At 46.3% G+C, this 63,624-nt stretch overlaps 1 long non-coding RNA gene across 1 annotated transcript; it reads right to left on the bottom strand.

Annotated features, from left to right (window-relative positions):
- Positions 1–24,876: 24,876 nt before the first annotated feature.
- LOC142826907 (uncharacterized) lies at positions 24,877–29,294 on the bottom strand. The gene is made up of 4 exons (XR_012901166.1): positions 28,995–29,294; positions 28,671–28,757; positions 26,314–26,343; positions 24,877–24,980 (listed from the first exon to the last, which is right to left on the bottom strand). It is a non-coding gene; the product is annotated as an uncharacterized LOC142826907 (long non-coding RNA).
- Between the last annotated feature and the right edge of the window lie 34,330 nt (positions 29,295–63,624).

Genomic DNA, 63,624 nt, shown 5'->3' with positions numbered 1-63,624 from the left:
AAAGGCAAATGTAGTGCCCATCTTCAAAAAAGGGAAGAAGGACGATCCAGGGAACTATAGGCCGGTCAGTCTTACCTCGGTTCCTGGAAAAATCATGGAAGGGATCCTAAAGGAATCCATTTTGAGACACTTGAATGAGAGGAAAGTGATCAGGAATAGTCAGCATGGATTCACAAAGGGCAAGTCGTGCTTGACCAATCTGATTAGCTTCTATGATGAGGTAACTGGCTCAGTAGACATGGGAAAGTCAGTGGATGTTATATACCTTGACTTTAGCAAGGCTTTTGATACGGTCTCCCACAATATTCTTGCCAGCAAGTTAAGGGAATGCGGATTGGATAAATGGATGGTAAGATGGATAGAAAGATGGCTAGAAGGCCGGGCCCAGCGGGTAGTGATCAACGGTTCGATGTCAGGATGGCGGTCGGTTTCTAGTGGAGTGCCCCAAGGTTCGGTTCTAGGACCGGTTTTGTTCAATATCTTTATTAATGACCTGGATGAGGGGATAGATTGCACCCTCAGCAAGTTTGCAGATGACACTAAGCTAGGGGGAGAGGTAGATACGCTTAAGGGCAGAGATAGGGTCCAGAGTGACTTAGACAAATTGGAGGATTGGGCCACTAGAAATCTCATGAGATTCAACAAAGACAAGTGTAGAGTCCTGCACTTGGGACGGAAGAATCCCAAGCATAGTTACAGGCTGGGGACCAACCAGTTAAGTAGTAGTTCTGCAGAAAAGGACCTGGGGGTTACAGTGGATGAGAAGCTAGATATGAGTCAACAGTGTGCCCTTGTAGCCAAGAAGGCTAATGGCATATTAGGATGCATTAAGAGGAGCATTGCCAGCAGATCCAGAGATGTCATTATTCCCCTTTATTCAGCTTTGGTGAGGCCACATCTGGAGTACTGTGTCCAGTTCTGGGCCCCCCACTACAAAAAGGATGCGGACGCATTGGAGAGGGTCCAGCGGAGGGCAACCAAAATGATTAGGGGTCTGGAGCATATGACCTACGAGGAGAGGCTGAGGGACTTGGGTCTGTTTAGTCTGCAGAAGCGAAGAGTGAGGGGGGACTTGATAGCAGCCTTCAACTTCCTGAAGGGAGGTTCCAAAGAGGATGGAGAGAGGCTGTTCTCAGTAGGGACAGATGGCAGAACAAGGAGCAATGGTCTCAAGTTGTGGTGGGAGAGGTCCAGATTGGATATTAGGAAAAACTATTTTACTAGGAGGGTAGTGAAGCATTGGAATGGGTTACCTAGGGAAGTAGTGGAGTCTCCATCGCTAGAGGTGTTTAAGTCTCGGCTTGACAAAGCCCTGGCCAGGTTGATTTAGATGGGATTGGTCCTGCCTAGAGCGGAGGGCTGGACTTGACGACCTTCTGAGGTCTCTTCCAGTTCTATGATTCTATGATAAGGGGATGGTTGGATGAAATAACATGATCTTGGTAACTAATTGACCATTCATTACCAGTTGGAAATAGGTCAATGGAGGGATGATAGGAGTTGCTATAGAGAACTTTCTGGGTGTCTGGCTGGTGAGTCTTGACCACATGCTCAGGGTTTAGCTGATCGCCATATTTGGGGTCGGGAAGGAATTTTCCTCCAGGGTAGATTGGCAGAGGCCCTGGAGGGTTTTTCGCCTTCCTCTGTAGCATTGGGCACAGATCACAGCTGAAGGACTCTCTGCATGTTGGGGCCTTCAAAGTATTTGAAGGCTTCAATATCTGAGACATAGGTGAGAGGATTATTCTAAGAGGGGTGGGCGAGATTCTGTGGCCTGCACTGTGCAGGGGGTCAGACTAGATGATCATAATGGTCCCTTCTGACCTTAAAGTCTATGAGTCTATGAGTCAATAAGCAATCAGAATGACTGTTGCATGGTCTGCCCATATCTTGTGAATCACCCTGGGGACCAGGGGAATCTGTGGGAATGCATATAGGAGTGGAGCTGTCCATGGTATGGTAAAGGCATCTCTTGCAGAATGCTTGCTCTGACTGGCTCTGGAACAGAAGCGGTGGCATTTGCGGTTGGTTGGTGTTGCAAAGACATCCATCACCGGGAGTCCCCACTTTTGGGATAGGCATCAGGTGATCCTGGGGCTGAGCTCCCACTCATATTGTTCAGGGAAATGTCTGCTCAGAGTGTCTGCCATGATGTTCTGTGGACCTAGTATGTACATTGCTGTTGGCGTGATGTCATTTTTCATGAATAAATTTCAAAACTTAATCACCTCAGCACTTAGTGAGTGTGATCGGGCACCCCCTTGATGGTTGATGTAAAACACACATGGCGTGTTGTCCATGAGGACCCGTTTGGTCTGACCTCGGATGAGCAGAAGGAAGTGCAGGCAGGCATTGTGAAATGCTCTGAGCTCCAGTATATTCATATGTAACCTTGTTTTTTGATGAGACCATCTGCCCTGATGACTGCAAAGGGCTCCCCATTCCATGAGGGATGCATCTGTAGTTATTACATGGGAGGGATCTGGATGGTGAAAGGACACTCCCTCGAGGAGGTTGTGTAGACCGGTCCACCATCACAGTGAGATCAGCACTAGTGGTGGAAGTGCCACTTGTTTGGTGAGGCTTGGTCATTTGGAGGTGTAAACTGATGCCAACCATGCTTTCAGATAACACATGTGGAGCTTCGCAAGGCATACCATGAAAGTGGGAGCTGCCATGTTGAACTAAAATTTGAAGTCATGTATGAATAGTTATAAAGGGATCATGTAGCATAGTGTCTATGATATCGCGTACAGTGTGAAACCGATGTAGAGGAAGAGGGGCCCTGGCTATTACTTCATCTAGTGATGCTCCAACAAATTCTATTTTCTGGGTAGGTTCCAGGGTGGATTTTTGAATGTTTATGAGCAGGCCCAATCAGGGGAAAACATCCCAGGTAGTATCCATCATGATTAGAGTTTGTTGTGAAGTACCTTTGATTAAATAATCATCTAGGCAGGGGAATATGATTACCCCCTGCTGTCTGAGTAATGCAAGACTCGGCCAGAATCTTGGAAAACACATATGGTGCTGTGGACAGTCCAAAGGGCAGGACTCAGTACTGATAGTGGTTGCTGCCTATGATAAATCTGAAAACCTCCTGAGAGAAGGGTGAATGGTTATATGGAAGTATGTGTCTTGAAGGTTGAGGGCTGAGAACCAGTCTCCCTCATCCAGTGTAGGTATAATGGTTCCTATCGAAAGGACTGTCTTTTGTCCACAAATCACGTGGGACACTGAATGTTTGTAATCATGAAGTGCGATGCATAACAATAGCCATTGCTATCACCCTGGCTGCCATTTCCGCTACGTCCATTGACACTGGTAGTGCCATCTGGGGGATGGATTGGCCTTGCGGACTCTTTTGTTCAGGATCATCGTTTAAGAGTTCCTGCAGCATGGTGTAGTTTGCATCGTTGAAATTTGCAAGGAGGGCAGTATAATTGGAAATGCAAAATTGCAGAGTGTCAGAGAAATATACTTTCCTCCTGAAAATGTCCAATTGTTTATGTTCCTTGTCTTGAAGTATCTTGAGGTATGGATTTGAATTGTGGTTGTCTAGAATGGTGGTGGACAGCATCGACAACCAGTGAATTCAGCTGGGGGTGGGAGAAAAGAAAAACCATCCCCTTGGCCAGGACAAAATACTTACTATCCAGTGCCACCCCTCCCCCCGCATTCCAACCCACTCTTAATTTTTTAACAGGTATTGTATTGCAACCCCTCACAGCCTCTGCCCCCCAGGGGAGTGAGTTCTGATAGGACAGTACCTGTAAGAAACGTAAGTTACTTTCACTCCTGGAGTCATACCTTGCTAGTTCTCCAGTGACAACAAAGGAGATGATCCACACCCTGGTCATTAATAACCATTAATTAACAGGAGAGTTGTAGACCCATAGACTTAAAGATCAGAAGGGACCATTATGATCATCTAGTCTGACCCCCTGCACAATGCAGGCCACAGAATCTCACCCACCCCTCCCAGAATAATCCTCTCACCTATATCTCAGATACTGAAGTCCTCAAGTGGTTTAAGGACCCCAAGATGCAGAGGTTTCTCCAGCAAGTGATGGACAATGGATTTACAATTCTGTGTCATCTTTATATTCTAACCAGCTATGTAAGAGCTCACAATTTTCTTCAGAATTCTTTTTTTGTTCACAAAATTCTTTACTTTAATTTGCATCACTACTTATTTTTTGTAACTTTTTTGCTAAAATGGCCACTTTTCCTAAGTGAGAACTTTCAATTTTATCATTTATTGTAAGATAAACTTGATTTTATTCCTTATCCCATTCATTCATTTAACTTAATATACCTCTGACTCCTTGTAATCTTTGTTCATTTCCTCACAATACTTTCTCCATGTCTCTATTTTGGACTTTGATAATTTTTTGTTCCACTGCTTTACATCTTTTTAGTTCATTAAGTCCTTGCTTTTCATTTGCTTTTTGTTTGTTTGTATGCCTTATTTGCTTCTTTATTTGCTGTTTTGGAAGCTTCATTCCACCTGGGAACTGGATGTCTGGATGTCTTATACATCAATTTGCTTACGAGGGCTTACTGCTTCTACAACTCCTTTATTATATTATCATGAAATTCTTCTAGGTTATCACTTACACAATTGATACTTAGCTACTCATCACACTTACTCTTTAAGAGTCCCCAGTTTGCTTTTCTAAGGTTCCAGGTAGGAATTCCTTCAGCATTTTCAACATTACTTTGGTCTTGATATGTAATTAGCATAGGGAAGTGAGCACTTCCCATTCCATCTTCTTTATAGATTTCCCAGTTGCAATTACTTGTTATATTGCTTGTTGCAATTCCCAGACCTAAACATGAAATGGCTTCTTCCACCAAATTAACTAGGTGCTTCAGTATTATACAACCTGGTAGCGCTCGAGTCAATGAACAGCTCCAGGCACTTGCCATTACAATCAGTTTTCCTGCTTGCTATAATTCATTATGGCTATTAAAGTCTTCACAAATAATGTATGAGTCTTTGATACCCTTACCTAACTAACAATTCTAGATTGTCTCATTTTTTACATGGGTGATAAGCATTATAGATTTGTATAAAGGTACTATTATTTTGCAGAGTTGTACTTAAAATTTAGGTTTGGTATATCTATTTCAGTGTAGCTAAGGCCTTCCTTTATAAATATGCAGGCCATTCTTCTTGTTACTTCTGTCACATCTGATTCTATCATATCCTGAAAACGTGTGTTCTCACTAACCATATTCATTGTATATATCACAGATTTATTTTCCATTTCAAAAAGTTTTATTTCATTCTTGACCAGGTGTCACTAAACCATGTGCATTCCAGCAAAAAACGTAGAACTTTGTTGTTTAAACAACATTGCCACCTTCATTTAAAGTTGCATGAATGCAGTCTATTGAGAAATTGCTTATATACAAATTCATTTCTGTGGCTTTTATGTTTATTCTTCCCGTTTTCTACCTTGTCTGTAAAGTGCAATTAATTATTTCTATAATAAATGTTATTCATTTCTCTCTGCCTACATGCAGTATATCTTTATCTCTTCCCGTATATAATCTGTCGTTCCTTGAATTGCATGTTGTTGTACCAGTTGCTCTTTTCCCTCACTGGTATTCTCCTTCACCACATTCCACCGTGAACATCATTTAATAACTTCTGCATAGGATATTTTATTAATAGTTCTAATTTTCTGTCTCTCTCTAGCTCATTCCACTGCCACACACCATTTGTGTGCTGCATTATGCTTATCTCCACAACTGCTGCATTACAGTGCTGTTCCTCATAGGAGAGTTCCCATTCACATTTTGCTATACCTTGTCTTTCCCTTACAGACAGCCACTACACACCCAACACTTTGACATTTATAGGATGGCAAAGGGGCCAAAATACACTATATAAGCTCTTCTCAGTTATACCATATTAATCCTATCAGGTAGCATTGCACCTTTAAAGGTTACTCAGATGGCTGTGGATAGTTTGTTTTCTCCCTCTCATGCTATTCAGTCTCTAACAAATAGCACTAACAATTCCCCTTTTTAATTTCATGCTCAGTCATGCCTAGTGGAACCCCATACATTACCCAGCTTGCTTCTGTCAGAAGTTTGGTAGTTGGCAAATTACCTTTATTTTCCCTAAAATTGTTGTTTAAGAAGATTTTTGACCTGTTCCTCATGTACATTTTATAAAAGCCTACACCCTGAATTCTTGTATCACTCAATACATCTGATACTTCACCTAATCTATTCTGCCATTTTCAAAGGATTAACATCTTCTGCTTGTTCTTTGATAAGAATAATAAATTAATTATTTTCCTTACTCTCTTTTCCATCCCTCTTCTTCAGAGACATTTGTATTTCCTTTTTTTCCCCTCTTATCCTTTGCTTTTATCCTTATTTTTCCAGCATAACTTCTAGCCTTTCCCTCTCAGCCTGTTTTTTTCAGCTCTGCTCAGCCACCAGCTCAACCCACTCAAATTCCCAGGACCAATTCTTGGGCAGCTGGAGCCAAAGCCGGCCCTAGGCCAGGCACCTTCCTTCTGTTTTCAGCTTCATCCCTTTGTACAGGCCCAACCTGCTGCTTCCATGATGAACTTCATCTTCCATTAGACTTTCCTGATCCCTGGCTCCACTCCAGGTATAGCATTTAAGGTTATTTGACCCCATAACCTGTTATATGGGGTTACTTTAGTTAAAATCATTGGGCCAAATTCATACAAATAGGTTTAAGTCCTCTGAAATCAATGGTTTTGCGTTTGCTGACGCTGCTGGTGGATTTGGACTGCTGCAGCCTAGCAATACTGCCTGGCAGAACTAATCCCAGCAAACCAGCTGTTTCAAGCATTGAAGCCAAAAGGAAACCACAAGAACTTGCCTAAAATCATCTTTGCTGTTAGAGTTTTAACCTCAAGGTTGATGTGGCCTAGTACTGTTGCAGGCCTAGATATGCCCCTCATCTGAATATGCCCTCTCAGGCATCGGGCTTCATTCTTCACTTTCTCCTGGGGTTGAATTCCACACTTCTTCCACTCTTAGGCCTTGCTTACACTCAATAGTTAGGGCCAGATAGCTAGATTGGTCAGGGATGTGAAAAACCCTCATGCCTGAACTCTGCCAACCTAACCCCCACAGTAGATGTCAATAGAAGAGTGCTTCTCTTGATGTAGCTACTGTTGTTTGGGAGGTGGTGTTCCTGCACTGGCAGAAAAACCTCTTCACTTGATTTAGACTGTGTCTACACTATGGGGTTGTGCTGAGATAACTACGGAGACATACCTACACTGGCATGGTCTCCTTAGTGCTGCCCTCAGCTGTGGTGCCCTGGGTATCAACTGAGCTTGATCAGTACCTCTGAGTTTCCATACTTGCAGTTCGTGTCTTTGGTTGCCCATGACAGATAATATCCAGAGATCTGACAGAATTTTTAAAAGCATTGTAATGTTTATTGTAACAATAGGAACACATCATTAAAGGAGAGGATTTTAAAAGCAGTCTGCATGCATGCCTCTCTCATGCCTTTTGTCTCTTCTCCAAAACAACGCCCACCATCTCCTGAGAGAAACCCTTTGTGAACTGTGAGAGCCCCTTTGTTTTGTGTTTCAGCACTTCTGGACAAAATTATTCTTGTTGGGTGGCTGGGGTGGAGAAAGTCTTAAAAGCCACTAGTCCTGGCACTATTCCTTACACCCCTCTAGCATTTGCTATGAGGCAGAGTATCTTAAGCCATTGTTTCACATCCTTATTGTTTTTCCTTATTACCTCTTATTGCACTAACCAAACATATTTATGCAGTAAGCATCCCAATAACCAGATCAACATGCAGCATTCATAAATATTACAGAGCAGCTCCAAATCCATCACAGGACCCATTCACAATAAAGAAGTATGGATTTATTTCCATGTTGGAGCCCAAGAATAGCTTCCTGTTCCACAGTACAGAAGTGCTAGCATCACACTAATGAAAAGAAGGGGTACAAGGAGGTGAGAAGCTAATACAGAGAGGTAGCATTCCCGGAAAGGGAATGTATTCTTGTGCGTACAGAGCAAGATTAGAAGCTGAAAAGTGGAAAGCTCCCCTTTTAAAAACTGTTCTGTGAAGCGCATACATTACTTTCCATTGAAAGTCCTGCCCTACTGTCCCAATTCTCATTGAATTCAGAATGCAAGCCTCAGGCTCAGTTGCTATCACCAGGTGGAAAATCCTTATGGAGTCATTAGTGCTAGAAGCAGCTTCCCTGGCCCTCACCCCACAAATGCCACTCCAGAAAAGGACCTTTTGCAGGCTAAGATTTTCCTGGGCTTTTAGGCATATTTCAGGGAAATCATAATGGTTACATTCCATGTGAGGGCCTAATTCTGCCCTCAGTCACATACATGGAAATCCAGATTGATGCTATAGATATCAGTGGTCCTATTTCTGATTCTCACCAGTTCAATGGAGAGCATAATTTGGCCATGAGGTCAAGTTGCACAATTTCAGTCCCCCCTGTTCTTTCCCACCTCCATTTATAGTTTGATCCTTCTTCAGCGGACTTTTCACAGTGCCACACAGGAAGAAAAGCAAAAGCATCTGTCTTCACATTAACCCAAAGGAAAACATGAGACAAAATTTTCCACTTCAGCCAAGGCATCTCTTTAATGCTATTCAAGCTGGGAGCATCTTCAGGGCTCTGTTGTCTTAATCAGAAAGGAAAGCTCCAAAGGTTCAATTTTAATGTTAGAAAAAATTTCTTTGAACTCTTAAGATTTCTTGGTACGTGTGTGTGGCTCCTGATAGAGACACTCATTGAAGAAGAAGAAGAAGAAAAAAAACCCTCATTCCCTTTTGGTTTGTGTCACCGCTTGATTCCGCTGCGCTGCAGTTTTACCAGGGAAATTATTGGGGGGGAAAGGAGTTAGACAGCACTTCCCTGACAGCGGCTTGTCAGCCCTGTTCTTTTAGTGTCAGGGAAAGAGCTGCATTTCATGTCATCAAAGCGCCATTCTGACACCCCAGAGAGAAAATACACACACACGCCCTACTTCCTCAGCACAGATACAGCTATATACCCACACAGCCTACTTCTCAACAAAAAATATTGTCACATGCTCACACCCTTGCTCACACATATTACTGTGTGTAATATGTGTTTCTCACAAACACATATTACACACAGTTGTGCACTTACAGAGCTGGATTAATCTTTAAGCCAATGTCCTTATTGGAAGCTCACCAGTGGCATCTCCTAGAGCTGTTATGCCTGCAGTAGACAATGTGCCTTACTAAGCATTGAGAAAGTATACACAGAGGCTACGTCTACACTGGCCACAATTTCCGGAAAAGCCATGCAAATCAGGTAAGTCAGGATAGGGAAATCCGCGGGGGATATTTAAATCCCCCGCGGATTTCCCTATCCTGACTTACCTGATTTGCATGGCTTTTCCGGAAATTGTGGCCAGTGTAGACATAGCCAGAAAGTATGTAGTAGCAACAATTGTTAGAGGATGCAACATATCTCTCAACCTGCACAATCATTCAGCATCATTGGCTGGTGCTGAGGGGGGAAATTAGGCCTGGTTTATCCCTAACAGAATATGTAGGCTCACAATCCATATTAAATAGTAAACTTTTAAATAACTACCAACACAAAAAAGCTTATGCAAAGTTTGAGTTCCAGCTTTGTCTCTTTTGTTTACCTTGAATGCTGCAAAATACTGAGGTTATGTCTAGACTACGGAGTTTTTCCAGGATACCGCCGCATCCAGGGAATGTGTCTGCTCTTCTTGACATTTTATGCGGAAGAGCACACGTGCTTTTTTGGAAGCCCTGTAATCTTCATTTTATGAGGAATAAGGGCTTTTCTGAAAGAGAAGGTTTTTCTGAAATTTGTCCCTATGTAGACTGGCCACATTTCAGAGAAGTCTCTTCCAAAATAAATAAATATATAAATAAATAAAATTGGAAAAAGATATGCAAATTGCAGAGTGCAATTTGTGTATCTTTAAAAAAAAAAAAAAAAAAAAAAGGCGGCAGTCTAGATGTAGCCTGAGAGGCATTTAGTGGCTCAGTAACACATTGCAAGTGAATAACATAATGCATTGCAAGTTCAGGACCCTTATGATCCAATTATTAATTTTATATTTCTTTGTCCCTGTGAAGACCCATTGGGGGTGATTCCTGGAGTGATGACAAAGAGACTGACACCCGCCTCTTTGCTCTCTATGGCTTCTTACCATCCTATCCTGCTGGGCCAATTGACCTGCTCTTCAGACAAGGCACAGAGCTGAGCTCACCCCACCCAACACTCCCGAGGAGCAATATAGACACCAAAACTCTTCAGGTCTGAGAAAAATGCAGTTTGGGGCCCAGTGTCCAGGAAAAACATTCCCCAAATGGGATCAGAACCTGAAATAAATTAGTTAGGTAACCCCCTTTAACAATGAAAGGAGGATGTATACATTGATTGCACCCTCAGGTAACAATATTTACACTGGGCTTGATAGTAAATAAAAGTGATTTTATTAAGTACAAGCAGTAGGATTTAAGTGCTTGCAAGTGAAAACAGGCAGAGCAAAGTGAATTACAAATTTAAAATAACAAAAACCACATAGCTAGTTCTAACACTAAAACCCCAGTACAAACTCACCCTAAACTGTTCTGACTTCAGCTACCCCTCCAAGACAGGGAAGATCTCTGGGGTCTCTGGTACATTTTCTTGGGAGTACCATGCCAGTTAAAGACTAAGGACTGAAAAGCTTTGCCCCTTAAATAGCCTCCCTTTCAGGCAGAAATTCTGTTTTACATTCTCCCCTTCTATGGAAAATTACTTGGTGAACCCTTACCCGTTGGGGGGAGGTCACATGACTTCCTAAGACCAACCACTGCTAAGACTTAAAGGCCAAAAGGAGCTGTTTACTGGTGATCACCAGACATTGTGGCTATATCTATCCTGCTGTGTTTTGTGCAAGAAATATGCAAATGAGGCAAAGTGCGGAATATCGCGGTGCTTCATTTGCATAATGAGCAGCCACTTTTTACACAAGAGATTTTTGCACAAGAGCTGTTCTGCATTTTTTTCATGAAGAAATGCTCTTGCGCAAGAGGGGGGGTTTGCGCAAAAAGGAGCCGCTAATTAATTATGCAAATGAGGCACAGATAGTCTACGCTTCACCTCATTTGCATATTTCTTGTGCAAAACAGCGCGCTATAGACATAGCCTGAGAGAAACACCCTTGATGGCTTTCATTTGCACATTTAAAACCATAAACCATTCTGTACTCCATATCTCTAACTTTACATACAAGAATGATACACACACCAAAATAAGATATACAGAGCCAGCAGACTGAGACATTAAAATGGATAGGTTACACGAGGTATTTTATCTAAAGCATCTTAGAGTTGTGTATATTTGTGTTCATAAATCAATTTCATACAAAATGAGGGGAGGGGGAGAACCATCAGTCCCAATCTACTTCCCCTCTCCACTGCATTTTAATCAGACAGCTTTTTCCTTCACATTGCCTGGGCCCAGCATGTAGGGTACTGAAAGCCCAGGAGAGAAAGGGTGGCTGCTCTCAGTTCTGGTGCTTGACCTTGGCATGGCCCACAGCAGCCCAGAGCTCCTATTGCAGGTACAATACTGCTCAGCCCCCGGTTGGGCCATGCCCCATGGATACAGAACCTTTGGGGAATATAGCTGCACAGTAGCAAGTCTGTAATCATGTGCTACTCCTAGGGGAATTCTGCACAAATGTGCGTGATAGGCATGGGAAGTCCGGGTGCAGAGGGTGCTGCAGCACTCCCAATTTATGTGCTTAGCATCTTCATCACCAGCCTGTGTCTAGGCTCCTGGCCACTGGCCCCAGCGGCTCCCAGCTGCTGTCCCTATGGGCTTGCTGCTGGCCACCAGCCCTAGGGGCTCAGCTTCTAGGCTGCCTCTGGGGGCTCTGTTGCTGCCCAGGGTGCTGGCTGCTGGCTTCAGGTCTCTGCTCCTGACCCTGGCCCAGGGCTCCATAATGGCCCCCATTGTGGCCCCAGCCTGGGACAGTGAAAGCCATGGACAACAGCAACGGAGGGACATAGTTCAGCATCCCCACCATAAAAATTGTTCCTAAAAAAAATGGGTAGAAAGTAGAGGTGTGTGAAACTTCCTGCTGCTAGAAAAGTTTCAGGATAGAGGGGGTAGGGATCTGATCCATCCAGGGCTGGATTAAGGGGCGGGGGCGGGGGGGGTTAGCCAGGCAGCTGCCCAGGGCACCAACCTATGGGGGGGTACCTGATTACAGCTGTAAGGGGTGCCACGTGCTTGGGGGCTGTGCGTGTGCTGTGCACTCGGGGGGCAGGGGCCACGCATGCGCCGCTTGTCCGAGGCGGAGCCACGCATGCGCCGTGCGCCCACTGCCCAGGGCACAAGAATGGCTCAAGCCAGCACTGGATCCATCCCCAGCCCAGTTGCTCCTTGCAGGGGAAGAGGAAGTCCTGTCTTGGTGTGTGCACGCAGAATTAATTTTCCCCACAGATTTCTTTGCTTTCTTCAGAAAATGATGGGGAAGGGAAGTGTCAAGAGCAGTTGTCTGCCTCTCCCCAGTAAATTGGGTGAGTTGTTTCAGGTGCCTGCAGCAGCTAGTAGAGAGGTAAATCACTATGAGGATGGGTGGAGAAGCCCTGACCAGTGGCTCTTGTAACAGACCACCCCGCATGCTTTATGAAATGCATATTTGTATCCACAAGACAATAACTGGAAGACGCGTTGGACAAAATACCTTATGTAACCTATTAATTGTAATGTCACAATCTGATGATCTGTATATCTTATTTTGGTGTATGGATCACTCTGGAATGTAAAGTTAGAGATAGTTGGTAGGGTATGCTTTATGATTTTAAATGTGCCAATGAAAGCCATCAAGGGTGTTTCCCTCAATGTCTTGGTGACCACCTGTGAACAGCCTCCTTTGTCCTTTAAGTCTAAGCAATGGTTGGTCTTCGGAAGACACGTGACCGCCACAACTAGTAGAGTCTGACCAGGTAATTTCCATTGAAGGGGGGAATGTAGAAACAGAATTGCTGCCCAAAAGGAAGGATATTTTACATGCAAAGTTTTCAGGCTCTTTGTCTTTGACTGGTAGAACATACCCAAGAAGATAACTGGAGACCACGGGGAAAAAGATCTTCCCTGGCTTGGAGGGTTAGCTGAAATAAGGGTAGTTTGCCAGAAGTTTTGGGGTGTTAGAATTAGTTATGCATTTTCTGTTAATTTAAATCTGTAATTTTCTTTGCTCTGCCTGTTTTCACTTGCAACCACTTAAATCCTACTGCTTGTACTTAATGAAATTACTTTTATTTACTATCGAGCCCAGTGTAAATAATTGTTACCTGGGGGAGCAATCAGTGTGTACATCCTCCTCTCGTTGTGAAAGGGGGCTTACTTGAATGATTTATTTGGGGTTCTGATCTCTCTTGGGGGACTGGGTTCCTCGCAGCTGTGCCCCAAACTACATTCTCCTCAGACCTGAGGAATTTCAGTGTATTGCTCTTTGGGTGGGGTGGTCTCAGCTTTGTGCTGTAGCTGGAAGACATCAGAAGATCTGGCCCAGCATGACAGGGGGTGAGAAGCCCAAGAAGGCAAGTGTCAGTGGCTTTATCAGCACAGCAGGAAGCACCACCAAGGGGGTCTTCTGTGACCACATTTCATCACAGCTCCTACCCTTCATCAGACTCAGCTGCTAGTACCAGCCGGGGGGGGGGGGGGGGCGGGGGGGACAGAGGAAGGACAGGAATGCCTCTTCCACTGCAAGGAGCAGCTGGGCTGGGAATGGGTCATATCTCCCCTCTCCCTCTCAAACTTTTTCAGCTGCTGGAAGTTCCACACACCCCTACTTCCTACCCATATTGCTCCTCCACTGCAGAGGGAGGAGTCACTGCACAGAGACCTACTCTACCATCTGCCCAATCCTCGTGCATTCAGGCACCCCACCCACCGAACAGCTACCCTCCAAGCCTCACCTCTGAATCCAGAGTCTCCTCACATCCAGATCCTTGCCAAGTTTCACCCTCTCTCACCCGGACCCCTCCCACTGAGCTTCCCAGACCCTCACCCTCATGCCAGCAAGCCTCATCCCCTGCATCTGGAATCCCCCAGCACTCAGACCCTCCCCTGTGAAGCCTCTCCCCCAACCTGGACACTCCTACATCTAAAGCCCAACCTTCCACCCCAAGAAGCCCCAATCCCCCCCACACCTGGAGTATCCTGAGAAAACCCCTGCATCTGGTCCCCTCACGCCAACCCTAATCAGCTTCATTCAGATCTCCATGCCACCAAGCCCCAGCACGGAGGCAGCAGCACGGGGGGGACTGGAGGAGATGGGGGGGAAAGGAGGGTACACCCAGATTATCCCACAGAGAACTTTCACTCCACACACAAATCATTTCACTCGCCCATGGCACACAATGATTGCTAGAGTGGAAGCCAGCAAAGCCAGCATATTGCACAATGGGGTTGGGGGAGGGATTAGTTCTGCTGAGAACCCCAGGACAGTCTCTTTTTCTTGAGAGAAGGGCCATGTTTGTTGGTTTCTCTGACAGCCACTGACTGTGTTAAAGCACAGCATTTTCCTGCTCTTCTGCCCTGCTTCTCAAGTGCTGCCTCTCTCTTACCACTCTACCCTTGAGGCTTGGGAGATAACCTTCAGAACTGCTTCCTTCTCAAGGGAAATACCTGCTGTGTTTTAAATACCTTGAGTTTTAAGCTCACCCATTTCTCTCTCCCTCTAATACGTAGAACCAGGGAGAGAACGATGGTGAGCTGATTTCTTTTATTGACCCAACTTCTGTTAGTGAGAGAGCCAAGCTTTTGAGCTTACACAGACCTGAAGAAAAGTCCTGTGTAAGCTTCAAAGCTTGTCTCCCTGTAGTAACAGATGTTACCTCACCCACATTGTATCTCCAGTATCTTGGGACCAAGACAGCTGCAACAACACAGCATCCATAGAATCAAGGAGTCAGCATTGGTGCAAAACCCTTTGGCTGCGTCAAGACTGGCAAGTTTTTCTGCAAAAGCACTTGCTTTTGTGGAAAAACTTGCCAGCTATCTACACTGGCCGCTTGAATTTGCGCAAGAACACTGACGATCTAATGTAAGATTGTCAGTGTTCTTGCGCAAATACTATGCTGCTCCCGTTCGGGCAAAAGCCCTTTTCCAGAAATGCTAGTGTGGACAGCTGAAAACTGTTTTGCGCAAAAAAGCCCCAATGGTGAAAATGGCAATCAGGGCTTTCTTGCACAAAACCGCGTCTAGATTGGCACGGACGTTTTTCCGCAAAAAAAAAAAAAAGTGCTTTTGCGGAAAAGCGTCCGCGCCAATCTAGATGCTCTTTTCCGCAAATGCTTTTAACGGAAAAACTTTTCCGTCAAAAGCATTTGCGGAAAATCATGCCAGTCTAGACGTAGCCTTTAAGGCTGGCGGAGACAGGGGCCCAGTTTGCAAATGGATTCAGGTTGTCAGCCACTGGGTTACCAAGGCAACCAAGATATTTAAGGTCTGGGTGGCAGTTACAAGGATTAACAGCTTTTGAAATAAAAAATATGTATTTTTGTCATTTAGCGTTGGGACTTCTCTTGAGACAGGAGGATGGATCAAAAGGAAACTCTGTGGAGGGCTGACTAGTCTGCATGTAAATAGGGCAGGCCAGTGACTACAATCAATATACCTTGGGACTTGGGGACTTGTACTGTTTTTCTAAGCTCTTACAGTAATTTTTTCTAGAACTACCTTTCATCCACTACCTTAAAGTGGTGTGCAAAGATGTAATTAAGACCCACAATACCCCAGGAGATGATCAGATACCTTGGCAATGAATACAGACTAAACACCTGGAAAGGAAAGCAAATGATGTAAATGGTAGGGGGAGGGGAGACAGAACTTCCTCTTCCCTCGCAAAGAGCAACTGGACTGAGGATGGATCAGATCTCTCCTGCCCCCCAAACTTTTTACTCTTGTGACTCCTAAGTTGCAGGGGAAGGAGTCATTGCACAGGGAGCTGCTCCTCTATCTACCCACTCCCATGCATTCATACATCCCCCGTGCCAAACCGCCCCCCCAACCTCTAGCCCCATAATTCAGAGGGAAACTGGAGGCAGAGGGATGCAATTTCCCTCAGGCTGTGCTGTGAGCAAGTGACAGATCCAGGATTAGAATTCTAGACTTCTGAGATGCAGGATGTCACTTGGGGCCCTAACAAATTCACTGTCAATTTTGGTCAATTTCATGGTCATAGGATTTTTAAAATAATGCATTTTAGTTTCAGCTACTGCTATCTAAAATTCTACCGTGTTGTGTCTGTGTGGGTCCAAGGCAAATTAGTGTTATGGAGGGAGGGTTGCAAAGCTATTGGAGGAGGGTTGTGGTATCACCCCACCCCTTACTTCTGTACTTTTGCTAGTGGCCAGTCTGTCTTCAGTGTCGGGTGCCCAGACAGCAGTTGTTGCTCTCTGGCTGCCCAGCTCTGAAGGAAGCACTGCCAGCATCAGAGCAGAAATGAGAGTGGCATACTATGGGAGGGGTCTCAGTTTTGGAGGGGGCAAGCCCAGGCTTGTAGATGGGTGATATAGGTGACTTCCCAGAGTGCTATGTTTGAGGTGGGTGGTGTGAGGTTCCATGGCCATCCTCCCCCTCCACAGCCAGCCCAAACCCCCCCCCCCCTTTAATCACTGAGTGCTGGGGCACTGGGCTGGACCCAGGGAAAAGCAGAAGAGGGGGATCCCTTGCTGAAGCTTCCTAGTGTATGAGGGACTCTAGCTGCTGGTCTGGCCATGCTGGTGAGGGACGGGACTTCCTCTTTCCTTGTAAGAACTGCTCCTGGAGCTGGGCTAGACTTACCCCCAGGAACATTCTCAAGCTGCAGGAACCTGGGAGCCCAGCTCTGAAGGTAGCTCCACTGCTAGCACCAGTGCAGAAGGGTGGCATAGTGTGGTATTGTCATCTTTACGTCCACACTGCTACTGGTGGGGTGCTGCCTTCAGAGATGAGTGCCCAGCAACATCTGCCACTCTCCATCTGCCCAGCTCTGAAGGCAGCACAGAAGTAAGTGTGGCAATACTGCAACCCCCCCCCCCCCCCCACAATAGCCTTGTGCCCCCCCCACCCTCTTTTGGATCAGGACCCCCAGTTTGAGAAACACTGGCCTCCCCCAGTGAAATCTGTGTAGGATAAATAGCACAAAAGACCAGATTCATAGAGGAGACCAGATTTCACAATCTGTGACATGTTTTTCATGTCTGTGAATTTGGTAAGCCCTACCAATAGATCATACTGATTCCCTGGCTGTTTTGTTAATCTTAGGGCCAAATTCATCCCTGTCCCAGAGACAAGCTCAGAACAGGGACAGAAGTGTATGTGAGGACAGAGGGTTTACATCAGCACTGTGCCACAAATTATTATTAATAAATACAAATAATAATAATAATAAAAATAAAAGAAAGTGAAAATTAGAACACAAATGTTTCACCTATTGATGAAATCGAAACCTTTCAATTCACATTAAAACAAGATTTTTGGAATTTCATTGTTTAGGAAAATGTAGATGTTTGGTATGATCCAGAACAAAGACAATCTTCAAACCATTTTCAATCAGTGATAGTTACAATGCCTGGGATGTCAGAAAGCTGGCTGCACTGAGCGTGTGAAGCTGTGGCTCTATTAGAAGTCCTCAGTCTCTGCATGAAAGATTAACAGGTTCAGCACTATATTTGCTTTGCCAATCAGCAGGAGCTGAAAGTAGGGATGGGGAAAGCAGTTTGGAAGATGGTAAGAACCTCCTTTAGCCTATTAAATGCTTAGCTCTTGCCAGTGGTACTACACAGTAGTGCCTGCAACTTCTCCTTGAAAATAGCTGGGATAATTTTAACAGTTTTCATCAGAGAGGCTGTTCTCATGATCTTTCAAGATGGTCATGAAATGCCAGAATTCTCACCAAAGAGCTTGTTTCCAGAGAGTTCCAGCCCATTTTAGAGACTCCATCCAAGAGAGTGATAACACCCTGAGCACTCCTGGCTCTGGGACTGAAGAGGCTTGCACAGTTTGGTGGCACATTCCAATAATTCTGAGTAAACTCTGATATTATTGAGGTTCACCCATCACTAGTTGGAAGTGCTATGGGACTAGGCAAGAGGTAGATGGGGGAGGAGGAAGAGCTCCACATCTCTCCATACTGTCCTCACCTTTCTGGATGCTTAAGGAGAAGCATTAGTAGATACTAAAGGGAACAGGACTCATTTAGGTCTCCTCAGTAAGATCGAAGTTTAATCCAGTGTGAGGTCAGTGGATGAAGCAAACTGAGGAACCCTGCAAGAAGCAGATGGCACCTTACCCCCAAGTGCTGGCAGCAATCCAGGAAAGTACAGCAAGGGCTTTTAAAGTGAGACAAGGTGACCAGGCACCTTAGTACCAAGGACTGGAGATATTTTTGTTAAGGACACACTCTCTATTCCCACTAGAGAAATGGTGTGGGATGGAAATGGATCAGGTGCTCAGATCCCATATCCTGACAGTGGCTGCACAGATGACAACAGAGCCAGCCAACAACCTAAGGAGTGCAGTCTCCTTAGAGCAAGGCTCCCTCGCTCCTGCTTAGAAACACAGGCCTTAAAAAGAGTCCTGTCACATCCAGTTCTGAGCACCTATACAACACACCAACCATAATCTCACTCTAGCTGCTTCGGCAGAGTCAGATGGCAAAATAAATACCTCAGCAGCAACACAGAATGATCCGTGTCTCCTTGAGGCTACATCTAAACTGCAGGCTTCTTGCACAAGAACCGTTTTGCACAAGAGTTCTTGTGCAAAAGGTCTTGCGCAAGAGCCCGTCCACACTGCCATGTGCTTTTGCGCAAGAGATGTCATTTTGTGCAAAAGTGTCCATGACAGTGTGGACACTTTCTTGTGCAAGAAAGCTTTGATGGCCATTTTAGCCTATTGCCCGTCCACACTGCCTTATTGTGCAAGAGCTCTTGAGCAAGAGGGCTTATTCCTCATGGGGAGACACAGACACACAGTGTGTGTGCTGGTTGCTGCTGGGTAAGTTTCTGAGAGAAGCCATGTACTGTCTTTTAAAGGAAATCTGTCCTGCTCTGTTGTCTCCTCCCTCCCTGAGCTGCACTCTGAGTCACATACCATCCATGCTTCAGACTGAAATAGCTCTGCTGTATGTGTATGTGTATGTGTATGTATAGCTCTGCTGTATGTGCCCCCTTCCCACTACTGCTCTGCAGAGATGGGATATTGGGGCAGGGCAACACATTGACTTCAAACACTCTCCTCTTCCCTCCAGCCTCCATCCACCCTTGTTCCATCCTTCAGAACTAACAGGGAGGCTTGGGAGCAAGCTCTGCTGCAGGATGGGAGCAAGGTGGGGGAGAGGCAGCTGAACGCACACTGCCAGCAGTAAGTATGATACACACCCTGCTAATCAGCTGGGTAGGCAGAGAGAAATGCTTGGTGGACAGGATCTGGCTCTTGGGCCTGATTTTGCCCACCCCTGCCCTAAATTAATCCAGACAAAATGAGAATCCAAGCAAAGTGTCACAAAATTGATATCATTTAGATAGCAAAGATTAAAACCTACAGTGGCCCACAGTTACATCAACCTCTCCTGAAAAGATTGTGACCAATAGCACCATGTTCTTACCAATGTCAGGGTCCAACTAATAGTATGTGTCAGTAATAAAGGGGTTTGCTATCTAGTTATTTTTTTCCCATGCCTTAGAAGTCATGCCTGCACTTATTGATTTGTAGTATAGGATCAAGGCCAAGTGGTGATACATTGCACTTAGTCAAAGAACTGTAAAAATGCTTGGCAAACATCAACTGTAACTGCAGCTCTCTCTGATATTATTGCTCTGACTAACAGACAAGCAAGTAGGCATGACCAGCTGAGATGGCAACACCGGCTAGGAGTCCTGGCTCCCTGTTCTCCCGTGTAGTCACTAATATACCCCCGTCATAAATCTGGAGCACAAAGGATGTGGATCTGCATTGTAATACCTGGATACCTTGTGACCTGATTGGCAGTATTGTTACCGCATGATTATATTGTTATTGGGATTGTTATTGCCTGAGTGTATTGGGTTAAAACAGGGGTGGGGAAATGTAAGAGCCTCACTCCTCCCAGCATTAGGGAGCTTGTGCTGGTGCTCCAGCCCCTCTATTGCCCCCCCGTGGGGCTGAGGCACAAAAATTTACTAGCCTGGGGCTCCCTAGACTTTGGTATGCTAGGGGAATGTCTCTCCCCTTCTCAGTCAGAGGTCACATCGATGAAGGTTTTTTTTTTTTTTAACTTCTCACTTGTGTGCAGCCCCTGACAGATTTTTCTGTGAGTCAGCAGCCCCTGACCCAGAAAGGTTCCCCTCCCCTGAGTTAAAATCAGCAATGCTGTTGAGGAACAGGAAGAAAAAACAGTAACTCGAGATAAGACGCCACCACCAAACACGCAGACCTTTTGCACAAAATTGGCCGTTCTTCCGCAAAATCTTGGAGAGTCTACACTGCATGCGCATTTTTGCACAAGTAAATTTACAGTAAAGCGTCAGAACTGTGGGCTTCTTGCGCAAGAGTTATTCCTCTCCCCACGAGGAATAAGCCCTCTTGTGCAGAAAGCAGTGTGGACGGTCTATGGTTAAAATGGCCATCAGAGCTTTCTTGCACAAGAGAGTGTCCACACCACTACAGATGCTCTTGCGCAAAAGCACATGGCAGTGTGGACACGCTCTTGTGCAAGACCTTTTGCGCACGAATTCTTGTGCAAAACAGTTCTTTCGCAAGAAGTCTGCAGTGTAGACATAGCCTGAAGGTTGTTACAAGAAAATGAGACAGCCATTGGAGAGACAGGCTTAGCCTCCCTCAGAGCCCATCAGACTGGTTTGGATAAACTGGGCATTGGGGTCACCCAAGGGGCTTTTAATTTCAATCTCTGGACTCATGCTGGTACACTGGCTCTAGGGCCCTGCAAGGTGAGAGGATGTCGGTCCTCTGACTGCAGCCTGAGCCAGGAAATTGACATTGCAATTAAACTGTCCCTTAACCCCAGCCCTGCAAACCCAAGTCAGCTGGCATGGGCCAGCAGCAAGTTTTTAATTGCAATGTAGACATATCCTGAGAAATGAAAAGGAACTCTGACTGGATTTAAAAAAAAAAAAAGAGGGACTCTCAGCTGTGTTTACAGGCCACAGTTCTATTTAGATGGGGGAAAATATAAACAGCATTTACACAGCTCAAAAATATTAGCTAATTTACAACTTTAAAAAACCTCTTCAATTCAGTGTTGACTCGACAGAGGCACGGGCCTGCGTTTCTTCCATTTGAAGAGCAGTTACTTTTATTATAAATCCTTCTGAGTCGCGTTTTCCATTGGCACAGCAGAAACAGTAGGTGGCATCAGCAGATTGCCCTCCTGTGTCTTTAACCAGGGGATTACTGCCATCTTCCACCAGGAGTAGTCCAGGGAAGATGGAGCGAGCACTCATTAGCAGATGTTCTGATTTCTTCTGCTCGTCTACATTTCACTTATTCTTAGCTCTCTTCCTCAGCTGGTTTTCTTCAAAACTCTTCACAGTTTGGAGATTTCTTCTTCTCATTACTCTCACTGTTCATTTCTTATAAGAAACCTCTGATTTTTCAGTCTGTTAGACCATCCAAATTCCCATTCCTCAGCCCTATATTTTTCCACTCTCCTCACTCACATAGGTGGGGTGGGATGCTAGGATACAAGAAACCACCGGCCCTAACATCTGCTTCTGGACCTAACTTCAAGCCAAACCTTGAGACTCAAAAAGATCTTGCAGGGTTTGCAGCCTGGAGCAGAACCACAGGTGAGAAAGCATTGTGGACAAAGCTGGTCTTACATTTGCTATTTCTAGTCACCTCCAGATGGGGAGTTGGGGGAGGAGGGGGGAAGGAGAGAAGAGGAAAAACATGGTCCAGCCAGGCTGGCCTCAGAGAAGAGGAGCAGGCCTCCATGATGGACTCCAGAAGGGACTGGAAGAGAGGCTCGCTAGGCACTGCAACAGGGAGGCTATTATTCACAGACTGCCCCATGAATAAACCTCAAGAAACAATAGTGAGCCAGGGTGTGTATGTGTGTGTTTGTGTGGGAGGGTGGGTAAAAAAAAAAATCATCACAGGATCTGCCAAGGGGGAAGAGGGACAATTCTTGGGAATGCTGCTAAGGATTTGAATAGGGAGAGGTTCATCCAACATCCCTTTCTCTCTCCCCAGCCCTCTCCAGTCATACTCTGCCCTTCTGCCTTTCCCAGGAAGTCTCTTCTCCCCCAGTTCCTCTTCAGTTTGCTTTTTCCAATAAATGCTCATTCTTCTGCCCTGATCGGGCTGGTTACTGGAAAATCTATTGCCTTCCTTCTGCTTTATTTCCTCCCCTATGGTAGCATCTCCCCTTCCATCTTTGTGCACCTTGTTGCTATAGCAGCAATCCCCCTCAATCCAAAGTCAGTTTGTTGTCAGGGAAGCATCTCTTGTTCCTTTCTAGGACCAGATAGGTGCTATGGCTCATAAGACTACAGTTGCCAATTCTCCCACTGATAATGTCCCTCCTCTTCTCCTCATTTCCCCAAACTACCCACAATGATGCTTGTAATCTTCCTGTTCCCCAGTTCGTCTTCTAGATCCTTTGTGGCTGCTCTGCTTCTTCCCTCTCAATGTACTGGAAAAAGGTGCCCACAAATACTATGGCTAGTTCACTCCTTATCTTCCACGGCCTGTCCTGGTGTTAGAAGTGCTTCCCTCAGCTAAATTCTCTTGCTGCTTTAAAAAACAAACAAAAAAACAAGCATAACCCCACCTCGCATTGCATGCTGAGTACAAGTGTAACCACCACCAGGTGGATTTGAACCTGGGACCTCTGAAGCTGAGTATAGGAGCCTCTACCCTCTGAGCTAAAAGCCAGCTGGCTCCCAGCCCATGATGTAGAGGCTTCTTGGTCTTAACTGTTGCTGTGGTCTAGGTACCACTTGCATTGCTCAGTAACCACACTAGGGGTATGTCTAGACTACATGGCTCCATCGACGGAGCCATATAAACTAGTTTACCCAGCATAGTCAATGAAGCAGGGATTTAAATAATCCCCACTTCATTAAAATAAACATGGCCGCCGCACTATGCCGACTATCAGCGGATCTGGCACAGCGCGGCAGTGTAGACGCGGATCTGTCAGCTGCGGAAGCCTCTGCCAACCGATCCCTTATGCCCCGTGAAATGAGGTTTACAGGTTCAGTTGGCAAAGGCTTCCCAGGCCAACAGATCTGCGTCTAGACTGCCGCGCTGTGCCGGATCAGCTGATTGTCAGCACAGCACGGCGGCCATGTTAATTTTAATGAAGCGCTTCATTGATTATGCCAGGTAAACTAGTTTACATGGCTCCGTCGATGGAACCATGTAGCCTAGACACACCCTGGGTGTGTGGGTTACATAAGCACATTAGCATCACCAAGAGTAAGGGGGGGCTGATGGACAAACCGACCACGTTATGGTACAAAACTTCCGGTGCTTTAAAGGCATATGCAGGGAAGAAAGTCTATTCTTTCTAGATCTTCTTGTCATCTACTTCTGGCCAGTTGGCAAAATGCCCATGGGAAGCCACCTTTTGAAACAGGTTCCTAAAGGAAATACATTGGAGAACAGTGATGATGCTGTAGAAAGATTCATTGCACTCAAGTGAGAGGCAAGTGAGCTCTGTATGTATTGCAGAGCTGTTTGCCCAGGGAAAGGGTTAGAAGGAATTTGCTATTTTGTCTCCAGGAGTAGCAGGCCTTTCCAGAGTTCCTGCCAGCCTGATGACAGCTGGAGATGGAGTCCCTGGGTATTTCTGCAGTGCAGTTACCAGTCACAGAAGACAGTGCTCTCTCAGCAGACTTAAGGAAGATTATAGTATGTATACCAACTGAATCAAAACTATACTCGTTAGCTCATTTCTTCCAAGGATCTCAAACTCTTTATGTAATATTTGCAACAAAACAGTTCTGTGTAGTCTATATGGTCATCTAATTGTATATGGCACTTAGATACTGACATGACAGGCATCCCAGCAACACCAGTGTAAATTTAAACGTATGAATTGCCCCCACTATATCTGACTAAAAATGCATGTAGTCCAGTGTCCTGACTGGCAATGACCATTACCACACACCTCAGAGAAACATGTAAGCAAACCCATTATGGGAACTTTCCTTTGAATCCCATCATTTAGCCACTGATTTATGTCCTGACATGAGGATAACAAGCACTATGGAAATACACAAATATTATATTCTGGTTATTACCTTTGCTATTTGTTGTTCTGTTGATCAGAGCAATGAGATCTAGTAGCAGTGAGTTTCACAGGGTAGTTACATATCAGGTAAAATAATATTTCCTTTCCCCTTTGTTTTGTGGTACAAAGAGGGTAAATAGTTAGTTCGTTCTTGATTTACCTTCTTTATTCCATTTATTTTATATTGCTCTATACTCCCTTAGTCTTTTCACATTCTTTTTATATTGAAGTCTCCTCATGTCTTATGTCATTTTGTAGCCTCTTCTGTTTCTGCTCTGAGGTATAGTCATCAGTTCTGGGCATGTATCTCAGATGGGGGAGGGAAGGCATCCATCAATTAATGCAGTATTTTCAGTATAATTTTTAAATTCATGTCTTACATATCCTGCTATTTGTTTGCTTTGAGCCAAAATTTTCATTGAATGTTCCACAAGGATGTCCAGGTTCTAATGAGTATTTACAGTTGATTCAGCTTCCAGTGAAGAAGATGTATCGCTCACATTTCCCCTTCTAAACACACATTACTTTGCAGCTGACAATACTGCATCTGCCATGATGGTGCGTTTTCACATAGCATGGTTAGGTCATTTGAAGTTCCTTTAGTCTTCATTGGTCTCAACTCACTTAAATAAATGGTTGCAGTGGTTGTAACTGTGTTGATCCCACAGTATTAGCAAGACCAACTCCTGTTGGCCCAGAAAAAAAAAATATGACCCTGCTATCTACAAGTTTTGCATCTTCAGCATTTCCCCTTTGTCTGAACAGTGTTAGGTGCTGGCCCACCATGGAAGCTGGGTTGCTCAGAAGTAAAGACCCACAGGTGAGTTCATCCAGAAAGGTTTCATCACTGGAGCACCTCACAATCTCCTCTTATAAACACAGGAGAGAGGGCCAGAGAACTGGTGACTTACAGGAGCTCACACAGGAAGGCCAGGGCAGAGAAATTGAACCCATGTTTCCCAAGCTGCCGCCCTAGCCACTTCCCCCCACCCTCCATGCACACTGACTGTAGGACAGGAAGGAGGGTGGAGTGTACAATCTTCCAACTGAAACTGCCAACAAGAAGACCAAATAACAGTGGTGGCTTCTGATATGTGCATCCATCCACAAGTGGCTGGGTTGAGACACTAAGATTATTTTATCAAGGCCAGCAGATATCAGAGGGCAACACCTTTTGGTCATTACCAATCACATTTGGATTTGACTCAGAGATGCAAGCAAATATATTCCATTATCAGTTCCCTGGGCCATACTGCAGTGTTCACTCAGATTCTCTTTTATACGACAGCTAACCCTTTGCCCTTGTACAGTCACCTGTGCTACTTTCAGAAGTGCCATGAAGCAGCATGTGTAGCTATATCCCCCTCATCTGACTTCAGAGAGCTCATGGTTAATGAATTGAAGCCATTTCCAATGAGTTCTTTTACATTCAGTCACCATTATACTGTGGCTGGCACAAGCAATAAGGGACCGGCCTGAAAGCTAGTGTATTATAAATGATTTATTGGTCTAATAAACAGTCTCAAATTATCCACTTCCTTCCCTTCCCCCTCACCCCAAGGACTAATACAGCTACTGTACAAACATTTTGTGCCTCACATTATGTAATGTTACAGAGAAGAAAAACAAGTATACGGCCCCCCCGAGATTCTCTGTGGCTGACAAGTTCCCTTCCCCCATCCATCCAGCCCGCCTGTTAAACAACAGCCTTTGAAACCATGGCAGATACATTTTAGGCAGATCTCAGACAGAAACAGATTGCTCCACTGTCTGTCATGGAAAACATTTTGCAGCTATTCTCTTCTTGGTAATGTATTTTCCTGAGGCATCCCAAAGAACACATTAATTACCTTCCTTCTACCCCCTGCCCTCTTCTGGCTCTGCAGTTTTGCTCCCTGTTAGGGGTTTATCTGCCAGCTCCTCACTATGTCTCGCTTTGTAATAGCTAGAAACAAGGCAGACAGTGTGAAAAATAGCCCCTCTGCATTCTACAGCACTCGCTAGCTGAACATTCCTCACCTGTAATATGGTGCCTAGCTGGGAAACTTGCTGTTCACAGTGTGTTCCATTGTAGTGTTGCACCCGGGGTGACAGGTAAGAGAAAGACATTGTCAATTATAAAGTTTTGTTATGATAGAACTCACAGATTTTATCAACTAGTCTCATATTCTGTCCCTTCCCCAACAGACCGGATATTTAGTCTACCTCACCACATTAGATAAAGCCCTTGGTTAATCTTAGTCCAGGATCCCAGCATCTACTATGCTGGATCAGATTATTAGTCCATCTTGTCCAGTAGCATCCCTCTCGCCTTGTGCTTTTTGCAATACTCAACACTCCAGAGGAAGGCAAAACCTGTTCCTAGGACAGCTATCTAAATGAGCACTCCTGCGCATGAACAGGGGATAGACTACCTTCCAGCCTGGCGTGCTCTCATCTAGGCTATGTCTACACTGCAACGCAAGTTCAGGATACCGGAGTATCCCAAAATAGCTATCCCGTGTCTTCACAGCAAGCCCGTTATTCTGGGTTTGCAATGCCGACATCCCTGTAAACCTCATTCTACGAGGAGTAAGGGATGTTTTGGAATAGTGCTTTATTTTGAAGTGAATGACAAAATAAAGGATTTCAAAATAGCATTGAAATAAGATAGGCAATTTGCGTAGCTCAAATTGTGTATATTATTTTGAGTTACGGTACTGTGCAGAAGCACCCCTAATGACCTGAAACAAGATTAATAAGGAAGTGTTGAGTGGTTAAGCACAGAAAATTCAGCACAGTTGGGTTCAATTTCCCATTATGGCATTGACTCACTTGAGCAAGTCACAACCTCTTGGGTCAAATTTCCCCACTTAGAATAAGCCTACTTCAAATGACATTAACTTACTACCATTTCTAGGTTGCTTTGAGAGCCTCAGAGCAGGGTACAATAAAAGAGCAGACGGTTACTAGAGATCTTTATCCTGAAAGCTAAGAGGTAGGGTATGGGACCCAATGCCAAGGTAAGAACTGCTCTGAATGTGTGTCCCATATTTAACCATTTTTGAGCTTTGAAAAAGAGCTCTGCTCACTCTGTTTCCTCTTCCCTCTATGTAATCTAGTCTCAACTCAAAACGCTGAGACATCCCCTTTCCCTGTGCTATTTTCAGCTCTGTTAGGCAGATGCTGGATCTCATGAATGCAGTTTGCTTATCAAAGAGGCTTGGACAAGTGTGTGTGTCAATCTAAAGTCCAGGAGGGTTCTGCAACTCAAACTTTGGAATGGGATCATCTTGTGATAATAGGACCAACAGATGCTGCTCACCCAGCTGAAAGGGGACTAAGTGTTTGGAGGCATATGGACTAATGAACTCTTAGGATTTGTGTACACTATGGAGTCTGTGCTGGTATAGCTACATTAGCATAGTCCGGTACATCTAGACTACAACCTCTTTCAAAAAAAGCCTGTTTCAAAGAGATAGTCTAGACAGCCACAAGAGTTTTGAAAAAGCAATCTGCTTTTTTGAAAGAGAGCACAAAGGCAATCTGGATGCTCTCTTTTGAAAAAGCCCTGTTTGCATTCAAAAAAGCCTTTTTTCGAAAGAGCTCTTTCAAAAAAAGGCATTCTTCCTGGGAAAAGGAGGTTTACTGATTTTAAAAAAAAATGCCACATTCTTTCGATTTAATTTTGAAAGAACATGATGGCAGTCTAGATGCATGTGAAGTTTTTTTTTTTTTTTTTTTTTTTTAAAGACTACTTTAAAAAAAAAAACCTCCATAGTCTAGACACACCCATAGAGTAAACTCAGTATGCTCTGATAGGGAAAAAATATAAAATAAAAGAGTTCTGATGATGTAGAATTACCACCTCTCCAAAAGCTTCAGACAGGTAGCCAAGTTAGTCTGTAACTTGAAAAACTTAGCTTAGCTGTGTTGACAAAAACAGAAACACTCCTGCATTAACATACCTGTGTCTACAATTAGGGTATTGTTGATATAGCAATGTTGGCGGGGGGGGGGGGGGGGGGGGAGTGTTTCATGACCTATGAAGCTATTCCAACATAACTTTTAAGTTAGACCAAGCCTTACTATGGGAAATTCCTGAATCACTTAGCCATTATGAAGAAAGAATCAAACATTGTTTTGTTTATACAGGTCTGCACTGTCTCAAGGTTGCCCTGTTTACAGCTTAGTACTGCTTGAGTTCATACAGCTACTGGAAAAATCTGGCAAAGTTTCTTCTAAAGCAGCCTGAAATCTCTTCCTACATATGAAGTGAAAAGTACAGAGATCAAAGGTGACTGCAGGAGGTCTTCTACTTTGTGTGTGTTTCATATATATCCAGCCTTCACTCAGCAAACACATAATCTCAGTGATGTTTGTGACTTTTCACTTACCTTTGCTCTGAAGGGTTACAGATGTGTTTCCATTTCCCTCTCAGTGGTAAGAATCTCGCTCTTCAGCTAAACAAAGGACTCTGCCTCCTGAGGTGTAACAAGAATCCAGACAAAGTAAGAGTCCAAACAAGAGTGGAAAACCTTCTTCCAGTTTCTTTTAGTGGGTTACAACTTCTCCCTCCAAGTTATCACAGCTTCTCTTCTCCCACTTGCTACAGGGGAGCAGAGGGAAGCTTAATTCCAGAAGTTCAGGCAGACGCTCTAGTCTTGGGTACCTACAGGGGTTGGTGAGGGGGGGGGGGTGCAGGAAAAGGAAACAAGTACCTGATGCATTTCCCAAGCTCTTTACATCACCACCAATTGCCCCACTTGCTCCAAACTCTTACTCTCCCCACCAGACCTCCTCTCAAAAAGCCTCAATATCAGACTTCGATCCTGTCTTTTCCTTTTCCAGCAACCTAGCTTTCCGAGGCTCTTTCAATAACTAGTCAGACTTCTGCTAGAACACCAACCTCTTCTCCACAAAATACATTACAACAAAACACCACCACTCAACTTAATCTCAGAGCAAGGGAAGAGGTTGGTTCTATCCCCAAACTTGCCTTCCCAGCATTCCATCCTGCAGCCTCTAACCCCCCCCCCCCCCATCTGCCTTGAAACTACAACTCCAAACATTTACCTTTGCTAGTCAGAAATCCCAGAACATAATAGTGCTGGGCCTATAGTCTGCTTTAAAGGGCCAGCACACCCTGTTACCATGTAGCTCTTGTGCTCCTCCCTGCCCCCATCTTCTCTCTATTTCTTTGTTTCCCCTTATTACATCACCTCTGAAATTTAGTTTTTCAGTTCCTTGGGCAGAGACCATAGGTTTTTTTTCCCCCGTATTGGTGCCTAGCAGACATATGGGCAAACTATCAACTATTGTTATTTTAACAGTGTTAGGGAGGATTTACTGCCTTTCCCAGGTGGTTAAATCACCTGCTCCAGTGACACCACTAAGAGTTGAAAGCCCAGGAGCACACTTTCTGCTTTGACATGTTTTCAAATGAAATTAATGTAGATGAGAGAGGTTGCATTGGAACTGGAAGTGTCCTGTTTAGTCAAAGAGCAGATGGCTGCGTATGCAGCCTTCTGCCACTCAGAGGTGTTTTAGTATAGGTGCAGTTCACTTGGTTCAGTGGAGTGGGGAAGATGTTTTTGAAAGTGGGTGGAATTTAAGCATCTGCTGCCTTCCTGAACACAGACACACTTACCCCAGTTCAGGCTGCAAGAGGATTCTTCCCCTAGGGGGAAGGGAGCAGAGGGAGACAGACAGTCTGTCTCTATTAACCTTAAAGTCCTAATCAGCATTCCTAGTTCCCATCCTGAAACACTGATTCCCACCTCCAGTTGGGACATGATCACCCACATTAAATTTTCAGATAAGCACCTTCATGTTTTCTCACTTCCTGCCCTCATACATTGGAACAGCTCCCTAGAAATATCCATAAAGCTAGTTCATTATCCAACACCTTAAAACTCTTCTTTTCTGTGATGACCCCAAAACAAGTTGCCAGCTAGTGTGCTGAGCAGTGTTCCCTCTTAGCTGTGGGGCAGCAGAGCTTCACAGGTGATTAATCAGCCCCGCCCAGTCAGTCAGCTCCCTGCACAGAGCCCTGAGCCTCTGACTGGGTGGGGCTGATTAATCACCTGTGAAGCTCTGCTGCCTTGAAGCTGAGAGGGAACACTTGCACTGAGACCACCACCTATAGCACTAGCCAATATTGTCTCATCCTCTCCTTGTACTCCCCTAGCTGTCTGTTTCCAGACACCTGGGCTACGTCTACACTGGCAGCTTCTTGTGCAAGAACTGTTTTGCGGAAGAGTTCTTGCACAAAAAGTCTTCCATGAGAGTGTGTTTACACTGGCATGTGCTTTTGCACAAGAGATGTGCTTTTGTGCAAGAGCATCCATGGCAGCATGGATGTTCTCTTGCTCAAGAAAGCTCTGATGGCCATTTTAACCATAGGAGCTTCTTGCACAAGAAGTTCATGTTGCCTGTCTACCCTGCCCTCTTGTGGAAGAGCTCTTGCGCAAGAGGGCTTATTCCTCATCGGGAGAGGAATAACTCTTCCTAGAAGAAGCCCTGTTTGACAATGCTGTACTGTCAGCAGGCAAGTTTTTGCGCAAGAACATCTGTTCTTGTGCAAGAAGCTGCCAGTGTAGACATAGCCCTGTTGTCTCTGTCTTATAGTTCATACGTCATTTGGCACAGGTAAAACAAAAGACAGAACTATGTAGCACTCGAAAGACTAACAAGATGGTTTATTAGGTGATGAGCTTTCGTGGGCCAGACCCACTTCCTCAGATCAACATGTGGAAGAAAATTGGCACAACCATATATACCAATCATTCCCTCAATGACCTTAAAACATGCATATTGCTTCAAAGAGACTTTAACTCCAGACTTCACGAGAAGCTTCAGAATTATCATTCATGCTTAAATTTGACACTTTATGTATGGGTTTAAACAAAGACTCTAATTATCTCACCCATTACAAAGATAGCTTCCCCAATTATCACCCCTAATGTCATTACCTCACAGAAACTAACCTTCCCCTCTCACCCCCACTCTTTTCTAAAATTTGATTTGTCAATTTCACATGCGTTCATTTTTTTGATTGTATCACTTTGGTATATATGGTTGTGCTGATTTTCTTCCACATATTGATCTGAGGAAGTGGGTCTGGCCCACAAAAGGTCATCACCTAATAAACCATCTTGTCAGTCTTTAAAGTGCTACATAGTTCTGTCTTTTGTTACACAAGACTAACACAGCTGCATCTCTATCACTTTGGCATAGGGACTGTCTTTCTGTTCTGTATTTATATAGCACTTAACACAATGGGGTGCTGAATCGTGACTAGGACTCTAAGGCACTATGGAAATACCAACTAACATTGAATAATTCTAGTAATTCACTCTCTCTCCTATTGTGGCACCCCATCATATTGTAGTAAGTGGGGGAAATGGCACTGGAGGAATGGATACTGTTCCACTGCTATTTAGTAGCCACAAGAGTGGTCTCTAGTGGCCAGAGGACAAAATACAGCATGATAGAGCTTGTGTTGAACCCTTCACTCTGGCTTGTGGGAAGGGGTGGAGGGAATTCACTTGAAAGGCAGCCAGTTCCAGGGCCAAAATCACCCTTGCTATGCAGCCTTTTGCACCATGACTGCAAAGTTGGTGCAAAATGCTGCCAGCCCAAAATGGCAGCATTCTACTTTCTCGTGCCGGTGTGAGTGGTAGCATCAGGTACTGGAGCATCAGGCCTAGGAGTGAAGGCAAGACAGCACGGCATTTCATCATGCTCCCACTTATAACAAATGTTCCCATCTAAACTGATGGTAGACGACCGCTATCCCCACCTAGCTCCACCACTGCCTCCAGTAACAATGGCTAAGCCCATGAGCAGAACATTTTGGCTCACGGGACTAGTCATAAAGGTGGTAACAGTGCTGACATTTCTCTTCACAGTCAAGAGCGCCTGAGCTGGGTAGGCCATTTCACAGCTCTCAGAACTATTGTTTCAGGCTGACTGCAAACTCAAGCATCCAAACCAGCAACCTCCTGGCAACAGCCCTGTAAACTCATCCCTGTGCCCTCCCAGTAACCCCTGTTGTGCCTTATTGCTTAACGGCAGCCCTCGGGCAACTCTCATTAGGCACTAGGGCTGTATTTGTGGAGCCTAAAAAGGGAAAAGAGATTTTAATCTGAAACAATTTTAATTGGCAGCATTGAATAGTAGTGCTGTAAATAGCTGCATAATAGATGCTGCAGGGTGTCTGTTATTATATGCACTTCTGTGTTTACGCACAGACAGAGGGGGTGTCTATCATACTATGCTCTCCTTGGAGTCCCGCCCACCTCAGCAGCAAAGTAGTGTTTGCCTGTATTCATATCACCTAGTGTCACGCTGAATTATGTCACCTCCTGCAATGCTATTCAATATGCTGAACAGCAGCAGAACACAATGCAATGAACCCCCAACACAAAGGCATGCCATTCTTAGCTATACGCACGCAGCCAGATTTGCTACCCACACGAGGCAGGTATTCCAGCTAATTGGTCTGGTTTGTGACAGCTGGGCTCTTAATGCTCACTCCCCTTTACATAAACTATTCACTATAAAACCTGGGAGAGCTCTCGCCCCTGCAAGCACTCACTCCAGTTTATTAGAATTGTTGTTATTATTTATTTGTTATAGTAGTGCCCAGGGCCCCCCCCCCCATATCAGGTTCTGCATGCCATTGTGCTGAGTGTTGCATGCACATAGCATAGGATATTACTTTTAACAGAAATTGAGTGTCTAAACCTCTTAGTCAGCTGTGATACTTTCACCCATGAGTTTACAATCTGACCCTTTGCTTTTTCTGGCTAAGTTCCCACAGCCTATATAAGGCATCTCCCCAGAGTGTGCCCACCCATTCCTTGAAGGGCGGGAGTTCTGAAAACAAGTAGGCAGCCCCTTAATTATATTTAACCCTCCCCCCTTTCAAGAGTTCCAAGAGATGTTGGTCTTACATATATATTCGCAACATAAAAAGATGGCCTAGAAATCATGACATTAGTTTAGGAAAACCCATCTCTAAATTAATGGGAACTCCAAAACTGGAGCAGGTCTCAAATGAATATTTAAGCTTCAATTCCCCAGTGTGAGCCTCTCCCTTACATTGCTCCAGTAGCACAAAGAGGGCAGAGAGTTGGTGGGCGTGGCTGCTAAGGAATATCCCCCTCTCAGGGTCATTTTAAGTGTGTTATGAAACCCACCGTCTGTCCCCACATAGAGGGCACGGCAGAGGAGAGAGAGGGCATTCTGAGGGTGTGGACTGAGCATGCCACACTGCCTATTCTCTGCTTCCCATGGCTCCCTAATGGGCCTTTAGGCTGCAAAGCTGCTGCCCTGAAGCTGCTCTAATTTACACCACCACTACCCCAGAATCACCCAAGACTACCAGAGGCAAAAGGTGGTTGATTTAAAGCACACAGCAGCACCCCACCACAGTTCAAGAAATGACATGGCAAACCCTGCCTCCCACCATCATGGTTCTTTGTTATTGGTATAGCACCACTCGTGTGGGGGAGCATTCACAGCAAGTTGAGAAGCAAGGCTCTGTCCTGAAGCACATAATGTCTAGCTCAGACATAAGCAGCAAGGGATTACAACAAACAGCAGGGGTTAGGAATTGGATTGCACCCAAAATGGCAAAGGGATTTGATGCAAGAAAAATGCAATCACACAATTAGAATTTGACCACCAAGGCTAACGTCATTATGTGTCAAACATTTGCTATGGGATTGTTAATGACCAGCAACATTTCTGGTGTGCTACAGCCGCTCCACAGTAGCACAGTGCCCCTCCTAGCAGGCTGGGTCTCTGCTGAGTATTGAATCAAAGGGAAGAGTCCTACCTATGGAATCAAACTAACAACAGAACATCCTGGAGCAAACTGGTTTTCCTTTGTCTCCCATTCAAATGATACCCCCACCACACACACTCCGCCCCAGATTAGTTTACAAGTGCTAGCAAGATCACAGGGTGAGATGAGAAACAGTAGATTTTTGTGACTTAAAAAAACCCAAATGTAACCCAGACTTTTTTGTGGTTCCCCCCATCACTATATAGCTGTCCCCTCTCCCTTTAAGAAACCCTATTGTGCCTGTGCAAGGCAATGATGCTGCTTTGGCTTCATTTCTAATGGTTGCCTGCATCACAAATGTCCCATTTTGCACTCCAGGGCATGTTCTCTGGGGCCATTTCTACTTCTATAGTGCAAACCATTTGACATGTTTAACACTTGGATCAATCAAGCATGGGTAAGAGCAAGAACCTGCCAAACTCCTTGCAGGATGTTCTTTGTAGGGCTTGGGATATCCAGCCAGAGGACAACCTGCTGGAATGGGAGGGAAACCCAATGTTAATCCTCCAACCGGAGTTTTCATCTGTCCATGAACCTCAGCTGGGACTGTGTAGTCAGACTTCAGCTAGTCAGTTTCAGCTTGGACTAAACAAAGCTCACTAGATTCAAAGAGACATTCTCAGGGGTTTCATTTAATCGCTTCCATGCTTGTAATGACCCCATAAGAGTTTGAGAGCAGCATTTCTTCCCCCTCAGGTGTTGCTCTTTTCTGTTCAGCAAGCATCGATTGCTACCCCCTTGTTTCTCTAATGGAGCTTGAAATTATAATACAGCGATTCAGCTGCCTTCGGTGCCTGCCAGGACGCCAGTGCCACAGCACTGGGAATAGGGCTCACTAGTTAGCTTGTCTTTCCTGAGCCAGCTCTCCAGCAGCATCTGTACACTTACAAGGAGAGAGATGTCTGTACCATGCTCTCTTTGGGCTTCTGCCCATCACGGTGGCAAAGCAGGGCTCATTTCCCATTCATGTTAGTGCACCTCGTGTCATGCTGAATTATATCTCCCCGGATGATGCTATTCAACAAGCCAAAGCATGCCAGACCACAATGCAATGAACTATGAACACAAAAGGATGTTGTTCCTCACTGTGCTCACACAGGTGGATTTGCTACCCACCAGAGGGAGGTCACTGGTCTGATATGAGACAACTGGTATTGTATCACTCACTCAGTGCATCACCTGGTACAGTAATTGTAGCCAAGCAGTGGCAGGCCCAGAACCTGAGCCCAAGCCCATCCCCATCTGCCTCCTGAAGATCCCTCCAACCATCAGACACACCACTGGTGCCCAGGAGGCTTGTAATGCTGAACCAAAATAGTGTAGCCCCTACATAAACAATGGTCTGCATTGTCTTTTATTGTCTCTTTAATGTTATGGGGTGAAAGGCTGGGAGGATGTTTCCATTGCAAATTTCTGAAGGAAATTCCCTACTCAGCTGTGAGGTCAGTCCTGTTGTGTTTGGTGATGAATGACAGCATACTGTGTGAGGCTGCAAGCCTATCCCAGTCTCTCCACCTCTGGGGCTCTCTATTAGACAACCATCCCAGCTCCTACACTGCCCCTCCCCCTTTCTATTTTATTCCCTCTCAAAGACCTACTCCAGCACCAAAAACCTCCCCTTCTCCCCCACCATACAGGACACTAACACTCGTATGGTCCTAGAACCTCCTCACTTAGTATCTGTTATGACCCTTCTCTCATTCTCTTGGGGTATGTCTGCACTAGCCACCCTAGTTTGAACTAGGGTGGCTAATGTAGTCATTCGAACTTGCAAATGAAGCCCGGGATTAAAATATCCCGGGCTTTATTTGCATGTTCCCAGGCACCGCCATTTTTAAATGCCCGGTAGTTCGAACCCCCTGCCCGCGTCTACACGCGGCATGGGCTAGGTAGTTTGAACTAAAGCCCCTAATTCGGACTACCGTTACTCCTGCAGGATGGAGATACGCTGACCTTTGGGCTTTCCAATGGTCTATAACTCAGGATGGTATGTACTTGCTAAAGGACAATTAGACAAGCCATCTTCATGCTTACTTGTTTCACTGCTATTCCAACACTTCCTTTTAGCTCCCCAGGATGAATGGAGATAACTTCTGTTTACTGCCCATTTACTTTTAATGATAGTCATGACTGTTGGCAAGTGTGCACTGCCACAGATGACTTGTGGTAGCACTCAGGAAATACATCACCCCTTCATGTCTCTGCCAAAATTTTAATTGCTAAATGGGGTGTCTCTGCATGCTTCCCTGTCCCCCTGGATGGCCCTCCCTGCACACACACTTCTCCCCCGCATGCACCAGTAATCCCTTTGCAGTGCCGTAAGCATGACTAGAGAGGCAGTATGTGTGAGTATATGATGGCACCATTTTGGCTGATATGCAGGCTTCAAGTGGGGCCAGCCAGGCTATGTCTACACTGGCGGGTTGCTGCGCCAGAAGTATGCAAATGAGGCTAAGCGTGGAATATCACTGAGCCTCATTTGCATATCTAATGAGCCGCCATTTTTTCAGAAAAGGATCTTGCATTAGAAGGAGCTGTCTACACTGCCCCTTCTTGTGCAAGAAAAACCCTCTTGCGCAATGCCGTTATTCCTGAAAATAATCAGCGTCGCAGCATTGCGTAAGAGGGTTTTTCTTGCGCAAGAAGGGGCAGTGTAGACAGCTCCTTCTAGCGCAAGAGCCTCTTCCACAAAATGGCAGCTCATTAGATATGCAAATGAGGCTTGGCAATATTCCACACTTAGCCTCATTTGCATGTCTTTGGCGCAAGATCGCGCCAGTGTAGACATAGCCCCAGAGTGGAAAGCGCTAGTCTCTATGGCTTGAGCTAAAAAGCCAGCTTCTTGAGCAGTGAGCTGTAATAATCTCAGTCACTATGAGTCAGGTACAGAGGAGCAAGCATAACATACCAGGGACTTAGATGTGCATGTCTGTGTGTAACTGTGTGTGCACACGCTCAGCAGTGAGTATGTATTTGTCTGTACACAAGAGAGGCACAAACAAGGGGCAAGTGAGTGTGTGCTGAGTAGGGAGTGTAACTCATGGCCTATAAACACAGCAGTGAACATGTGAGGAGGCAATGAGTGTGGCTATGTATATTATGGGTTTATGTACTATTGTAAGTACTGCCATGTGTGCATGTGCGCACTTAGCTCTGTGTGTGTAGTTTGGCCTTTCAGGTTAATTGATTTAGGAAGTAATTAGGCTTTTCCTCCATTAGTGAGACAACAATTCTTCCCTAGAGCTTACCTAGGGATTCTTTCCAGTAACTCTTCAGATAGTTCATGCATCATTTATTGCTAAAGTCACTACATCAATAAGTGGAGGTTGTATTATAAACTGCATTTGTATGAGGAAGGAAAACTGATTCATAAAAGCAGACTCCTGGGTGCTCCTTATACAGTTAGCGCGTCAGGTTTTTTCAGTACAATTGGCATAGATATGAAGCAAGGGTACTCGCTCCATAGTAAAGATTGCAACTGAGTTTCTCTTATACACCTGACTTTAATCCTCATATTGGAAATCCATAAAAAAAAGTCATATTGGCCTCAAAATGGGAAGACCAGCTCAGAGAGTGAGGTAGAATTTTTCTATCTGTAATGTAGAGGAATTATGTTGTATCCCTTTCAATCTGGGCTGAGCAATAATTTTTGATGGGGGGGAGGGGCACTCCAAGAATTTGGAAAGTGGTCGAGGGCCGCACTCTTCCATGATATTAATGGAGGAGGTGCGGGTTCTGGGATGAAGGTTAGGTACAGAAGGGAGCTGGTGGTAAGGGAGGGAGTTTGAGTGAAGGAGGCAGTTGTGACTTGGGGTACTGGACTGGGATACAGGGGAATGGATTGTGACCTAGGGCAGGGAATTAGGGTACAGGAGGGGATGCAGGGGTTTGGGTTGTGAGCTAGGGCAGGAAGGGACTGTGATCTGGGGCAGAGGATTAGGGTGCTGGATCTGGGAGGAGGTATGGGTGCAGGCGGGGGGGCAGAGAATTTGGGTATGTGGAGAAGAGCGGTAAGAGTGGGAGGTAGAGGGTTGGGGAAGGGAAAGGCTGGGGTGCCAAAGGCTAGCAGCCTGTTCCTGAATCAGCTTCCCTGCCTGCCCCCACCCCCACACAGGCTGCAGCCATGTGCTCTGTGAATAACTACGAGCCCCTTGTGCTTCGTGGCTGCCTGTTATTGAAACAGGAAGCTCCCATTGGACAGTTGGCCAGAAGCTGGCCAATGGGATTGTGCTGGGGGCAGGAGCTGCTCCTAAAGCTTTTCCCCTCCCCTCCGGGCTCAATTTTTAAAGTGACACCACCTCAGTACTGCATTTCTGAGCAGTGTGCGGGTGGGGCGAGGCAAGTGGGGAGCCTGTCTGGGGCTCCCCCCAGCATCCATGGACTGGATCCAGTGGCTTGGCAGGCCAGATCCGACCTGTAGGCCATATTTTGCCCAGGCCTGCTTTAAATCATTTGTGAGACCTCTAATGGTATTCCCTGTGTTCTGGAATCCATCAGAAGCCTGCAGGGTAGCCTGCAGACATAGTTAGGCCTTGGATTAAAGTGAGTATATATGATCATGTGGACTCCTTAACACCCATGTGGATCCTTCACACATTACATGTACTGAATAAAGGGCAAAAGTCACAACACTATCTCCTTTGAAGTGGATCAGAAAAAGAGTCCATGGTATTAGACTCTAAAACTAGATTGGTTAAAGTGGAATTCTGGAACTTCTTGACTTTTCTTTTCCTTTTTTTATAGCAAAAGGAATTTTAAAAAAGGAAGTAAAAATGTTTTTCCTTGTCTTCCCTTGATGAGCTCTAGTGCTGAAGCTCTTCAGTTAATTAGCCAACATCTCAGTAACTGAAGAGGGGATTAATGTAGATAGTCACTTAGCTGCTGGATACTGAGTCCTCATCTGTTTGAGGGAGTTGTGCCAGTTTAACTTTACTTGTAATGGAATGAAAAGCTCTCTGGCTACATATAAATTGTTGATACATAGCTATAGCTCTCTTGAGAGCTTGCCATGTACTCTACCCTCTAGAGTTCCCAATGAAAACAAGAGAACCTTGTGTTACCTGCCCTTGGAATCAGCCAATGAATAAGTCCAGACAAATGGTGAACTAGAGCAGCACTGAGGCTTATTTGTACAAATTCTTAATGGTACATCAATACTCATACATATATATCTCATTCATGCTGGTAATTTTGAGGCAGGCTGCAAGCAGGGTGAGAGTTAGTTTCAGTTTCACAGAGGGCTGAGGCTAGCCAGGTGACAGTTTCTCAGAGATTGGCCATGAGGAGACTAGAGTCCCAAAAGGCCCTTTGGATCTGCGAGATGGCTTTACTATTTCCATTCCAGTCCTGAGTTTGGCATGCTGTTACATCTTCGCTGAGGAGAAAGACCCCCACCTCGCTGCCTATCACATCAATTTATGCACTTTGCAGGATCCTTCCTCATGGCCATAAAAGCTAACATTTGCTATACTAGTTTATGATTGGCTGTTTCTCATTCATGCTTCCTCATGCACTCCCTACATTGACAGTTACATATTCATGAGTATGAATACAATTGATTTATTAAAGGCAATGTGGTTATAAGAAGCATCTAACATTATGGGGATTTCCCGCAGCTACTAAGCATAACAGGAACCTTGTTCAAACTGCAGTTGAAAGAGCAAATGGTGGAGAGGTGCTGTGTCCAGCTACACCTTTCAACAAAAATGCTTGCAGAAGGGATGGAGTCATTAGCTTCCCACAGCTCATGGAGAGCTCTTCTCTCTTGTTCACCTCAGCAAGTCCTCAGGAAGAGGGAAATGCTCCCCAGATTTTCAATTTTCCCTGTTCTGGCCCAAATCCAGTCCCCTAAAGGCTTCAGGAAGAAAATCTAGCTGATGTAGATGTGAGAGGATCTTCAGGGAATGTGACTGGAAGCATCAGGGGCTTTGTGGAGAAACCATGAGAACAATCTGCACCTTCCTGTGGACCCAGTGAGGTCTACAGGAAAGGAGAACCCTCTGTTTCCTGATCCCTGTGAAAAGCTCTTTATTGGGTAGCATGTGATATTATGACAGCAGAGATGCAGTCTCTCCTCACTCCGCTCCTCTTCTCCTGACTTTTCTCTTGGTTGGGGAGTCCTTCCGACCACATTAAATGCTAGGACTATTTGGTGTCCTCTCATGTAGAAGACAATGAGCTGATCAATAGGTAAGTCAGTCAGTCATGCTTCACCTTGTCCCCTGTCCAGTTGTCTGTCATCTCTTGATGATGTTCATGCCCCTCCTTTTCCTCTCTCATTCCTCAGGGCCACTGACATGGCCCCTCCTTCGTCCTCTCCTCTTTTATGGGGCAAGTGTGGAGCGCTGGTGGAACTGGTTGTGAGATCAGAGGAAAGCCCCTTCTTGACCAGCTCTCAAGAAAATCTGCTTGCTTGCTGTGATGCTTTGCCCAGCTTTGATATGTTGACATGCATTAGCTCCTGCCCAAGTGGGGTGCTTCCGTGTCAAGGTGACAGGAGAACAATTCTGATTGGTGGCTGGGTGCTCCTGGCATAAACAATCTGCTTTAGCTGTTTGATGCTGTGCATATCTGCCGTACTCTAGTGCATCTGCATTGCCCAATACTAACTGGATTTTTAGGTTAGAAAATTGTAGGCGAGATTCTCAGGTGAAAAATGTGCCATGACTCTGCAGACTTCTGTGGAGCTATGCTGCTCTATGCCAGCTGAAGATCTGGTCCTGTAGCCCCATTATAACTGTGGGATGATCTCCCAAGTCCCAGGCAAGTTCTGCTGGTGCTTTGTGTACTGAAGGGCAGTGAGCAGTTTACACATTCCCTGTTCCTGACAACCCATAATACTATTGCATTTGAAGCTTTCAGTAATTTTTCATGCCTAAAATGAATGTGGCAGTAGAAAGCGGGTGTGAGGCTACTGACCAATATACTGCTACTCTCTGTGAATTTGTTACATGGCATTAGAGGTATATGTCAGATGAGATGAACTGAGAGCAGCTTATGGAGAAGACAGCTTTACCGCATAAGCAATTACTACTGAACCAGAACTAACTGTATAGCAAGATGTACTTATTGCTAGTCAAATAGAGTCTGCAATGGCAGAGGCTAAATTAATTTCTCAGGGGGCCTGCAGACTAGAGCAAGGCAATAATGCACAGAAAGCGTTTGGGAGCTTTTGCTTGACCAAGAAACATGGATTTGCTTTGATAACATTCCCAGCTTTTTAATTTGTTTTCAATGAATATTCAGGGGAAGCAGGTTTGTCTTTTGCACCAGCACATTTGCAAAAGCCAAAACTCCTGCTTGAGAGAGGCAAGGTATTTAAGGTCTCTTGCGGGCCACCACCTTCTGCACTCCGAGTGTCAGAGTGGGGGAACAGCCTTGACACATGTTATACTTGAGGATTTATGTACCAGAGTGAAGTGGCAGGACAGGAGAGTAGAAGAAGAATAGCCCTGCAATTAAGGCACTGAGCTGGGACTAAGAGGAGACCCAGGTGAAATTCCATGCTGTGCCACACAGACGCCCTGTGTGATCTGTGCCATGCTGGGGAGTAACTTTGGAGGAACAATCTCTCCCTGAGCTTCCTCTGGGACAATGAGGCTTCACTCTAATCCCACTGCAGGACTGGGCCTAAAATGAAACAACTGACCCTCGAGAATAAGAGTAAGATAAGACGTTGCACTGACATGCTGCAACATTCACTCTCCTTTGTGACATCACAAGGCCAGCTTCTGCCTTTTGTGATGCCCACACCCCCTCCCTGGTGGCAATGAGGTTGCCTAGATATAACGGAAAGAATTTAGCCCATTGTTCCGGATGCTAATGTCCCGAGTGTTAAACAACAGCAGTTCATCTCATCTCGTTTACCAACTGTTTTGCGGTGCTGACCTTTGCCCTGCTGGAGGACAGGCACACACAGCTAAATTGACACTAGAGACCAGCTGCGGTATTTTGGCTTGAATCTACTTGCTGCACCTGCACTAGTTTGAGAATGCCCACTCCCAGCCAGCACATGGCTTATGTTTGCAGATTATATGATGAAAGCAATCCCGGAGTGTAAATAGCCTCTCGAGTGAATGATGAGACCATACACGGAATTCTATGCTGTAAATATGGGCACCCCATTCTTTTTACTGCTTTCAACCTACTGGTGGTTAATGGATGGAGCACCTTCCAATAGTTCCCAGAGCAACACTGCTCATTTAATCTTGGCCTCCCCTGTGATGGGATGCACGGTGCCCAATACACAGGGCCATGAGACAGAGTAAGACGGGGAGTGGCTCACTTGCAACAAAAGATCAAACTGCCTTTGTAATGAAAGCTGTGCTAAGGATGTTAGATTGTGGGCAATAGAATATAGTCAGGTAACTGAATTAATTCTATAGTCTCTGAAGGCAGGGCCAGCAGCCAGTGTGCTCTGGTCCCACCCCCATGGAGCCCCCTGCCACCTCACACTGCTGCTTCTGCATCAGAGGCAACAGCATGGGGTGCCAGGCAGGAGCCGGTCCACAAGGGGAGGCAATTTAAAAACCAGCTCCCCATGCAAACTGGCTGCCTGCTGCCCTGCATTGCTGCCTCTGATACAGGGGCAGCAGCATGAGGTAGCAGCAGCTCTTGTATTCAGGGATTCTGAGCTCCCCACAGACAGGGGCTGCTGCCAGGGACCAGCCTCTGTCCATGGCAGGCCCAAGCTCGCTGCAGACAGAGGCTGGTCTGTGGGATGTGCAGCAGTCTCTTTTTGCGGGGAGCGTGGATCCCCCCCCCCCCCCTCAGAGAGGGGTTGCTGCCACAAAACAGCCTCTGTCCTCAGTGAGCCTGGGCCCACTGCTGGCTGAGGCTTTTTCATGGCAGCCTCCCCTTCCTCTGCCTGCTGACTCTGATAGAGGCAGCAGCACAGGGGGAGGAGAGAGAGCAGGTGGCACTGGCTCCTGCTTCCCCTCCGAAACAGAGGCAACAAGGGGGGATGAGAGTAGTTGACTAGATTAACCATTAAGCTTAGGCTTATCATTTAATCGTATAGTCGACTACTCGTTTACATCCCTAATCAAAACCCAAGTCTGATAAAAAGATACAGTACAACAGACTTTCCAGGACACAGTTCAGCCGAAGTAAATGGCTCCCAGACCCACTCTGTAACATGAACCATTCAGAATTCCAGCGAGCTGCCAGTGTAAGAAATGGGAACCCAGGGTTGTATAACATAGAATTATATGGGGGCAAGGGTGTCATTAAAGTGGAACAGCTCACTTCCCTCTGCAGAACTAAAAAACAAATAAACAAACCAATCTCCACATATAAGTTACCAGTTGGGAAAAATGTTGAAGTGCTAGATATGGTGCACCTGTAAATCTGCCACAAAGGAGCTGTGTTCTTGATTTGCTGTTTGAACTAAACGATGTTTTCTCATAAGCTACAAATGTCCAATAGCAAAATTAACTAGGGCTACATAAGCCTAGAATTGTTATTTATTTACATGGGCCAACAGTTTCAAAAGTGGACTCTTATTTTGGGTGGTCGTCCTGAGGCAACACAGACCTGTTTTTTTCAGAACTGCTGAGTGCCCACAACTCCAGCTAAAGACAATGGGATCATCAGATGCTCAGCACCACTGGAGACCAAGTTTAATATGCCTGGAACCTGGCATATAAAGTCAGAGGCCACTTTTGAAAATGCTGTACTGTCAGACATACGGTAGCCTCTGTATGGACAAACCAACAAGAAGACATAGTCTTTGCCATAAGGGGCTTAGCATCAGAACTTGTGTGGACCAGGGATTATATTATATGGTCCAAGACTGAATGCTTGTGAAGTGTCTGGTTGGATTACAGTATTCATGGTCCATTTACTGCATTAGGATGCTTTAACTTTAGAAGCAATGATTTTGCTAATTTATAATTATGTACTGATGGCTATTATTGTGCTAAGAACAGTGCTTTCATCGTGGACAGATGTAAATTATTTTGGGAGCCAGCTAGATGTTGCTAAGCACATAAGCACACGGCTATCCTAGTGTGACTGTCCAGATTACGGTCCCTCTTATTAGTCACACATTCCTAGAATGAATTAGATCTTTTGGCTGCAAAATGCTGTCACGCTATTTTAGACCTTGTCTCACGAGACATTTTCTTTAGTATAACCCAAGGTATGATTTTAAGTGCTATATTTTATACTGGTACAACTCCCTGTATGTTTTCCAGAACAAGAGTGCCTTTTTAAAAGAGTGCCTTGCTTGGGAAGGTATTTAAGTTAAACAAAACGCTGCTCTTTTAATCTGGAAAAATTGTGCCATCCCAGAGGGCTACAGACATATATCATATATATAGTAGCTCAATGTCCGTGAGACTGTAACGCTGAAATGCTGGCTGTTCCCTCTGGGCAGCGCTGTTGACTCCTGCCATGGCGCTTGGCTGACTTCTGTGTCACTCAGCCGGGCCGCCGCACGGGAGCAAGCAGCACAAGCGGCTGTTCGGGGTTCGCGCTCCCCATGCAGCACAGGGGTGTGGGGTGGTGAAGTGCAGCATGACAGTGGCTCTAGGACCCACCCCTGGCTGTGAGAACCACTGCCCCGCCCCCCTTTGCCTCCCGCCGTGGTGCTTGGCTGACTTCTGCGCCGCTCAGCCGGGCCGCCTCGCGGGAGCAAGCGGCTGTTTGGGCTCCTCAGTCCCCCGAGTGAGAGGCAGGAGGGGGAGGAGAAGAGAGAGAGAGAGAGAGGCAGGAGGCAGAGGAGAGGTGGGGGGGAGGAGGCAGTAGGAGGAGGAGAGAGAGACATGGACGTGAAGGAGAGACCCGAAAATCCCGTCTTATGATGGGCTATTGGCTAGTATATAAATAAAAACTCTGCATAACTAGACTAGTTAAAATTTTAGACAAGGCCTCCTTTGTTACAATACATTCAAATATCCCGACCCTCAAGTAACTTCACTGTCTCCTAAACCATGTAAGAATCTAGCTGACACATGGAATTACTCTAGAGTACTTATTATGCTTTAGTCACACCCTAGTTTAATCCAAATTAACTTTCATGTTTAGACACGCGTTTGGTTTTTTAGGCCTTCAGAGAACATAACGCAACCATCCTCACCTCTCTCTGCTCCCTTTCTGCTCATTTTGTGTCAGATGCCTTTGTCCTGCCTTGTAAGCTGACCATTCCCAGTACATAAACGTCCTTCTGGGTATCTCATACTACTTGGAATAGCCTATCCCCACTTTACTGACTAACCATCTCTTAGCAATTTTCAGCCACTGGAATAATTTTTTCTTCCTTATTTACTCTTCATTTCATCTTCCATTGACTCACTTCTTTGAGGTGCCATACACAATGAAGGTACCAGGGTACTGTGGGTGTAGAGGACAGAGAAAATCAGGCTGAAAATCAGGAACTCCTGGGATCTATTCCTAGCTCTGTCACTGACTTCATGTGTGACCCTGGATAAGTGACTCAGTTTCTTCTCCAGTAGGGTGGAGACATCATGGAATCCTAGGGCTGGAAGAGACCTCAGGAGGTCATCAAGTCCAGCCCCCTGCCCAAAGCAGGACCAATCCCAACTAAATCATCCCAGCCAGGGCTTTGTCAAGCTGAGACTTAAAAACCTCTAACATTAGAGATTCCACCACCTCCCTAAGGAACCCATTCCAGTACCTCACCACCCTCCTACTGAAATAGTTTCTCATAATATCCAACCTAGACCTCCCCCCACTGTAACTTGAGACCATTGCTCCTTGTTCTGCCATTCGTCATTACTGAGAACAGCCTCTCTCCATCCTCTTTGGAACCTCCCTTCGGGAAGTTGAAGGCTGCTATCAAATCCCCCCTCACTCTTCTCTTCCGCAGACTAAATAAGCCCCAAACCCTCAGCCTCTCTTCATAGGTCATGTGCTCCAGCCCCCTAATCATTTTGGTTGCCCTCCGCTGGACCCTCTCCAATGCATTCACATCCTTTCTATAGTGAGGGGCCCAGAACTGGACGCAATACTCCATATATGGCCTCACCAAGACAAATAAAAGGGAATAATCATTTCTCTAGATCTGCTGGCAATGCTCCTTTTAACACAACCTAATATTCCATTTGCCTTCTTGGCTACAAGGGCACATTGCTGACTGATAGCCAGTTTCTCATCCACTGTAATCCCCCAGTCCTTTTCTGCTGAACTGCTACTTAGTCATTTGGTTCCCAGCCTGTAACGATGCTTGGCACTCTTCCATCCCAATTGTAGGATTCTACACTTATCCTTGTTGAACCTCATCAGATTTCTTTTGGCTCAATCCTCTAATCTGTCTAGGTCACTCTGGATCCCTGCCCTCCAACGTATCTCCCTCTCCCCCTAGCTTTGTGTCATCCGCAAACTTGTTGAGGGCTCAAATCCATCCTCTCATCAAGATCATTAATAAAGATTTTGACCAAGCCAGCCCTAGAACCGATCCTTGGAGCACTCCACTAGAAACCGACACATACTAACCTACCTCTCAGGGCTGTTGTGAGCGTTAAAAGTAACGACTGTATGGCAATACTGAACTTTTAAGCATTATTAGCATAGCTGTTTTATGTTGTACTCTTTGCTGCCGTATGAGATTTTACATTGAACCCCTGTTGCTGTGCCTAACAGAGTACCCCACAGCCCCTGCCTGAATTGACTTTCAGGGTGCCAGCTGTCATTTGTTCTACGTCCTTCCTGCCAAGAGGCAGATGTAACGGAGTGCAGCAGCAAAGGCAAAGAGGGCATCTGGAGAGATGGAGCAGTACCAAGGGAGCAGGGAATAGCAAGCGAGGAGAGCTCTTCAAAGAGGAACATCAAAGCGACAGAGAGGAAGGGAAGAGCTAGGAATGACAGATCTGGTTTAAAGAGCCATCTATCTCTCAGCTCTTGCTATGTAAATTACACTTACTTGCCTGTCTCCACAACTGCAGCAGTAATTGCGAATGTTGTCTGGATGCACATCCTCATTGCTAGGCATTTAGCTCTTCCATGGACAGTGGTAGGAAGGCAAGCTCCATTGCCATGGGAGGGCACCTCAAAAGCAAGGCATGTAAGGCTTTGGTGCTGGCACGCAGGCAGAGACTAATGGACAGTTAACCTAAGCATTCATTCAACTCACACATTTCCTGTGATCTAATCCTCAATCCCATTTTCCTTCTGCCCCTTCCTTCATCCCTGCCTTCTCCCTAGACCCCTTTCCTGGCTACTGGTTTGTCACTTCTCTGTACCTCCATCTTGCCCCCATACACACACAGCCCTCTTTACAACCATCCTCCCCAGTGTTCCTTCTAAGCTGCAGGGCAGCACAGCTTCACAGGTGATTAATCAGCTCTGCCCAATCAGAGGCTCACTGAGTGGGACTGATTAATCACCTGTGAAGCTCTACAGCCGCACAGTTTATAAGGAACATTGGTCCTCCCTCCTGCCCACTTCATTTCTTCCCAGGATCCACTGTCCAGCCTGCTACCTTCTCATTTTCTGTCCTGCTCTTGTTCCCTAGCCCATGGTCCATGCTACCCTTCCCTATGAACCCCCTCTCTCCCTAGGTCCTATTCCCCAGAAAAAGCTACCCTAAACATGCAGTTGTGGGGCATCAGGGCCTACAACAACACTCAGTCTCCTGGCAACCCAGCAAGCACAGTTGGCCTGCAGCAGGCTCTCTGATTAACTGCACCCTTTGATTGGTCAAGAAGGGCACCTGGCTAATTTTTAAATTCAGCAACAGTTTTTGGTATCATGTTTGCAGGTGTGCTTGCTCCAGTCCTAGCTCTGCTCCACCCCTGGTTCTCGTGCTTGGCTCTCTGGGAGTGACCCTCAGATCCACACTGATTTGTGACTTGGTTGGTCCTCTGAATCTGGCACTTGACTCCTATGGCTGCGTCTAGACTGGCAAGTTTTTCCGCAAAAGCGGCTTTTGCGGGAAAAACTTGCCAGCTGTCTACACTGGCAGCTTGATTTTGCGCAAAAGCACTGACGTTCTACTGTCCGAAATCAGTGCTTCTTGCGCAAATGCTTTGACATTCCCGTTCGGGCAAAAGCCCTTTTCCGGAAATACTTTTGCGCAAAAGGGCCAGTGTAGACAGCTGAAAACTGTTTTGCGCAAAAAAGCCCCAATGGCAAAAATGGTGATTGGGGCTTTCTTGCGCAAAACCGCGTCTAGATTGGCACGGACACTTTTCCGCAAAAGTGCTTTTGCAGAAAAGCGTCTGGGCCAATCTAGACGCTCTTTTCCGCAAATGCTTTTAACGGAAAAACTTTTCTGTTAAAAGCATTTGCGGAAAATCATGCCAGTCTAGACATAGCCCACCTCTCTGGTCTGATTCCTGGCTCTGCCTCTGAGCTATGGGTACCCTGCAGCTCTGGCATTTGGTTTCTGAGCCTCTGGCACTGACCTTGGGCCTGTTTCTGCACGCTGCCTACCCTGGGCCCAACTCTAACCGGTAGACTGAACTCTTGCTCTATCCACAAGACCGCCCACAGCACAGGTTATAACAGCAATCTCCTGCTGCTGGGTGGGTGTGAGGGGGACAGAGGAAGTAGGCAAGACTAAGCAAGTATGGAGCAAGTCCAGGTCCAGCAAGGCTGAGATGGAGGAGCTGGGGAAAAGATCCGGTCACACTGTTTGGCTCTCCAGACCTCTGGGACTCAGTTAAAACGCAGGCAGAACATTGTGTTCCATGTCAGTGCTTGATGTGATTTCAGACACTTGGCACTTGGAGATTTCTCTCCCAAATAGCTTCCTGAATGCCAGATCCTCCTACTGTCCGGAGACAGTTTGATGTCCTAGAAATGATGTTGCTTTGGAGTGAGCCAAATACCCAAAAGGCTTCAGAAATATTTCTTGCCCCTTTGAATGCTGAGTGGGAGTGAACTCAGATGTGGACCAGCCCAATTCCCTCCCTCAAAGATCAATACTGAGATTTCCCCTTCCATGTCTCTACCACCCACCCCCTGTGCTGAGCTGCAGAAACCCTTCCCACTAGCACAGTGATCCCCAACCTTTCGGGGCAGCTGGGCGTACGGGGGCAGGGCCATGCATGTGCTGCGTGCCTGGGCCAGGCCCGGCACCGCACATGTGCCGCATGTCCAGGGCCAACGTTGTGCACCCGGGGCAGGAGCCGCCCACATGCCCCGTGCCCAGGGCCAGCACTGCACATGTGCCGCACGCCCGGGGTAGGGGCCACCCTTGCGCCACGTGCCCGGGGCCAGCACCGCGCATGTGCCACGTGCTGGGGGCGGGGGCGGGGCCGGCCCAGATGATTCGGCGGGCGCACATAAATGTCCCGACAGGTACCATGGTGCCCGCGAGCACCGCGTTGGGGACCACTGCATTAGCAGCTTGCCCAGCAGCCTAATGGCCACATGCTCCCAACATTGCATACCTTGGCCACCTCCATGCATGAAGATTCTCATGGATCAGGGTCAGTTCTTCCTGGGATGACCTTGATCTCCTCACACCCCTCTTAATCCCGTGGACATGCTGGCTCTTGTCTTGAGGGAAAACTCAAACCAACAGTAAGGTGCATGAGGAAAGCAAATGTCTCACAGGGGTCTAGGAAGCATTAGCCCTGACTTATCCAAGAATTCTGACCCATCCCTGCTAGAAGAATGTCCCACCCTCCTCCTCTAGAAAACTAGCTCCTTCCCAGACAACAGCCACCTAAGAATATAAGTATAACACTTTTTTTCCCCACACTCAGCTCACTCCTAAAAAGAACAATTCTGAAATTCACCTTGTGGGCTGAGAAGCATAAGAAATTGCAGCCCAAAGGGTCAGTTTCCCAGAAATGTCTAAGTGCCTGCTTAATTAGCATCATTAGCATTGGTCCTGCAATTGACAGGGTTTTTTCGCTTCCTTTCCCTGTTATAAAATGCTTAGTTTCCATTATTTCTCTCCAGCTGATCATCTGATAAAGTGGGTTGTGCCCACAAAAATTCATGATGCTATATATATTTTTGTTAGTCTCTAAAGGTGCCACAGAACGTCATTGTTTTTAGGTGCCTGAAGACAGGGGCTTGGTGTGAAAGTGTCTCCCAAGCCATTGCTGCCGTGGTGTTGTAATAAAGGTGCTTTTCATTTAAGTGACCTATTTTCCAGAGAAGCCAGCTCTCTGAGTGGGGAATTGGAAAACGACTAGTGCAGCAGTTTCTTTCTTTAATATGTTTCCTTTCTCTGTGAGCAGTCACAGCTTCTGTACCCGGAGGACTGAGGAACTGTCTGTGCTCATCAAGGGAGCTGCATCCTGGTACCCGGCTGGGACAGGACAGATGGGGGAAGGAGTGGCTGGCTGGGTGGTGCTCTGTACAAACTTGCTCCATGATAAGCCACCCAGGAGCCCTGAGGCAGAGATTTCCCTAAATGCTCTGTGTGTGCGGGGGGGGGGGGGGGGGGGGGGAGGAGGGGGAGGGGAGAGGAGGAGAGCCGGAGAGCCCTGCCTTTCAGTGCTTTTTGCTCCCCCACAGCCTACTGCTGCGTACCTGCTACAGACACTGCCAGGAGACTGTGCACTAGGTCAAGGTGACAGAGTGACTACATTCACAGGCTCGGTCCCGAGCTATGCTGAAGGGAAGGGCAAGGAGAGTGCATGGCTGTGGGAAAGGTAGAGCAGAGTACAGGTGGGGGTTCCGGGAGGGGCTGGAAACCATTATGCTGGAGTGGAAGGGTGCAGTTTAGTTATGGCAGGTAAGACAATACCCCTAAGAGATCAGACAGAAATAGATACATGTCTCAGTGTAGCACAAGTGTCAGCTGTGAGGATGGGAGGTGGGTGGGTGTTGTGTGAAGTTAGCGCTCTGGGAGGAGACCTTAATGAGGTCCCAGCCTGAATTGCTTCCAGGGAAAGCAGAACATCAGACTCTGGCCAAAAGGGTTTCTGAATGCCCCCAATTCAGAGCTAATTGCCTCAGGGACTGAAGTGTGAGGGCCCAGTTTCCAAAGGGACCAAACATGTCTGCAGCCATGATTTCATTTGGAGGTACGGGTGCTGACTGCCTCTGAGGAATCCACCCCCTGCTACCTACTTGTGTGTAAAATGACCCAGTAACAGTGGTATTGACCGCACTCACTAGGGGCCCAGTTGATCCAGGGCGCGATTCCACTGAAATTACATCAGTGATGAGTATGGCATCTATTGGCCAATGGCATTTGATTCCACAGAATGCTCAAATCAAGCAAATGTTCATAAAAAGTTAGCTAGTAAGAGATCCTGCTTGGGTCCTGGTCCATTCCCACAGTCCCAGAGGAGTGTTGCCAAGAGAACAAGCTGTGTGAAACTGCAGGGGAACAGAAAACCCTGGGAATTCACGCCTTTCAAATGTCTTGCTTGCATGGTGTTGCTGTGAAAACCTTCCAGCATTCCTGTGTTGGGGCATCCTTCGAATGTGAAAACGGCATGGTCTTGTCACCCCTTGCTCGCTGTGGTAACATCAGCCCAGCTGTTTGCAGCACATGGTGGAGTTGCAAGCAGTGTGGTTTGAGATTGGGTGCATGGTTGAACTCACATGGTATTTGTTTTGGCTTCCTTAATGGCACAGCATCTCCCATTTTGACTCTCTAGCTCTGAAGAAATGAGTGTTGTTAGGTTGCTCCCCTTTGAGGGTCAGATTGGAAAAACATATTAGTGGTGCTCTCCCTAACTTCACCCACAACATGTGCGCCATGCCCTAGTGAGGCTGAAATGGAAGATGCCCCTCCGTCATGGCTCCTTCCCCACTCTCACACGATAAATGCAGAAGTGGGGGCCAGCAAAAGTACCCCAAAACTTTATCTATCAGACTTTGGTATTAAACTTCCGCACAAAGTCTTAACCACCTACATTTTGGGAATAAAACACCACTGCCACCACCCAAATATTAATAAAGCAACCACGGAGAGACTACTTGGGAAATCTCACCCCTAGGCTACGTCTACACTGGCATGATTTTGCACAAGGACTCTTGCAGAAGAGTTCTTGTGCAAAAACTCTTCCAGAAGAGAACAGCTACACTGGCATGTGCCTTTGAGCAAGAGATGTGCTTTTGCGCAAGAGCATCCTTGCCAGTGTAGACGCTCTCTTGCGCAAGAAAGCTCTGATGGCCATTTTAACCATAGGCTTTCTTGCGCAAGAAATTCATGTTGCCTGTCTACACTGGCCTCTTGCGCAAGAACAGTTGCACAAGAGGGCTTATTCCTGAGCGGGAGCATCAGAGTTCTTGTGCAAGAAGCACTGATTTCATACATTAGAACGTCAGTGTTCTTGCACAAGAACTCGCGGCCAGTGTAGACAGGTAGCAAGTTTTTGCACAAAAGCGACTGCTTTTGCGCAAGATCGCACCAATGTAGACACAGCCCTAAAGTACAAACCAGGACACAAAAATTAACCAATACCAGGTTAATAAAAAGAAAAGAGAAGGAACTTTTATTATCACCACAATATTCCCGTTGCAAGCATAATGACTAGATGGAACAGTAACAAAATAATATACTCATGGAGGAGAAATTTACCATGGGCCAGGAACTTAGTTACAAAGGGGAGCATATTTTTAAATGCACAGACCAGATCCTATTTCCCAAACCATAAAACAATAAAACCTAACGGATTTATCTAAACTTTATCCTACTTACAGACTGTGAAGAGTATTTTCTTAGGGGGAGACATCCTGTCCCCTTTCAATAGCTGGAGAGAAACTACCCAGAGACAAAGGAGGGAAAAAACCCAAAAATTCCTTTGTCCCAGTTTGAAATTCCTACCTACATTTCTATTGGCTGCCAGCCACCTGGTTTAGGTAAGGGACATATTTAACCCCCCAGTCTCCAGGATGCTGGCTAACCCTCATGATCATGACACCCTCACGGCAGGCCGGACAGATTGCTTAGGATTATCCTTTTCTCTTGTGTCAAGGGTAACTACAGAGGTCTGTGTTCCCTACATATAGAGATTTGTAAATCCACTAATGCCTCTTCCTTCGGCTCAAGCAGCTGAAGTGGATGCTTTTTTACCCAGAAATACCTGGTTCAGTCCCCACAAAGGACCTAGCCAGAGGGGTTGTTTCACTTTGAGCAGCAGTGAAATAGTTAACAACCATAACATTTTAATCCTCATCGGATTAAAGATGTACCTTCGGGGAGCAGTCACAGCTCTCTCCTAGACATTGTTTCAGATGCTGCAGACAGCATTGCAGGGGTTACACAGTTCACATTTGGAAGATTTTCTGCTAAAAACTTGTATTAATATTGAAAGCTGAGATTCTGGCACAGCCCGCGCCTCTGCTGAGGAGATGTCCCAGCTCACTGAGCTGCTGAGAGTCAACCCACTCTGCCGCAAGGCACTGAGAGAAATTAAAAACCATTAGAACAGCAGAGACACAGTGCTGGGATAATCAAAACATCATGGGAGCAAATTATGATGATTGCTAGACAGTATTTTACAGTTTCCATTTGTCCATCATTACAGAGTCCTAACTTGAGCAGCCTGCGACTGTTTGCTTTCTTGAGCCTCTACCTTATGGCTCTGTTATATGAGGGAGCCACATGCCTCTTAATTTCCCCTTCATTTATCACTTTGGTTTAATGTTCCTGATTTTTAGCCAGGATGCTGATTGCCGCTTCCTCTGTGTGCTGATTTTCTTTTCTTGTATTTGCAATTCTAAACAAGCTGCATGTTTATTATTAGCTTGTTATTTCCTAAGGGGGAAACCGTCCTCCTGAGATGGAAAAGGTCTCTGCCCTGTTTTGCTGTGATATTGGACATTCTTTGTGTGTGAGAGCGGGTGGAGAGCAGCCGCTCTGCATTCACAAAAGAAGAGGCATTTCTCCAAAAGGAGCAGCATTAAAAGGCCAGAGTTTGGACTCACTTGGGCTGGGCCCTGAAGCTGCAGTAGCTTCCTCAGCTTTGACTTCCTCCCAGCCAAGATGTTCTGCCTGCAGATCAAACAGCTGCCACCCAAAAAATATAGCTCCTATTGACCAATATTAACATAAGGACCAAGTAGGCAGGGAGGCACACAGAGCTGGAGGCCAGGTTGAAGGCCGCCCACAGAGAAAATGGTAACACTGCTGCTTCCAGATGCTTTGCCAGTGCATCCGTCTTACAAGAGCTTGCAGCCATGGTGGTGCTGAAGAGAAGCAGGGGCCTCCTGTGGCCAGAAGGAAGCTACAGGTAGAGGAAAATGCCTTACCCCCCAATCTACTTGTGTCAGGACAAGGGACTCCATTTATTATCAGACCAAACAAACTGCTGCTGCTGACACAGCTGGTGCTGCCTTGTCATCATGGGCTCTGGGCCATCAGTAGGCAGCATCCTGGGAAGGGGAGCTCTTTCTCAGGGCTGTAACGGCAGTGCACAGGTTAGAGATGGCAGTGCTTAATTAGCAAGGGGACCCAAATGGGGGATAAGGCCAGGGAAAACTAACTATGGCTGTTTGATCCCACAGTTTCCTTCTCAGTCATTTTTCTTCCACAGGGAAAAAGAAACTCCCTGAACTTCCAGGCAGGGATCCCCCACCAGCAGAAGAGTTTGATCTCTGTAAGGAGACCCTGGCACTGAACTAAGTATGCAATAAAGGCATAGATCACCTGGCAGGGGCCTTGACGTTGCCTAGTAAAGTATGTGCGCGAGAACCCCGGAGAGGGTGGAGGCAGCAAACTCGGCTGAACTTGCGTGCAGCCAGTGCTGAGACAGAATGCTGCTTCAGCAGGCATGGCCTCTCATTTTTTTTGGTCTGCAGGGAAGCCTTTCACAGGACATCCATCAGCCAGCATGCAGAGGCACCAGTTAGGAAGGAAAAACACAAGTCCCAATTACAAACCACTTTACATCCCTTTCCTCAGGGCTTGCTTTACTCAAAACCAGAACATGTCAACTCAAATGCCTGGATAATGAGAACCCCCCGAGGCCTGTGCAATGTCAGCCAGCTAGGCAGATACGGGACCTACCCTTCTTTCAGCACAGCTGCCTTCACACTAGAGTCCGCTTTCCTTTTACTATGCTGTCCAGCACAGCCCGGTGACAGGCCGGTGTCCATAGCCCCTTAAACGCCAGACAGAGCAACTTTACACCTTGTCCCAGCACCACCAGTGGTAGCCAGGATTCCTCAGTTTCCATGGAAAGACACACATTGTATTCAGTAGGTTACAGCTTTGGTGTTCTTAAAAAAATCCCTTTTCACAATTAAGAGACGACTGCTCTTGCAGGAGGTCAGAATAGCTCGCAATAACTAAAACAGTTAAGACTGCTGCAGAATTTAGGGGGATAATGTCCCTGAATATAGGAGCTCTTTCTTGCCTCAGAATGCAAGTCTCTACTGCCACCCTCTACGTGTCTCAAGTGATATGCTAGCTCCCGTCCCATACAGAGGTGCATGCTACATTGCACAGCCTGTCATCACCCTGAAGTGAACTGGCACTCACCTCAAGATGGCTGCCGCCCTTACAGTGTTATGTCCATTGCTTCAAGAAATGAGGGGGAACACAAAGAAATCATAAACAGGAAAGTGGATCTGGATTAGGGGGTACAGGAGCACACCTAAGCTTGTCTACACTTCAAAGTGCAGCCACGGCAGCGCTTTAATGTGGTAGAGTGGCCACGGCATGAGTGCTGGGACAGAGCTCTCACGACACTCTAGGTGAATCACCTCCACAAGAGGAGTAGCTAACTGTGCTGGGAGCACAGCAACCAGCACAGTAGTCTGGTTTACACTGGTGGTTTACAGAGTTGTCACTTGCTGCGCTCAGGGGTAAGTGTGCGTGTTTCCTCTAATTTTTTTCTATCCTTGTGCAGAATACATTTTGTTATGTGCACCAAGGCATGTGCGGTGTGCACCACCAGTAGAAACACATGTTGCCAGCTGTGGGCAACTGTGTGTGCTCTGCTAATCAGCTGGGCAGCACCTGACTCTCTCCTGGGTAGTTGCCCCTGTGCTCAGTTTACAGAGAACACTGTGTGTGTGAATATTTCTATACTCCTGAGCCAAAAAATTGCACCTCAGTGAAGTAGCAGTGTAGACTTAGTCCTAGTAACCTGCTGGCTTGGCTAAATCGCTGCACACTGAGTAACACCATCCCACGCACATCTTTCCTTGATGAGCAAAGCCCTCTGCACACTTCAGGGACTTGTCTCATGAAGCAAGTAGGTCATTCTCCTAATCTCTTCAGCCACATATTAAAAAGCTCATCCAAATTTAAGCCTGGGGTGTGTCAGCCTTATTACTTCTACCAGCTCCGTTCTGTATCCTGGGGGCTAGATCCAAAGCCCAAGGAAGTCAGTGAGTGTCTTTCGGTGACCTCCCTGGGTTTGGGATCAGACTGTAGTGATTGACTCTCTACCCAAGAGGCATACAGAAAAGAACCAAACAGGCCTGGTAAAAAGTGCTCAGAGCAGGAAATTTGTGAGCTGTTTAATTTATTTCTGAGAATGTGAGTAAGTTATTATCCTATAATGCCTGGCACATTGGGGTCCTGATCCCATGACTGGGGCTTCTAAGCTCTATCCCAAGCCAAATAAATAATAAACATAATTGATAAGGTTTGGAAGTAGGGCATCTTAGCCTGGGCTGGGCTCACAACCTCCACTGCCCTTCCCTTGTTGCTAAGTGGGAGCAGCACCTTGTCGCACTAGGGAAAGTATCTGAAGAGAAGCCATTTAAATCGAGGTGTCATGCCACCTACTGCAGCGACCACCAAACTTTTCAGGGTCATGACTCTCCCCTCACTCCTGTATCCTCCCCCCATTGGAGCCAGGGCTGGGAGCAGGGCTGGGGTTTGGGAGCGTGTGACATGGACAGGGATGGAGTGCAGGGCCAGGCTTTGGTGCAGAGCCATGGCCAGGCTATGGTTGGGGGGCCGAAGCTGGGGGTGGGGCTGAGACCTGGGTCTGGAGCAGAGCTGGGACCAGAGCAGGACTGGCTGGCACTCCTGCTCCGCCCCCTCAGTGGGCTGTCCTGAGCCCTACTGTGCTCCCCTGAACATTTCTGCATGCCCTCCTCCCCCATAGTTTGGGACCCTCTGTGGCACTGCATGGGTTAAATGATCCACATTTCTTAGCCCAGGCTGTAGCAGGCTCATCAGTCTCTAGCTGCCCGAGAGGGGAACAGGGTCCCACTCCCAGCCAGGGCTGGCCCACAACATTTTGGCACCTGAGGCGGGGAGCTTAAATGACACCCCCATGCCACCTTTTCTCTTGCCTGCCTGTTATGTCTCTTGTGCCCTCCTTCCTCCAGCACAGCACTCCACCATCTCTGTGCATCTAGAGCAGAGAGAATACATATGCACCAGCAGCAGACACCATTTTCTACACTCTGGGTCCTAGTGGCGCCCCCCTCCCCCCCCCCAGGTCTGGCACCTGAGGCAGCTGCCTCAGTTTGCCTCATGGTAAGACCAGCCCTGCTCCCAGCATGTAGTAGGTTTCACAGGTGTAAAGAAGCCTGACTATACAATCATCCTAGAGGCAGTACATTCAAGAAGGGATACTCGGTGTTAGCATACTAGCCTCCAGAGACCAGAGCCCCTCAGTCAGAGATGTGTGCAGACTCTGTCACACAGTAAATTGAAGATACTTTGCTGCACACAAAGTAAACCTATATCTTAGTCTAAAGCGCTGAGGTTTCTATCACTGCACTATGTCCTTATTATAATGGAGTTAACAGGAAGCAAAAAAATTACTACCCTCAGAAGTACTTTCTTTTCCAGTTTCCTGACAGGATACCATAAATCTTCTAGCAGCAATTGCCTCCTGAAATCCTTCTCTATCTGCCTATGACAAATAAGGCCATATCTATTGACTTCCCCACTTCAGATCGCTCACCTTCCCAAACCATCAACATGTAAAAGAGACCTCTAAAATACATAGCAAAAACTAAAAAAGACTGCAATCATGTTTTGCCAAGCATAAGTACAACTAGATGTGCACTCTCTCTCTCACACACACATATGTGCGCGTGCATGTGTGTGCGCGCACGTGCACACACACATACAGTTGGTATATAAGGACAGTTTTGTATTTCCAAAGAAATTAACCATAAAATGGTCAGGAAATGTCATTTAGCACAACATGGCACTGGGCCTGGCTAACAATGGTTCAGCTGGAGTACAGGGGATTATGTATTCCAGTTATTCAAAAGTAAGTAGGTCAGCATCATTATCTCCCTTTAAAAAAAAAAGGGAAATTGAGGTATATCACGCATGTACATGATTTGCCAAAGGCCACAGAGTCAGAGTCAGGATTCGAATCCCCAGCTTTCAGGTCTCTAGACTGCACTACCTCTCTTGCTGAGTTAGGAATTTCATTCTAAACACATTACATCACTTAAGCATCTCATGCCCATTACAGAGATTGCCTGGTATTTCAGATGAAGACAGCCCAGAATGTATTTCACAGTTTCAGAATTTTCTTTAGAGGTAAATATTGACTTGGACAATAGACACATCTTTCTAACTGTTGTCATTCATCTCAACGATAGTACGAATCTGTTTATTGGGCAGGTGGCTATGCTCAGAAATTGAACCACTGTAAAACAATGTGTGTCTGCTCCATTAGGGGCCAAAACAAAATTCATTCTGCTCTTCTGATAAAGGAGGCAAAACCTCACCACAAGATGCGGCGTCAATGTAAGACTTACAGGGAAGGGATGGGTGTGGAGATTGCTTAAGTGCCCAATTATGTTTAATTCTCTTCCACAACTGCTGAGAGGCGGGGTGGAAAAATGTGTATAGTGGAGATGCTGAGAGCTACTGAATCTTATGAGGGAAATCACTTTAAAGCCAGAAGGTGCTGCTACATTCCCAGCCCACCTAGTTCCAACACCTATGCAACTGCTGGTGGAAAGGCCATGGAAGGAAGAGGGGAAGAGCAGGTCATTCCTCTGAGCAGAAGCTGAGGAGACAGACCTGATTTTCTAGAGCTGAAGGTAGCAATCCCGACTGGCCTCTGGACAAGTTCCTAGAGTCAGAGAGTGAAAGGAGGAGTGCTGGGGCAGAGCCTTTCCCACCTGAAAATAGTCCTTCTTGCTGTTACCAAATCCACATCTTGGCAGTGCCATGACAGGCATGAGTTCTAGCGTTAGGAGAGCAACTTGCAGCAGAAGAGACGCATTTCAACCCCGCACGGCCCCAGCCCCTCTGTTCTTAGCCCTCCGCATTCCAGCCCAGACTTAAATTTCTTACAGGTACTGTTGTATCATACCCTCCCCTCCACTGTAAGGCCCCCACCACCACCAAGGAGAGGTGTGCTGAGATAGGACAGTGCCTGTAATAAATTGAAGTTAATTTTACCACTCTGTGCTTCCCATGATATCCAAACAAGAGGACCCAGACAGACTGATCAAATATGGCTATGGCACTGAAGGAATATCAAGAATTTGTGGACACCATCTTCAAAGGAATCACCACAAAAAGAGCCAGTTTCCTCCAGGACACAACTGACTTCCTCCAGAAATTCTGCAGTGTTAACAACCTCCCTCAGAACAGCATTTTTGCCAACATGGATGTCATGTCCCTAAGTACTTACATGTCTCACAAGGAAGCCCGCCTCGGATATCTACAAGACAATGGACAACACTCAGTTTTCCACTCCAAACACATCAGCAAATACATCCATTTTATCCTCACCCATATTTAGAACACTCCCACACTAGTATCAGCTTCCTGGACACTGGGATCACCTTCAACAGACAACTATATAAGAGCTCTCACAGAAAGTATAAGACAAAAGCACCATATCACTTGTGGAAGAATGTTTTTCACACAGTAATCATTTTATAGCTGACCTCTCAGTCCTTATCCTCAAAGGAAACCTGTACTCGACTTTTAAAATAGCATACTTGGGAGCTTAAATTCATAACTTTATTCAATACTAAAAATCATGAGCTGAATAGTGACACTGGATTTATGCCATATTACAACAAACTAAACCGCACTAACCACTCCATCCAGCTTTTTTATTTCCCTCCCCATAACTAGTGAGGTGTTAATGGGTCACTTCACCTTGAATGGTCCCTTGAAATATATGTTTTATCTGTTCCATTGTGTATTTTAACTGTGAAACACTGAGTACATTTCCTAGATCTGAAGAAGAGTTCTGTGTAAGCTTGAAAGCTTCTCTCTCTCTCACCAGAAGAGGTTGGTCCAATAAAACATATTACCTCACCCACCTTGTTGCTCTAATATCGTGGGACCAATAGCGCTGCAACAACACTACATACAACTTTGTTAGATGTAATATTTCCCCTTTATTACCAGTGCAGCCAATTTTAACATCCAGGTTGGCTTTTTTGTGTGGATACTTATCTGCCCTCACTTTAGTGGATGAGTGTTCTTCGTTTTACTTTCTTAGTTACATTTAATCCGAAAGGTGCCACGTGGTGGTTTAACTGTGGACTACAACTGAGGTTATGTCAGCACTGGCAGATGTAAAGCACTGGCAGCGTATTGTGATAGCTGTCCCACTGTGCAACTGGCCGCAGGGTGCTTTGGGAAGGGTTTGCAAAGCTGCATGGGGCAGGCAGCATCACGATGCAGATTTCCCAATGCCACTGTTCCACAGTCATCCTGCTACATCCACAGCTGCGGCAGTAGGGGTCACCCCCCTCACTGTGGCAGTGAGTGACGGAGCAGCTCAGCAGCCTGCTTCACTCTGCTCTGCCTCCATCCCAGTCCACTGCACCCCACTTCTCCATGGTGGTGGGAAGCGGAGTGCCCTGGGACTGGGGAGCTCTACTTCCCTCTACCACTGAGAATCTGAGTGCAGTGGGCCAGGAGAAGGTGGCTGCTGGGCCACTCCAGCAGCTCCTGCCACTGCTGTGAGGATGGGGAGGGGAGGCAAATCCTGCTGCTGCCATACCAGGCCCCCGGCTCCAGGTAATCCCAAGGGTCCCATCCACTGGATGACTGGGGTGGCTGTGGCGGGGTCTCCAAAATCATGGGTTTTGGGGCAGCCTCCCTGAACCATCCTACGCATGCGACAACTCTGCTGGGAGCTGGTTTACTGCACAGTAACTTGCTAATGTAGACTTGGCCTGAGTGCCTATCACTTGCTGAGTTGAGGAAACACTGGGCTACTAAGGCAGACACTTTTATTTTCCTAGCACACAATGCTTTTGAGGCACATGTCTCCAAGGATCAGGCTTCTGGTGAGTTAGGATGTGCCTCAAGATAGTGACCAAGGAGATGACTGTTCTGTGGCCTGAATCTAGCCTTTGTTTCTGTGCTCTGTTGTGACATTTGTAGTCAGTCCTGCAATTCTACATTTGCATGCAGTGAGTGCTAAGAGAAGGCTATTTTATTCTACAAAATTGCATCCTCTATGTGCATTTGAAGGCTGGATGAAATCACCCCATGGGTACAGCTGGTCCTGGGATGTGTGGTGCATGCCCTGTTTACACATCCAGCATGCCACTGCCAAAATCCCCTGCACTGAGAGCATGAGATGAAGTAAAATGGTTTCCAATGTAAAAAGCTCTGAAAAGAAAGAGTCAGGTGATTTGCGGCGTGTGTACATCATACCCACAGCACTCATGCTTACAGCACAGTGTGTCACAACTGACCAACTCTGCTCCGGACACATCTAGCCACCAGGATAGAGCTAGCAGGGGTGTGACAGCCTCTAGGTGCATTGAACAAACTGTGGCGTGGAAAGCCCCAGAGAGGCTGCCTGTTGCATGTCTAGCTGTGAGCAGCACCAAATCCCGCACAAAAAGCCCTTTGTACTCCACGCCCCAGAACAGACTGGTATAACTAACACAAAGAAGTTAGAGTGCTAGGAACTCTGTGGTCAGGCCCCTCTGGATCTAGCACAGTTCATCCCCTGCCACTGTTCCCTGGAGCATTTTAACTGATCTCCTTCTGAGCCTTCCCACTGACAGTGCCTCAACGCCCTCTCTTGGTGGCTAAATTTGCATTTCCGGAGTTGATTTCTCTACTATGAATTCTTGTTCCTTCTCCCTACAGCAGCCTCAGAGTAAGTGGCTACTGCCTCATTAATAAATGTGCATGAGCCAGAACTAGATGTGAGCTATGTGAAAGGCCTGGAAAGAAGCATCAGAGAGACAAGGATAAAAGTGCAGAGCAGTGAAGCAGGGAGATGCAGGACTATTTGCTGACAAGTGGAAGCAAAGGAAGAAAACTGAGGGTTGATTCTCCATGGCCTGGCACCTTGGGCAAGACATTTATACCTGGGCAGACAGGTTGTAAAATGCTACCATTCAAAAATGGTAGCATCCCACCTACTTTGCCCGGCTTTTGTACCTGTTTGTAAGGGAAGTGGTTATCAGAGACTTGGTTGCTGCTTTCCCCACTAAAATATTCATGTGCCACTGTCACATAGACTTGCATCAACCCCCTGCAAGGGGCTACAGCATAATGCAACCAAAATGTCGTGCTGCTGGAGCCAATGCCTCATTATTACCCAGACAGGTGCATGCCTGCACTTCAAAAATGTGTCGCTTTTATGGCTCTCTGTTTTCCCAGAACATCTCTGAATAGACCCGGCTGGAAGTCACTAGGGCTACGTCTACACTGGCCCCTTTTCCGGAAGGGGCATGCTAATTTTCCAGGTCGTAATAGGGAAATCCGCGGGGGATATTTAAATATCCCCCACGGCATTTACATAAAAATGTCCACCGCTTTTTTCCGGCTTTTAGAAAAGCCGGAAAAGAGCGTCTACACTGGCCCCGATCCTCCGGAAAAAAGCCCTTTTCCGGAGGATCTCTTATTCCTACTTTGAATAAGGGCTTTGAAAAAAGGGCTTTGAAAAAAGGGCTTTTTTCCGGAGGATCGGGGCCAGTGTAGACGCTCTTTTCTGGCTTTTCTAAAAGCCGGAAAAAAGCGGTGGACATTTTTATTTAAATGCCGTGGGGGATATTTAAATGCCCCGCGGATTTCCCTATTACAACCTGGAAAATTAGCATGCCCCTTTCGGAAAAGGGGCCAGTGTAGACGTAGCCTAGGGGTATGCCTACACAGCAAAGTTATTTTGAAATCACAGCCCTTATTTCAAAATAACTTTCCTAGCATCTACCCAGCCAAACCGCTATTTTGAAATAGCGGAGCACTTATTTTCAAATTTGGTAAACCTCATTCCACAAGGAATAATGCCAAACTCGAAATAGCTATTTCGAAATAAGTGCTGTGTAGACACTTATTTCGAAATAGGAGGCCTCCAGCCTTCCCAGGGTGCCCTGGTGGCCACTCCAGCCTCAACCAAGAACACGTCTCTCCCTCCCGCCCTTCCTGGAGCCCTTAAAGAGGTAGACTCTGGCCATAGTGCCTGTGCCAGCTCCAAGCCTGCAAGCCCAGAGCCAGCAGTCACTGCTCCTGACCCAGTGGCCCCAAAACATGAGCCAGCAAGCAACTGGCAGCCAGCCCTCCACCGCTCTCTAGGAGCAGTCTGCCAGCTCCCAGGAGCCTGCCAGGACCCGGAGAAGGCGGGCACCTTCCTGGTCCAGAGTGGAGATCATGAACTTTATTCAGGTTTGAGGAGGATGCCCCCAACACCCATGATCTCCGCACTAGATGGAGGAATGTGGCTGTCTATGGCAGGATAGCGGCCAGC

The sequence above is a fragment of the Pelodiscus sinensis genome, chromosome 1 (assembly GCF_049634645.1).
Source record: "Pelodiscus sinensis isolate JC-2024 chromosome 1, ASM4963464v1, whole genome shotgun sequence".
Taxonomy (NCBI): domain Eukaryota; kingdom Metazoa; phylum Chordata; order Testudines; family Trionychidae; genus Pelodiscus; species Pelodiscus sinensis.
This window is presented reverse-complemented; position numbering and strand designations above follow the sequence as displayed.